General features: G+C 41.8%; 3 protein-coding genes across 7 annotated transcripts; 1 reads left to right on the top strand and 2 right to left on the bottom strand.

Moving 5' to 3' along the window:
- Positions 1-13,004: 13,004 nt before the first annotated feature.
- On the bottom strand, positions 13,005-45,101 carry rnf144aa (ring finger protein 144aa). 5 transcript variants are annotated; one of them, XM_079369723.1, is made up of 10 exons: positions 44,860-45,101; positions 44,494-44,705; positions 43,931-44,041; positions 27,793-27,943; positions 25,922-26,026; positions 24,488-24,548; positions 22,255-22,471; positions 20,469-20,616; positions 19,164-19,253; positions 13,005-16,992 (listed from the first exon to the last, which is right to left on the bottom strand). In XM_079369723.1, exons 3-10 carry the CDS (start codon positions 44,032-44,034, stop codon positions 16,861-16,863), a joined length of 1,008 nt encoding a protein of 335 aa, XP_079225849.1. In that variant the 5' UTR covers positions 44,035-44,041; positions 44,494-44,705; positions 44,860-45,101; the 3' UTR covers positions 13,005-16,860. The 5 variants fall into 5 exon arrangements, with proteins under 5 accessions (XP_079225849.1, XP_079225850.1, XP_079225851.1 ...); XM_079369724.1 differs by having other exon boundaries at positions 44,494-44,702; XM_079369725.1 differs by having other exon boundaries at positions 44,965-45,101.
- Positions 45,102-46,745: 1,644 nt separating this feature from the next.
- Positions 46,746-49,377, bottom strand: rsad2 (radical S-adenosyl methionine domain containing 2). The gene is made up of 6 exons (XM_079370444.1): positions 49,060-49,377; positions 48,803-48,964; positions 48,451-48,680; positions 48,212-48,361; positions 47,433-47,465; positions 46,746-47,097 (listed from the first exon to the last, which is right to left on the bottom strand). The coding sequence occupies exons 1-6, from the start codon at positions 49,367-49,369 to the stop codon at positions 46,933-46,935; spliced, it is 1,050 nt and encodes a 349-aa protein (XP_079226570.1). The 5' UTR covers positions 49,370-49,377; the 3' UTR covers positions 46,746-46,932.
- Positions 49,378-49,459: 82 nt separating this feature from the next.
- On the top strand, positions 49,460-62,195 carry cmpk2 (cytidine monophosphate (UMP-CMP) kinase 2, mitochondrial). The gene is made up of 6 exons (XM_079370441.1): positions 49,460-49,517; positions 50,119-50,777; positions 58,847-58,961; positions 59,296-59,497; positions 59,679-59,912; positions 61,273-62,195. The coding sequence occupies exons 2-6, from the start codon at positions 50,184-50,186 to the stop codon at positions 61,391-61,393; spliced, it is 1,266 nt and encodes a 421-aa protein (XP_079226567.1). The 5' UTR covers positions 49,460-49,517; positions 50,119-50,183; the 3' UTR covers positions 61,394-62,195.
- The last annotated feature ends 9,894 nt before the right edge of the window (positions 62,196-72,089 follow it).

Here is a 72,089-nt window from a genome sequence, read left to right as displayed (position 1 = left end):
AGGCCCACAATGCAACCTTGTGAAACCCTGAAATGGAGAATCGATGCAGCGCCATGCGTGGCCCAGATTCTCTGAAGAATCCTTCTACATCCTGCCTGTCTATGTCTACCTTCTGCCGCGCTCCTTTAGAAGAACTCTGCATCTTTTATTTATCTCTTGAAATAAGGCTGGACCCTGACGAGAGCATGGGCTGCACTCACAGACACACTCACACACATATACACACACAGTCACACACACAAATGGGCCTCCTTCTGTTACTGAAAAGTCTGCAATTATGGAGAGAGAGGGGAGGGACAGTTGGGATTTGCATATGTCGTTGAGAGAAGAAACTACATCTCCCACAAGGCCCGGCGGTGGAAATGAACCAGCTGTCCATGGTTTGTAGATCAGATCCCATCCTCTTGATTACGAAATCACAGAATAATAAGGACCAGAAAAGTTGCGGGCCGCGCTGTTTGTTCCTCCTTTGTTGTTCCCTAGAACAGAAGTTATTTTGCTTCCGCTGCCTCCGAGCTGTTCTCCATGTGCCAATGTTTGGTGCACTGTGCTCCACTTGTTCTCCTCCTCACACGGAAAATCAGAAGGCTCCAGCCCTGCCCCTCCAAAGCTGTCATGTGAACTCCCGCCTTTTGTTTAATTTACATTTTGAGGCTCAGCCCATCAATTCCCCCTCTTGCTGCTGCCCCCTGCCAACAACGCCACCCCACCACACCAACTGGCTTCATCAAAAATGCAGAGTTCAAACTAATTAGTGACATTTGGCCATTTGTGAAACTTTTTTCTCTCCAAGCACAGCTTCTGTCAAGCATGGCCTCAATGCTCATAGAATACTGGAATACTTATTATCAGTATGAAAAGTGATAATACTTCAAATAAATGACAGAAATCTTTTCAGCCTGATTTAATAATAATCTGGTCTTTGTAGAGATCTGTTGCATATAACCACTAGTACCATGAACTAATCAGGCATGACTAAATATGACTAGTATTGACATCTGATCTCTTTCCCATTCATGACATTTTTCAACAATACGCTAAAGAGAGATTTATCCAATGTTACAAGAATAGAACGAATCAAAACACAAATACAATTAATGAATTGCCAAATTGTGAGACTAAATTGTCAGGTTTGTTTTGTCACGAGAGGCATCTGTCTCGCTGATTAAAAATAACTCTGAAGTTTGAAGGCAAACATCTGCAGGGACATAAATAAATAAATGATGTGATAAAATGATGGCATGAAAGCTTAATTACACAGATAACTATTGAGGTTCTAATAGCAGCTTGTGAAGAGGTGTTGAATCTAGGGATTGGAGACACACACACACACACACACACACACACACACACACACACACACACACACACACACACACACACACACACACACACACACACACACACACACACACACACACACACACACACACACACACACACACACACACACACACACACACACACACACACACACACACACACACACACACACACACACACACACACACACACGTCTGTTCATTGAGATTTGGCCAGTGCAGGGATATTTATAAAGGACCTATAGTTAGGTGTCAGTTCACTGCCAGGTATTCTTCAGTGAAGGTGTAAACAGGTGCAGTGTTTTCTTGTTTTTGTTTCTATAAACAGTTTTGTCTGACATTTAATTTTGCATCAAAGTCCTAGACTATTTCAGTCCACTAAGAAATTGTGCAGTATGAATAATAAGTATGAATAAGCTGAATACTATCTGACGAGGGTTGGTAAAGGTTTTAAAACTTTTTTAAATAACATGATTCATATGCATTTCAACTCTTTTAACTGTAGGGTTGGTTAAGGCTTTTGCAGAAAAATAAATTGCCACTGTATGAGAAGTTTTCGGGATGATCTTTATATGTAAATGTTATCAGCCAAATGTTCCACTCGGACTTTATCCAGAGTTTCTCTGGCTAGCCTCCTAGTGATTTTCCAAAGTCAGAGCAAACGGATGTGAGAAAGCAGCAAGATATCATCAGGAGAATTCACCTCGAGAGGTGAGTTGGAGGGGGTGGTGACGTTTATTCACGGCAATTGGTGCACACTCATAGGCTGGAAGCACGCTACAGGTACTGTCTTTGTGAATGTGATTTAACTGCGGCATGAAGTTTTCTGTTCACTATGTTTCTCTCCCCTCTTTTGTTAATATTCTGATCCTGTCAAACTACACATACGTAACATAGATACAGGCAGATATTCTTCTTATAGCCTTATAGAGCAGACTGTTGCGTCGTCTACCACTTCAGTGTTGTTTTATGGCACGTTACCTCAAGAGATTTCCGACGGGTTACTGTTACTCTCAGCTTTGCTTTGACATAAGCCTTTTTATTAGTTTACACCCAGGACTTGAAAACTATTTATAAAAATGAAAAAGCATGGCTTTGTTTGTTTCTGCCAAACTTTTCTTCTTCTTTGTTTCTTATAGTTTGGGGCGAGAGGGGGGAGCGCTTTGAAAATGAGTGAACAGCAGAACGTGGTGAGGAACGGAGCAGTGCAGGTGAAGAGAGGGAGGGTAAAAAGCTGACAACGTTAATATGAAACCAAAAGGAGAGAGCAACCTGGCAGTCACTCAAATCCTGCACCTGCACCTTTATAAAGCAAGCTCCCGGGTGTGCCACTCTGGCTCCCTCTCTCTTCTTGTTTGACTCATTTCTTTCTCTATCTTCCTCTCTCTCCCGTTCTTTTCCATGTACTGTGGCTCGGGGCGTTGTCATTTTCAGCATGTTTCTATACACTGTGCACACTGTGCATGTGTTAATTGCGGCCATCCTTGGGGAAGAGGAGAAACGATGAGGAGGACCTGTTTGAGAGCAGCCGTGCCAGGTTCTGTGGTTCTGCTCAGCGTGGAGCTACAGACACCTGGTCTGCCTGAAGGGCATGGGGAAGTTAGACTTGCTGTTTTCTTCTTCTGCCCTCCCGCTTTCTGTTCGACCTCTCTCTCTCTCTCTCTCTCGCTCTCTTCTCTCTCACTTTCACACACTTTTTCTCTGTCTCTGCTCTCCTCGAGCTTGGAGAAAACAGCTGCTGTACAGCTTGTGCACAGGCATCCCACCTTACCAGCCCGGTGTGTCCCATCAATCATGGCACACTACTCACCACTGTTTGTTTGGATCCAAGAGCGCGAAACAGAGAGAAACTGAGAACTTTGCGGGTCAAAGACTTTGAAACCGTCTACCCAGAATGCCTTTGACCAAGTATCAGCTTGTTACATATAACTCAAGAATAGCCTCAAAGTTAACTACTATAGATTAAGCAAAGGCAGGATCATTTTTTACAAACCATAGAAAGTGTAGAGATCAGCAAACGAGGCTGCATTAATTGCAGGGATTCAGACATGTTTCAGTCTCCATAAATCCCATTGACTTTGGCACAAGACTGCACTGTTAAAACGAGACTGCGTTATTTAACCCAGGGAACAAATGAGTTATTAAATATTAATAGAGGCACATTCTAATATTTGAGCAGAGCCAGGCTAGCTCTCTCCCAGTTTAGTCTTTACATGTGCAGGCAAATGGATTTATGAAAAACAGGACAATATAATGAGTATTCACCCATGGTAAAATTATAACACTGATAAGTGAAGTTTAAACTGACTTTTTGGAAATCAGTTCATGCACATTACTGCTCATGATGTCACTCTTGCAATAATAGTCTGAGAATACATTTGGCACAGTTTCTACATTTTCCTACAGAGTTTTATTGTACTCTTGCAGGTTTTTTGGGTAACTAACATCTGTAAAATGGTTATACTTGTCATATGACTTTAAACTGTAATACTGTAATGTGATTTTAGTCCATCAACACAGCGTGGCATGAATTTTTAGTGCACTTTGCTCTGAAGCTTTGTCATTGCTCCTTGGCCTTTCCACTCAACTTTGACATTAACCATCAGCTTTGTGGCCATATGTGCACATGGTGTTTGAGTGATGAAAAAGTTGGACGTTTTCATATTCAAGTCTGACATATTGAGGGATGGAAAGATGCTCATAGAGTGCTTGTGGGCAAAGAAAGTGACATACGGACACAGTCTCTCTCTCTCTCTTTCTCTGATACGCACACATACGCACACAACTCTTGGTCAGCAGCACAGATGAGTTCTGGGAAAACAAGCAGCTGCAGGAGGAGGAAAGGACCATAAGGCTGGACGGCTTGCCAAATTTCATCATCTATTATGGATTGCCTGAGATGCACACTCTACTGCGACCGGGGGCATATCTCAGATTCACATGCAATCTGAAATCTGTGTGCGCACACGTCTGCATGTCTACATGCGCAATCCTGCATTTCAAAGCCTTAAGCCTCAAGGAAGAAGACCAAACTAAAGGTTCAATGATACTTAAACATGATAAAAAATTGTAAATATTACATGCATGAGACTCTTTTTTCCCCCTTAAACCTATCGTTACCTTTGACTTTAAATCAGCATGTATTGCTATTTTGTGTCTTCTTTAATATTTCCACTAGGAGATGCCAAAGTCAAAGGCGGCTGCTCCACTAAATAATATGTCCAAGCATGCAACCCTTCCACTTCAAACTTTAAAAAATGAAAACTTACATATTAGAATGTGTCTTAGCCTAAATCTAAATATAGAGTTACTATCTATTTTAACTCACTACATTTTTTATTCCCTTCAATGGTTGGGACTACTTTGTGGAAGAATGTTGGCACAGAAGCGTGTGTACAACCCTCACTCTTGATGTTACTAGACAGCACACACACCACCATCCAGAGGGCCACATGGCGGCTGTGGATGCAACCCATCACATATCTCACAGTTCAGCTTTACCTGTATGTTTATACAGAATGTATCTCTGTCTTTTATAGTTTGACTTGTTTCATATCCACTGCATCTCAGCTAGCCATGACTCGCACTGTGCTGTAGCACCACTGCATCATCTCCATGCGTTTTAATAATGTATCAAATCCCCAATTCCCTCTACTGTATACTTATAATACATGCAGTTAGGTAAAGCTGAACTCTCTGAGAGCAACAGCTTGTAATATAAAAAGTTGCATCATTTCAATAATAGTATCTTTTAGCACCCATCCCCAGCCAATCAGAGATGCCAACGCAATAATTTATGTCAATACAAAAATAGCTCTAATCTCCAACATAGTGTTTTCATAATCTTTTTTTGTGCGTGTAAGTCATACATAACAATATTGAAGCATTTGCTTGGAAACTTTTGATATCTTTTTTTACATCTGCAGTGTACAACAGGCTAACCCTTAGTATCTGATTGATGTTTTATGCAGACAACAGCTGATGCATGCATAAATAAATACAGACATGATGAGATTAAAGGGTGAAAAGTCCAAGAAAACGAATCAAACTAAAAGACAATGAAAAAGTGAACATCTGTGTGTGATGAATCGTCTTCCTATTTGTACACACGATCTCCATGGCCCATACATGCACGAGACTAATGAAAGACAATTCTTTTCACTTCACAGGGATTTGGTGGCAGTGAATTTATTTTGCACCATGATGGTGCATATTCTATAGATTTGAAGATCACATGTGGTTGATAACATAGGGGACGAATCACAGTTCAGTCTGTTTCTCCACATCTGACTCTTTGTAAACTCCAGAAAACAGTTGTCAGGCCAAAATTCAAATGTGGTTTTGAGCTGTGATGATACCTAAGGTGTCACATCTCTCACTCTTTAATTTGACTGTATTGTGCTGAAATCTGCAAACACTTGCTCTTGCTGCAAGCTTCTGTCTTTGGCTTTGTGCTGTGCTGAGCCTATTACATTAACTTTAGTATAACATTTATTAGCCCATATACAGAATCTACCAGATTGCTCTGAAGGCCCGAGAATTCGATAATTGACTTGGTAATGATTAAAGAGAGCTTTGGAAAGTTCTCCACAGATTAGCGTCCAACCATTTCTGTAACTTTCTGCAACCTTTCACACCCACTGCACACAGAGAATGGGTAGGCTTTTGAACTTTTGTTTCTATTTTTATCATTCATCACACAACTATTGCTATTCATTTAATGTTGTACAAACTGCTTCTCTAGCATAAAATAGTCCTGAGACTTGGTTATGAGGGGAAGGGTGTTTCATCATAACCCCACACACCCTGAGCTATAAGTGACGGCTAAAGTCTACAATTTTAGAGGCTTAAAAAAGGTTGGATTCACCTTTGCTTTTGTGGGTTCTAACTTTAGAAAATGAAAAATAATTCATGTTTTGTCAAAGAAATAACACTCTTGCCCATTTGCACATACTTTCTGTCTACCAACTTTTGACTTCAATTAATAAAGGATTAACAAAAAAAGTTATTCCACCTACCAGCAGATGGCAGTATTCTAATGAGTCTGGTTCTGCTCGAAGTTTCTGCCTGTTGAAAGGGAGATTTTACTTGCTGCTGCTGCTGCTGCAGCCACGTGCTTGCTCATTGTTTGGTCTCTGTCTTAAAAAGATTATGGAGTTGACCTCTCCATATTAAGTGCCAAAAAATGTGTTGTGATTTGGAAAAGTGAGTAAGAAAGTCCGTTTTCAGTTTATATTTTATTCAGTATTGGGACTTTCTAGGATGTGGATGATTGAGGCAAATACCTGGATCATACAGAAGATGCCTTGTGGGCCTCAGCAACACAATCAATGGTGCTGTGGTTACACTTCATAGAGTAGTGTTGGCAGTCTTGGGTCCATCTTCAGGAATGGGAATGAGATAACTTGTTGTTGTGCATGAATGTGTATCTTTTCAGAGGGAGCACTTTGGCAGGCGCGATTACCGCCCAGCAGTAAATTGCCTTGTAAATTACAGTGCCGGGGTAATAAAGCCAGATTTGTATATCACCGGGAGTGGAGACTGTGTCTGTCTTGTAAATTTAATTAAACAGCAGGTGCAAAATCAGGTCATATGGCTTTGATGTGCCCCATGTGAGAATGACAACCAGACAAAGATTCTAATCCGGGAAGCATTTACATATTTTTGCATGCGGCGGGCGGCGTGTTCGGAGTTAGGGGGAGCTTTGCCTATCACCTTGTAGTGTATTAAATATACCCCAAATTAAAGAGGATTCAAATTAGCTGTCACCTTCAATTTTAATAGATCCACAGCAAAATAGATGTTAAAGCTCCTCAAAAAACAGCCTTATCATTGTTAAGTGTGCATAAATGCAATCATTACTAACACCTAGTGCTGACTGAAAAGCTCTCACACTCAATTGCCTTTTATTGCCTGTCTACTGTACACTGCAAACTTCAGAACAACCCAATTAGAATCCAATTAAAATACTCAAGAACTTCAGTGAAACAAGAAGAGACAGAAGGCCAAAAAAGCACCAGAGGTTTAGAATATTAGGAAGCAGTTTTTTTTTCCTAAGTAACTACAATTGTGTTTTAATATAGATCTCCGTCTGGCTGATGTGCACTGAAGCCAAAAATCATCCTCTTATGGCTGTACTTGACCTTTGACACTGTCAACGTGCTGTCTGGGCTCCAGAAGGCCCTCTCCTGTACGTCTGCTTGAGCTCACTGCCAGAGAGCCCACGAACATGTCAGCGGCATCAGTTGACCTGACGGCAACACCTTCGCTTGTTTCTTTTTTTGTGTGTTGGGAGGAAGTGGTTGATAATTACCACCTAGGATGTAGCCATCTGTGCCGCCCTTTCACGGCCTGTTAAGCGCGCTTTTCAGAAAGTTTACTGTTGACAGAGGGCACGCGAGAGGAGTGAACGCCAAAGCACGTTAAAAAGAGTGCACACTCAAGCAATATTAAAAGCAGCGCTAAGGGGCTGGTTTACAAGGAGAGGGTAAAGGAGGGGGGACAAGAAGGAGGGAAGCAAAAGGGGCTAGCAGAAGGTGCAACATTATGGAGGGGTACTGAAGGAATCCTTGAGGTTTGGTTCTACTAATAGTATGAACCAAACCTGTGTGAAAAGATTAAGGTTTTGTGATTGCCATATTGAAACATTGTCCATTTTGCTTTGCTAATTTTATAAACTAAGAAGTAGTAAATTGCTAACGTTAAGATAGGAAAGACATTCAGACTAACTGTAGTCATCAGCAACTTTCTTGCTAACATGTTAACTGTTAGCTAAGAATGCATGCCTGTTCTAACTTATCCTTCCATGCTGATAACAGCTGTTGTTAGCATTCAGTTTTCACCCTAAGAAGGACCTCAACGCCAACATTAACCTTTACTTATAAGCTCGGAAAGGCATTAACTGCACAGAGCAAGCCAGCATATTTGATAAGCTAGCATCAGACAAAAGCTAGCCTTTTGTATCATAACATATGACACTTTAAAAAGGTAATGTATTTACATCAATGTGATATGTTAGTGTGCTTATCCATCAAGAAGTTGTGAGTTGATCACAAATGTAATGTTACCTCTCTTCAGACAACCAACAACCTTATGATAAACCAGCACAACATTATAGCAACTTGAACCTTTGACCCTAAGTGTTATATGAGGAAAATGGCTGCTATGTTGGCATGGTTGATTGAGTCGATTTTCTGTAGTCTAACAGAAGTTCACAATCCCTGTCTCATTTTTGTCCCAGCACGTTCTCCACTTGTTCCAGCTTTGTAACTTTTCATCAAACCTGTCCATCACTCAGAGCTGTGTATTGTCGTCAGCCATGAGGGACACCTGTGTTTCTGCCATAAGGCAGCGGTTATCATCAAGCTGTCGGATATCTGTCACTACGGTTGGATCCATGTTGAAACCTTTGCTGTCAAAACCTGTCAAATTTCACTGAGTCTTTAATGAGAATAAGCCAAGTTGAAACCACAGGCACAGGCTTGTGTTTGTGTGTAAGTGTGTGTTAGTGAGAAGTGCGAGATAGAGCAGGCTGAGGGAACAGGTGCATGGCTGGAAGCTGTGGTAGTGCTGTTAGGAGCAGTAGGGGCTCAGTGCAGTACGTCATTTCTGATAGCTGACGGTTCCAGACCCACTAATCAAACACAGATCAACTGCCAGCCACTAAAAGCCTCATGACTGACAATAAGTAAAGAGCAGTGGGCTGGAAATTGATCTTGCTCCATTTCACAAACATCCAAATAAATCCACATGTAATTATTTTTTGCCTGAATCCTTGGGTATTAAAACAATAAGTATGTATGTTGTAGAGAATGAGAAAGTTTCTTGCTGAACAAATTTTAATCAAATTTGAAAACACTTAGTAATTTCCCCCTCAGTTCTCTTTACACCTGGAAATATTGTAATCAACTCAAGCGTGTTTGTATTTGACTTTGCATTCATCTCCAACCGAATCCCCGAGGTCCTCTCTGTTCTCAGCTATGTCATCATGACAGAAAACAGAGTTTTTTACCCCTCGGCTATCGACAACTGTTATCCTCACCATGCAGGCCTGCCAAACTAACAGGCCTGTCAGAGGCCAGGTGAGGAGGCTCAGGTGAATGACCCCAGGCCTTTCTCTCCCCGATAAAGTGGAGAGAAAAGGTGGGAGAGTGGGGAAAGAGATAGGAGGCAGGAAAACAAACATGGGGTTCTGGAATGGGGTTAAGAGTGTTTTTTCAAAGAAGAAGTAGAATAAGGTATATTACTTTAATTGAAAAACACATAGAGTATGATGAAGGTAAATGGAGGGTAGGTACCATATGGATAAGACTTACAGAGACTGATAGAAAGAGAGAGAAGGGAAGATGGGAGTCTCTTCTTAGTTCTTTTTTCTACTTTTTTGGGGGGTTGGAGAAGAGCTAGAAAAGCTATTTGATTGTTTTCTTTATCCATAACAATGACCACTACCTTTCCTGAATAATGCATCATCCTGGCAGGTGTAGCATACCAATATGTTGATTTAAGAGAATCATTATTTTCTAAATCTCAAGGTGCATTCTTTTTTGATACAATTTTGACCTGTTTGCAAATGGATTTCTGCTGACGGTCTGAACAAGGCCTTAAATGCCACTGATGTTCCAGGTTTTCGGTAAAGGGTGCAATTGTCATGTTTCCTGTCAGTTTCCTGAATATGACCTTATCATTCAGATCTCGGCAAAAAAAAAAAAAAAAAATCTTTTCATTTTAAAAGACAATGTGTATGTGCTAACCTTTCTGAGTCACATTCTCAGAAGTGACTGTTGAGCAACATGAACAGTGTTGTTGATGCTGTTGACATCCTTTGTTGTTGACTTGTCAGTCTGCAGCCTTGTCTCCCTGAACCATAGGAAGCTAATGAGAGCTAATAAGTGTCATAGTTTTAAGGAACAATGTGCAGTACAACTGCATGCTGGGATATGTGGATCAGAGGCGGGACCCTGTCATCTTATGTCAGTCAGTGGCTGATGTACAATGGCCCTTGGTCATAATTAGAGTCGTGTGTAAGCATGAGTGAGTGCAACTGCCTATTATTAACCCTTAACCCCCCACAGAGAGCTGGCAGGGAACTCTTAGCTTTTAATGTCAACTTGTGTTTACTGCATTCTTTGATCGGCAGGGGCTAATGCTGCCCATCAGCGGGACATGTCAGTACTGAGGAAAGACCCCCTGTTGTAGGGCGAATGCTCAATGAAACAGAATCAAAATATGCTTCTAGCCATTATTGCAGAATGCTGCAATGAAAATGATTTCCTGCTGTGAGCAAACAAGATCAGATGATCTGTTTGACCCTATAGCTGCTCTGACATTTTTGCAGTAGCCTTCAAAATTGTGCAGAAGTGGACGCAACAGGAGAGGAACGTTTCACTTCTCTGTATTTAATCGAAGCAAAGTGTGTGTTACTTACGTCCAAACAGGCGGGGATGTTTTCGTAGTACTCTAGTTCCCTCTTCTGGTAACAATATTTACCATTACCTGCAAGAGAGTTATTACATTACTTTAAACACAAGTCCATAATGAGCTATAACTACATCAAAGTGCTCATGAGAATTTTTCTTTTAAAATTTCCATAAATACCAAAATGCTTTGGAATGCTATTTCCACTCATAAAAAAGGTAATCTTAAATATCCCACCATATGAACATATTATGTTACTTAAAAACAAGAAGAAGCATTTTTATAATGACATGTTCTAAAAATGCAAATCATTGCAAAGGTTAGCTTGAAGTGCTGCGGATACTCTAGTGGTACAACTAGTGCAGTCACTTATCAGCACATGGGATGCAGAAAACAGTCCTGATTTAACTCCATGGGCTCTTACTAAAAGGTATTTACTGTTCAGAGTACAGCATAGTTTCAAGGAGGTAACATGAACCCAACGCATTAAGGTTTGAGACTTCATAAACTGAATATAAGAGGTGAATGTAGCTTATTGGTTTTCAAAATCAAAGCTAAAGGAGGAGTGATTTTAAACGTGCATTCTTTCCATCAGCCAGCAGGGGGAGACTGCACATAAAAAAAAACCCATATGCGACAGCAGCACTACCTAACAGTGAAAGACTTCCAGTGGTAGTGTCAAAGTCTCTTTTTGTAGAAAATGATGTTCATTTTGCAAACCCTGTTTCTACTTAGGACGGAAATGATGATATAGAGGCGTGTGCTTTGGGTGGAGCTTTATACTTTGTATGACACAAAGTATGACTGCTTAGGGTTTGGTTTGCTTAAGGTGCAGTGTACATAAGATTGTTACTGTAGAGGTTACAGGTGTGGCAGCCTCAGGAACAGAGTATAACAAAAAAAAAAAAAAACCTTAAACCATAGAAACCTACTTTCCTCAGTTTTGTCTGCCATTTTAATAGATTTCTATACAGCATGGACAAGATGAACACACTATCTATTCATAGTCATACTAGTAGAGATAACCATGTCTGACTTTGACAGCATTTTGATACTGGATAACTACATTTTGTGCTGCAGTGTAAGGGCAAAGATGTGAAGTTTGTTAGTGAGTGTGTAAGTGCAGAGCAGCTGAGGAGAGGATGCTGGTGTGGAGTAGCAGCAGCAGCAGGAGGACTTGGCAGCGAGGTGTTGGAAGGTAAAGCCAGCTCAGACCAGGCTGATTGGCCTGCAGCCAGCACACATGTGATAGCAGAACCTTGTGTTCTATACAGAGCAGGTGCAAAGGCCTCGTCTGCCTCTTCTTTCATCCATCCCCTCTCCCAGCCATGAAGCTTGGCTCTCCCTCCCCCGTTTCTCCCAGGTTCAGCTTCACTGTCTTCCAGGCAATGCGCTCTGCAGTGTCTCCCCGTCCATCTTTCCGTTTTCATCCCTGCACCTCCCGACTCCCTCTCTCCGAGGATCATACTTCATTCGCCCAAGAAAACACATCAGCTTTCGACGCCCATCCACAAACTCTGTCACCCTGATGCCCACAGATGGCAACTTCCTGTGGTCCTTCTCAGTGATTGGTGGAGAGACTTCCAAACAGAGAACAGCTGGTGAGGGATGATATATCACCAAGCGTTTGCACTTTCATTTTCAGGGTTGTCTCGTTAAATCTCCCAATCCAGCATCTGGCAGGAAGTAGACACAAAGGCAGAGAGGGAGAGAGAGAGAGAGAACAACCTGTTCTTTGGCAGACCTTAACAAAAGGCTGACACATGTCTGATGAACACACAGAGCTGCCACGGAACAGACAGAAGAGTTGTGAAGGGAAGATGCTTGACGCAAGAGAAACAAAGGCCAGATGTAAGGATGTGAACATTTTATGTGACACGTCTTTGTTTGCAGGATGAAATGATAAATATGTCCACCGAAGATCAAGAATTATCAAGTTTTTTTTCTTTCAAAGTGACTCAGTGTATTGATTCGCCAGTTTAAGAAGACAAGCAATGACGTAAGATTAACCAAAGTAGATAGAATTACAATTTGAATTACATCGTTTTTCATCTCATCTTAAAATGGCTGATGTAGATTTCCAATATCTCATAATCAGATTTGATCATTTGTGCACATCTTCCATTAACTGTATGCAGTTCTTCCCTTTAATGGAAAGAACAAGTTAAAACTTTGAACACCAGAGGGAGCCATATTACATCGTCACCCTACGTTTGAATGCAAATATGTCCAACTGCTATAATTAATGACCAAATGAAAGGAGCGAGATCACAAAAAACAACAACCTTTAATACCTGGTGTCACAGTGTTAGTGGAACTGTAGATGTACTGAGATGCCAATTTGTAAGTTGTACAGAACTTATCCAAATATGCCATTTTACAATGCAGGTATCTTTATATCACCTGGGTGAAATGAACCCCCTCAGTAACTGCCTAAATAGTAACACTGCTGACCATCGTAAAAGACTGAAGTCTTGTGTACAGACGACATGTCCTCTGACTAAAACCGAAATGACTGAGGTGGAGCTGATTTGATCAATCAGGCCTGAAGATTTCCATTTAAAACAGATGCAAAATACAACAAAACTAGATGTTACAATGTATGAAAAAAAAAAAAAAAAAATCACAATGAAGCCAACCTGCTGAAAAAAGAGGAAGGCTGACAAACAGTTTATATCATATGGCTGAACATGACAACATAGTTTGTTCGAGAAACAGTATGTGTGGGTGAGGGGGGGGGGGGAATAATTGAAGTCCAAAATAAAAATCTGACAGTTGGGTGATAGTGACAACGCTACCTTTCCAAAGATCTTTTAGAGGCTACAATATTGTAATATTTAACATGTAGGAGTCAGAGAAAATTCATGCAGCTTCGTCTCTTGACACAACAGATTATAAAATATAGATTGCTGCCTATATCCAATCCTGATCTTAAAATAGCTGCGAAGTAGATCTTCAGCCTTTTGTAATAAATCAACGTTACCTTGCTTTATTTCAAAGCGCCAAATCAAAAGCGGTTCAATTGTCCTTCGATCCCTGTGCTCGTCCAGGCTGCATCATGGAGCCCTGAAAGTCTCCTTCTGGCCCTTTTGTACAACATCATTTGTGCAACATAGCACTGCAGTGATTGTAATGTGTGCTGTTTGGCCCTTTTATGTTTGTTGCATATTACAGAATCGACCTGTTCAGTGGTGCTAGCATACACAAAGAATGTAAAAAAAAAAAAAGAAAAAAAAAGAAGAAGTTTAGTAGCCATTATGCTGTTCAACTGCAGTTAGTTTGTGCCACTTAAAGACCTCAAATGATATTTTATTTTGAAATGAATATTTAGCACTATTTTCAAATTATTCTTTGATATCAGAGTCCTGGTTCAGTTGCACTCTTTCATATGTTTCTACTGTTCTGTTGAGTTGATGTTGATTTCAGCTGGTAAACTCCCCAGTTTATCACACACACACGCACACGTCACAGATCATACCAAGAAAGAAAAGGAAAAAACAATGAAACCCATACGCAGTGCAGCATTTACATAAAGAAGCCATAAAATAGTTTCCACCCTGTAAAAACTGTGAACACGTTACACATACATGGTCAAAATGCACATACAGTAGAATGCTCCGTGCTCCTTTGTTCCTTTCTAGAAAAGCTGCTTGGCACGATTGTCAGAAAAACAACAAAAGCTTGTGGAATTGAAACGTTTTAGAGGGGAAAGCACCAAACTTCCAAAAGTAGAAATCGGACCGTTTTTGATATTGAAGAATCATGCTCATACAGTAGATGACGTCAGTGAAAGCAACACAGGCTACAGGTTCAATTGATTCCGACGTTTAGGCTACTAATAGTTTTGTAAAAGTGAGTAACAGAACTGAACTTACGAGGAGAGGAGAGAGCTGAGGGATTGATCAGCTGCTGTTTAGCTTAGATGAGCTGCTGTTGGTAACTGATGCCCACCATTTTTTGGTTCCTGTAGCCAAAACTTCACGTCATGAAATGCTACATAAACACTGTTAACGCACACCAGGAGGCAAGGGGAAGTAAGTAGGAACAAATGGCTTTTTCAAAAAGGTAGGATGGCTACGCATGGCAACGCTTTTTTCTTTTTTATTCAAGCATTTTTTTTTTAGGACTAAACTTTCACCTTCTTGCTTGACTGTACCAACGTACACTATGACGCTGTGAACCTACCCCGATCGCTTGAAACACTTAGTTTAAAAATGGCCAAATTCTACCCCAGTTTTCTTGAGCACAAATTTATAATGAAGCGAAAAGATTTGTAGTTAACAGCAAGACAGATGATGAAATAAAAACAGCCACTGAATAATTCCCTGACTGAGTGAACGCAATCATAAGTATATGGATGAAGACATTCTGCCATTCTCACTGTGTGAACCATCACATCACACCGACCAATCCAAAGCCTCTTAACAATGCTTACAATGTACAAACTTGCATAGATAAAGTGATTTAGTATAGAGCAGCTTCATCAATATGCGCCCCAAAATGGAACATTCTTTTATATTAGAATTTTTTTTCTAGTATCCCTGCGAGGACATCGCTGCTTGTTGTTGGAAGTGTAACTACCAACTGAACAAAACATCAACACTCAGACCACTAACATATGCAAGTTTGCAATCTGGGCCGGAAGTACTTGTTATGCCAAGAAGAGATAAGTACAGTCTTTGAACTGATGGGTGAATTTAGCTTTTTTTTTTCTTGTTGAAACAGGCTGAGGGAATCGAGTCGCTAAATCACACAAACCATCAGCGTAGAACTTCTTTTTTTTTTACAGTATGGCTATTAACAGTGTGGCATATGGACGACATCATAGAATCATCTGAATATAAAGGGCTTCACTGACTTCCTGCAATGCTTTAAAACGCAGTTGCTTTCCCTGGGATTATTTGGATTTCCTTCTTAATTTTTTTTTTATTTTAATGCAGGGAAGGGGGGAAGCCAGATTTTGGCTGTTATCAACTTAAGGCTATTTATTGATATTTTTCTATTTGGCTGAACCACCACCTGGGGACTGAGAATAAAGGGAGTGACATCTCCTTTTATGAAGTATTGAAATGTTTACACATACTGTGGATACAAAGTCCTCTGGTAGACTTTGACATTTATGCTGAATTTAAAGGGGAACGCCACTCAAATGAGGACAATTTATTATCTTAAAAAACAATGTACAAACAAAAATTCCTTCTCTTATAAAGATGGTTACAATGCATGTAAAAGATATGAATTTGATGGCAAAAGCATTTTGAAATTAAAAAAAAACATTTGGTTATAAAAACTTAAGCTGTATGTGTTTTTTTTTTTTTTCTTTTTCTTTTTTAGCCATGAGTGGCAATCCCCTTTAACAAGTGTACCTTAGAGTTTGGAAAACATTGAAAAGTACAACACATAGACACTACTCTGAGCACGGTTCTATTAAAAGCAACAGGTTATAAAACATTGACATCATCAAGAGGACGTGCTGTACAGTGAGCTGAGAGTGACGACAGCCTCCCAACTCTACCTCAGTCGTGGCGCAGGAGTCACGCTCTGTGTGCAAATTGAGTGAACACCAAACATGCGTGGTGCGACTCTGATGCTACGGACTGAAGCTGTAGAGCTACATTGAGCGTGGTGAAGGGGGAAAAAAGCTTTTGTTGCGTACGACAAACTGACAAAATAACGTAAAAGTTCTCGCATGATATCGTCCATACAAGAAAAAGCATGTCTGAACTTTGATTTTTTTCTTTGCCATAAATGAGTTTGTCAAAATACCCCACACAACAATAACCCCCCATCAAGGTCCACTTGAAGTTGCCCCGACTATCTCCTTGTCCCCAAACCACCAACGTCACACACAAGGACACGGTAGTCCTTTGTAAAGTCCGACCTTCCTTGACCTTGGACCTCTTCTTCAGGCCCAGTTGAATGGTCACTTTACCTCCACGCCTCTCTCATGCAGAGCGATGGATCCATAAGCGGCCCCCGGGCTGCTGCAGGCTCAGCCCCCCCCCCCTAAAAAAAGAAGCGCTCAAAGCTGGTGGGAGGAAAAGAACGTAGAAGGGGTGAAAAGGAGAAATTAAAGATGGCCCATCCTTGAAGCGGCTCTCCGCTCCGGCTCTGACAGCGTGTTTTAGGTTGGCAACGGGTCATCATCGCCTTTGCTGCACTTGCACTTGCAGCAGAGGACGATGGGAGTGGCCAGGAGGAGGAATGGGGAGGCAACCAGCAGGAGCAGGCCGAAGCCAGCAAAGATTCCAACAACCTGCAGAGGGGACAATAATGAACCATTCATTTAGATACTAATTTAAACCTTCATGTATGAACAGTAGAAGGTACATAGAGAGGATGTTATTACATTTTTTTTGTTTTATTTCAAACATGTTAAGAAATACCAAAAAAATAATGAAAAAAAAAGATTAAAAAAAAATAAAAAAAAATAAATAACTGTTATGAAATAAACAAAAATTCCCTTACCCCTTCTGTTCTCAGTCTTAATCATATATTACTGCCATTTCAATCCATCACATTACTTTAGCAAAGCAATTAAAAGCTATTGACAAAAAAAACTGATGACAGTAAAAAGCTTAATGTCACTTCTTTCACATTTAAATATAATTGTATTGAGCAACTTGCACTGAACCATTGTTAAAGACTATTTCTCTAACTGCAACACCACAGAATGACCAGTAGATGGCGTGCAATACCTTAAAAAAAAAAAAAAACCTTTAAAAACCTCAAGTGACTACCTCTCCTGTTGGCACCCATGTGTTTCTAAGTCATGCTGAATGGACAGTTGTCATTTTGATAGAAAACCCATGGGGCATGATGTACTCATGTCATCTAGTGCAGCTTTGTTGATAAGCAACAAGCTGCACTGAAAAACAAAGACAGGAACATATCCTGTTTTTTTATTTTGTTATTTTTAATGCGAGGATGTTGACAAAAATGAACTCACTGGAGCATTTCAGTCACAGCTGTGTTTGTGGTTTATATGTACTGATGTGTAGTTTACTTCCTGTTGTTGCAGAGCTGCAGAATCATTTGAATCCTGTGACATTATCATCCTTGTAAAGTCAAACAAATGACACTCTGCCCTGTTGAGCACTTTAAGTGTCTGTCCCCACAATACCAGCAGAAAAGCTGTGTGTGTTTGATATGTGGTTAGTGAAAATATAGATCATATGATGCTCTAAACAACTATACACATCTCTTTGCTTATCCTGGACCCAAACATCCTAACATTTTAATTTGAATCAGAGACGATCATTTATTTCTTTACATTTCCCTCGTCTGTAAACTTGTGAGCATGGGCTGTAAATTCACCACAAGGGGGCGCCAGAAACCAGCAGGTCCAGAGCCACAAACTGGAATACATAACAGGCAGTCACATGCAACAGTGACTTAGAATAGCGCATAGCTTTCCTCCTGTTTGAGGGCAAAGCAACATATTTACAGGACTGCCTGTAAACACATTTCGGAGCACATTTAATCTTCCTCACTCTGACTGCATTCTCGTTGAAATCATAATATGTGGGAACAGTTTGCTTAGATAATCAGATCCTGATGAAGCTAACATCCTGATTAGGACATTCCCTCTTTCTGAACTGACAGTATGAATCTCATAGGAACACAGACCTCTTGTCCTCAGTTACAGTCAGGGAGCTATGATGTTGTTGTTTTTTTGGCAGGGTTTGTCCTGGTACATCTTGTATTTATGAAGGAATGAGAGCGAGGCGTTTTTTTGGATGCTGAGAAACGAGGTGAGGGCGAAATGAGGAGAGACAAATACACACACACACACAGAGGGCTGAAGCTATAGCTGGCTGAACTGTAATCATATGACTAAGCCTGCCCCACTGGGCAACAGATGCCATGGTGTATGCTAATGCTGACAAAATAATGAGTATGTTGAACAGGGACAAATGACAGATGACACTGTACAGGAACCGTTTGGTAATTTAAGGACAGATTCATCTTTCGTAAGCTTAGAAGGCCAGATCACATGTAGAAACTGATGTGTAATCCCTTGTGTGTAATCCAACATTTCACATAAGGGAAATGACATTCATATCCAATCCTTTATGTGTCATTTAATTTGGTTACCTGTCATTGTCGAGAGAGCTTGGTTATGTAAACCTTTTGTTAGTCTAAAGGCATAATAAGCTTTAAGGAAAGCGCGTGACACTGACCACGAGACACTTGCTGATGCACATGGATCAAGCTGTCCTTTTCCTTTTGTGCACTGAAAATAATACCAACCCATCACTGACTGAGATTGAATGAGCCATAGAGAGAGGAAGAGGCTGGACACGTGTACAGCCACATGCTGCAGTGTGTGTGTGTGTGTGTGTGTGTGTGTGTGTGTGTGGGGAGGAGGAGGGGGGGGTTCCTGGATGAGTGTGAAAGACAAGAGGGGGCCGATGGGTTGCTCACCTGTGTTCTGTGCCAGATAACAGACGCCCTGGAGTGGCCCAGTTTGTTTCGACAGGGCCCTTTGTCATAGTGGATGAGCAGAAAGTCGTCCTGTCAAACAAACACACAGACGCAGTGCAGATAACGATGGACCATTAGCAGTGTCAAAGAAGCCAGCAGCTCTTCTGAGGAAATTGTTGTTTTTTTTCCTAATGACCTGCGAGGAGAAATCGACTGTGCTCACACAATAAAGATTATGAACAGCATGCCTCGTACGAAAACCAAAACCAAGTACATCTTATTCTTTTCTTATCAAGGCCATGTGGCGCTTCGGTTTCCTGATAGTGAAAGCTACTGCTTTCACAAGAAGACAAATGACGTCTACATCCCGGCTCATCTCAGTGTGCAATCACAACATTAAAGACATTACTGGATGACAACATGAAACCAAGTTCCCATCCAATAATACAGCTTAAAACTAAAAATGACTCCCAAATTTTATTTGAACGACACTATTGCTATCCTTTATGTATGTCCTGGTGAAGAAGACACGCTGCTAGATAAATAATACATCCTAAACCTATTTATGTAGGTGACAAAAAAACGGTTGAGATCCGCTTTAAAGTAGCTAAGCTAACATTAGCAGCAACTCATTATGTACCTTTCCTGCCGTCAGGAAAGCATCAGAGAGTCATAAGCAGATTTATTTCGTGGAGCTTGGATAATGTCAGTAAATTGCCAACGTAGCCCAAAACTGCTGTTGGTAATTGTCATTTATCATAATTCATGTCATAATTGTGATAAATAACCGTTACGGTGTTGATCTTTCAGCAGGTGGTTAGCAGTCATGTGCAGCAGATGAACCCTTTGTAGCAGCAGCTACAGTACGTGCAATCTGCTGTGAAGGTTGCCGTTTTAGATTAGCCAAGAGGAATTTCTTTGCTAGTGAACAAATAGTTTTTATTTGGGGAAGTCTGATAAGTAGTGTTTTCAGGGCTGCCGGTACCAGCCTTCACGCTCATCATCGTCATCCTTATTTAAGCCTCGGATATCACTGAGGTTTCCTTCGTTTATAATACGTGCTGTCGAGATTCAAAAAATGCACAATTACAGCAATTAAAAACATTCAAAAAACAGGAAACTCAAACACCGAGGGGAAAGGATTCGAGACAATTCAGTGGATTTGTTCGACAGATATTAGAGTGTCGATCTTTTGTCAAGTTTTTCACATCTCAGTCTGCGTTCTGTAATCGAACCATTTCCATTTTACCAGAACAACTCCTCACAATACGACAATGTTTATGTAATCCTTTCGATCAAACTCACATCCAGAGACTCCAGGCAGTACCAGCAGAAGGCATGTTTGCAGTTCTTGCACATCATCTGTGCACAGCCCTCGTCCCTCTCGATGTAAACTTTACACTTAGGACAGCGCTTGATGGGTGCGTCGTCCTCTTCGTTTTTATAGAAGGAGCTGCGGAGGGGAGAGAGAGAGAGAGAGAGAGAGAGAGAGAGAGTGAGAGTGACACAGCCGTGAGGGTTTTATATTCCTAACAGGATAGAAAATCCAAAATCACTCAGCAGTCACTTTACAAGTGGTGCTGTGGATGAGATGGCTTTAATGCAGCGATCAATATTTACAATCCTTAGTGGAACAGGATTGTATGAAACGGTGGATAGCTTTAGCCCAGGAGCTGACAGGTCTTCTAAAAACCACCAATCACTAAATGGCATTGAACTCCCTCCAACACTTTTACTCCTCTCTTCTCGTCCTGTCAGAGCGTCTGCATCTCATCCTCCTGTTTCAGAAAAGCGCTGACTCCTGACATCTGGAGCAGGTAGCTGTCATTGTGGCCATCGCTTAGAATGGTAAACCAACCCGTTACCTTCTAACAGGGGAGGTGATCAGAGCTGTAATGAAACACTCAGGGCGGAACGTCTTTTTAAGAAACCCTTCCAGAGAACAGGTGTAGTTCACACCCAGAGACCATCTAAGAGCAGACCTGCTAATCCTCTCGCCCTCTTTCCACTGTGGCCCTTGAGCTCGCTCCAGGGACCTCTGCAGATAGAGGAAAGCTCTGCGCAGCTAATGACGTTTGAGTAAGAGGATATTGCAAAGAAACAGGTCAGCTGCTCATGTCTCAGTGAAGCCTTTCCTTTTAACCTCACAGGCAGATCCTGCATGTTAAAATGAATAATAAGCCCATACCAGACAGCTTCACTGCACTTTCAGTTCAACAGATTGTTTTATCTGCCCATTATTTCGTTGTCCAGTCCTGGCTGAGGCCCAACTGAGCAGCCAGAGTGGCTGTCAGGTTGTTTTTTAAGGAGCAATTCAATGACAGGATAAGACTGACCCAACATCTCACAGTCACAGTGAAACATCTTTGAAGAGTCTGATAATATACAGATAGTAAAAAAAAATTAAAAAAATGGTGGTAAGCACTTTTAACAAAGGCTTTTGTTAAAGTTTTTCACAACTTCTGCAATTTATAGAAGTTGTGAAAAACAGTCAAAATATTTGTGCTTATATTATTGCAACAATAAAAAAAACTCAACAATTTATTTATATATATATATATATTATATATATAAAGGCTGATATTAGCATATCAATGTGACAACACTTTCCAGTTGAGAGACCATCTTGTCTCTGTTAGTGTGTTTGGAATCTGCACTTGAGGGATCAACACAATGAATGTGTATATATCTACAGTATATGTATCTCTCCAGATGGAACAGAGAAAAGCTAACGGCCGACATACTGCAATGATATCCACTTTTTTTCTCCCGAGTATCGACATCTGTATCCAGTAACAGTCCGGCCCTTCTGTTTTGGTATTAAACACGGATATTTAATTTAAAGACAACTGGGAAGTATTCTTTAAAAAACTGCATCTTGTCATTTGTTTCAGCCTCAGCTCAAACTTTATGTTTGCTACAAGCTGCAGTGTATCGACAGTGGGGCAGTATGGGTAATCGAGTTGATGAAATTCTAAAAAAGAGTCTATTTAGAGAAGTGTAAAAACATTGTTCCACATCGAGTCCTGAAAAACAGATGAGCCAGAAGCATTTCAAATGCATCATTACACCAGCTGGTCACATTGGGTACCTGTTTTCTCCTGGTAGGAAGGAGGTAATGGGCAAGTTGTTCTCCTGGCAGGCCTGCCCAGGGTGCCAGTTGGCCTTGCAGGCCGAGCAGAACTCCAGGGCGCAGACGGCACACTGGACCAGCTGGGGCATCGCTGGGGAATCTGCCTCCTTTAGTTGGCACACAGCCTGGCAGGTGGAAGAAGGGCACCACGTCCGGCATGGGTCCAGCAGCACCTCTGATGGAACACAAGGTGACAGTGTCATGGATCGCCACTTTTTTTTTTTTTTTTTTTTTGAAAGCATCAGAAACACCCCCCCCCCCAAAAAAAAAAAAAAAAAACTGGAACGAAGGTACCCGTCAAATGTGTGTGGATGTTCAGTAGTGAAGAGTAAAATAAAACAAAAACACATCTCAGCTCTATGGTTAGTTTAAAAAGAACACAATGTTTCTATTTTCTCTGGCCTTGCAGGCTGCGGTGAGAAAATTCACACAAAAGTGTTTATGTTGGAAAATGTGTCATATCTTTTTTTTTTTTTTTTTTGCTGCTTTTGTTAGTGACTAACAAACTTCCACAGCTTCTATAAATTCTGCTCAACATTTTTCAACTCGTCTTTTACTTTGTAGGTGGGAGAGAGATACTATTTTGGTGCGTTTGGCCAGTTCAGTGCGGTTCATGGCGTGATGCGCTTGCCCTCGTATCCTCTACTTCCGTCCTCTCGCGTTGCCGGCCAAGAACTCGGCGCACACATTCCATTGGACTTTTGGCTCGGCCTGAGAAATATGGAACGGTTACAGCAGCCTGTTCTGCCTGACTGGACCGGGACATTGATGAGACGGCTCAGTGCCCTTATCCAGGCGCCATCAACAACTCTTTCTGAGTCATTCCCCGGGATTTGTAACTCATTTACAGGACCTCCCTCTGTGTTTGCCATACATGTGTTCGTTTATTTGTGAGAGTTAGATCTGCATGCTCCGAGTACAATTTGTGCCCGTGTGTAGGTGGGGGAATAAAAAAAAAACCTGCAGGGCGAGTTCCTTCAAAGACTCATAGCACCGCTTTGTGTTCTCTGCTCGCGAGGGAACTCTGGTGTTACTGATTATCATGTCTGCACTGACAGCACGCAGCGCAGTGACACAGGCCTGCCATTCTTTTTGCAGCAAGGCTTTTAGCGGGGGGAGGGGGGGGTGCGCTAAGATTTAGTCTACATACCGCAGACACTGAACACACAGCTGCACACCACAGCGCTGATAAAAAGGATTCGACTAAAATATGCTATGCGAAGTGACCTGCCGTTCCGTCAGAGCCACTCAGACACTTCATGAGTCTCGAGCCGAACCAATCCTATTAGAACCTCTTTAAACAAAGTCTGGGAGGCTTCCCCTTTCATGCATATTTGATAGGGAATGGTCTTCCACATTGATGATGCTGACAGGCGCGAGTCAAAATTCTACAGTACAAATCAGATTAATATAAGGCCTGACTCCTTGTCAGAAGAATATATATATTTTTTTCATATACTTTATTAATCCCACGAGGGGAAATTCGTTTTTTTCACTCTGCATTAATGGAGAGGTCTCAGAGTGAGGGGGCTGCCCACAGCGAGCGCTCCAGAGCAGTTTTTTTTTGGGGTTCGGTGCCTTGCTCAGGGGCACCTCGGCAGTGCTCAGGAAAATGGACTGGCACCTCTCCAGCTACCAGACCAGTTTCCGGACTTGGTCCGTGCCGGGACTTGAACCGGCGACCCTCCGGTTCCCAACCCAAGTCCCTACAGACTGAGCTACTGCCGCCCCTTGCTTGCATGATATTTCGGAGTAAGGCAGTATTAAATCCAATATTTTTTTTTTGGGGGGGGGGGGGTATCAGAAGCCAAAACTGAACACTGCTGTCTGAGTCAGTTGACTGCTGTTTAGTGTCAACACATGTCAGGGTTTAAGAGTTACATTTACTTCGAAAAACAATCGTCGCTCGAGCCTTTTTAATTAGATTTCCGCCGATGCCTTGTAGCAGATTTCTGCAGCAGAAGTTCACGAGGGATGAATGAGTGACTCCAGACTAAGCCGGCAGCACTTGGGCAACACTTAAAAAAAGCCAGGGTTGTCGTCATGCTTTTTGTGTGTGTGTGTCACATTGAAGTACAGTGTCTCTGGAGGACGGGACGGGACAGCTCACGTGTGTCTGCGACATACAAGCCCACGCGTCAACCTGCTGAGAAACTGTGGAGGTGACGCTGACGTACGGGCGTTGACTCACCCCTTTCAAACTGAAGCTTCTTGTATCTCTGCATCATCTCCACGGCCACCATGCACTCAATCTGCAGGGAGAGAGGAGAGGAGAGGAGAGGAGGGAAAACAGCAGGTCATTTTTGCATATTTATGGGCAGAAGCAGCGAGGAGAAAATTACACACTCAATATGTGAATATCATCTCCAGAACAATGTCAAATTTCGACAAGATCAGAACTACAATTTGCATACTAATATGGGAAAAAAATGTAGTCAGGGTGCGTACCCGGGCCCACTAAAGTTTTAAGGTTCTCATTTATTGGGTGATGAGCTGAGCATTCAGCCTTTGTAAAAGAGCAGTCAATTACAAGGTGCAGGCATAGCTGTCACAGCAGACAGGGATGAGGCATCGTCTGCCTGACTGGCAGGAGTAAACCGTGGTTTCATTAAGGACCGCTGACACTGATTGATTAGAAACATGCGGCTGTGCCGAGCCATGCTGTGCTATGTCGTGCCGACGGGCCTGTGAGGCAAAGTGAGAGAGTGAGGGAGTCCATCAAACAAACTGCCCGTGGGATGAGGAGCGATTCGCCCGCAGATTGACCTTTGCGTGGACGCCAGGCCCGTTATAAGGAAGTCAACACAGCTTTGAGGAGGCGTAGCGGGGTTAAATTAACCACACGTGTTTGTTTGATGTAGACTTTTTTTTATTGGTATGGTTCTTGACAGCGAAGACTGACTTGATTGGTTGATTTCTTTGAATTTCAAGCACATGCCTTCTGAGTTTTACGCACGCGTTGGATGCACAGAACCATAAATGCAAAACATTTACAAACATGGACTTACTGTAAGTAGTTTGCGTTTTTTTTTCTGTGCTATTATAGTCCCACAGAAATCTTAAAGCCCTCTCATCATAAGAAATTTGTTTTTAGTAGTTTAAAAAAAACAAAAAAAACCCCCCTCAACTACCCTTAAAAAAAAAAAGACATTAAAAAAAAGGGTTGTAATAAGAAAGCAAAACATCAGCATCAACCAGCGGCACGAAACAATTAAAACAGCATCACAAGGTTCATATTAAGCATGTCATCAAGAATGTGAGGTTCTCTCTCTCTATGCAGAGCAGAGCGCTACTCGCAACATGAGCTCAAGCAGGTGCCGACTATCTACAAGTTTAGACTTGTGAGGCGGTTGGTTAGTCTCACTCGGGCAAAGACACGTTCCTGTTGAATGTACCATTACAGTTGGTTGAACACTTTCTCTACTAAGATTCTCTAAATATATTAAATCGATCCATTAAAAAGTGACCCGTGTTTCTGAAAATTGCTGCATGGATCAAGTCGAAGAGGCGTACAAGACGTTGTAAGAAACATTCCTGATCCAGAGGAGAGTTTAAGGGACATCACTACAGAAAAGGACAGAAAGTCCTGTGTACATTTAAAACAGACTTTGACTTTTATCAATACCTCATTTTCCTGCAGGTGTCCTCTCTTGGGACAGGCAGAGTCTGGACAGCTAATCGCAGTTTCAAGGCCTTCTTTGATCAGGAGTTCCACATACTGCTTCAGGCACTGAGGGGAAAAAAAAAAAAAAAACAGACACACAGATAGTCAGATAAATATCTAATTGAGCCAGTCAGTAAGTTGGTAAATAAACACTGACCTCCCAGCAGAGGCAGATGTGACTGAATGTGGTGACAGTATTTGATGAAAAAGTATGGAAAGTTAAAGTAAGTAATACTGATGAAGAATAACACTACAGAAGAGCCTTTTAGCATCGTTAAGCTAGGTTTGACTTGTTTTCTATTTTCATTTATTAATCCCACAGGACGTGCATTTATGGAGAGATGTGAGAGCGGTGCTGCTACAGCTTTTAGGGTTTTGGTTAGGGGTGTCCTGATCCAACGTTGGTTTCGGTCCGATATCAGCCAGAAAACAAATATCGGATTTTATCCGACTAAATCTAAAATCTCCGATATAAGCGCTCTGCTAAGCAGACCATTTAACCATTTATTTAGAATATTTTTCAGGGTCTTCCAATTTATTCTTTATTCATCTTATTCAATTGTAGTAGAATACTGCAGATATTATGTTGAAGATTAAAATTTATGTCAGTTTCTCTCATACCTACTGTTCTGACTATTGTTCTCTGTTTGAGTAACATCACTTGATGAAGCCTTTTCTAACATTTCACGCTACAAAATAAGTCATGAAAGTATGTATGATTCGTGCTGATATCATATCGGATCGATATCGGCCAATACTCAATATCGGAGTAATAATCGGAGTAATAACCGCAATATCGGTGTTGTATCGGAAGTTAGAAAAGTTGTATCGGGAAATCCCTAGTTGTGGTGCCTTGCTTAAGAGCACCTCAGCAGTACTCGGGAAGTGACCAGTCACCTCTCCAGTAAACGGACCAACTTCCATACTTCTACTAATGCACCGAGACTTAAACCAGCAACCTACCGGTTCCCCAACACAAGTCTCTACAACCCTTAGCTTCACTACTTCATCCAAACACAACAACTGTGTGTGTGCAGCTAACAGGCTAAGCAGGCAGCGAGAAGGTGAAGTCAATGGAGCTAAATAACAGCTTTATCACTCAGAACGGCTTTCTAGTTCCACCTAATTATGTGACAGTTGATCATTTCTTTATTCAGGCTGTCCTGCTGCCCTCCCACAGGCCACAGAAAACCTTTAATTACTGCTCTGTAGCTTGCAGTGAGCTACTGAAGCTTTTAGCTCGGCTCTGGAAGCCAGTGAGACACCTTTGGTTGCTCCGTTACGTTTATGATTTTGTTTGTAAAAAATAGTCCTGACTGTTCTTTTCCAACACTGGGGAACCCCCCCCCCCCCAGAAAGATTTAGTGTTCAGTACCTAAGATTTTCTGCCCAAACATTATATTAGCCTCAATTCTACATTCATCTCCTCTCTTTCTGCTTGCAACGAAAAATTCTCAGCACATATACAGTAAATATATCAACTCTTAAGTGGTTCAGTGAAAAGTAGCTTAAGCTTGTCTTGTAGTTTGACCTCTGTTGTGTAAATTGTATTAACCGAGTTTGATCATTACAGCCACCTCCCATGCTGTGTGCTCAGAATAAGCTTCTATTTTTAGTGCTCACTGTTTCTCCATCTCTGCACCGCTCTAGTTCCAGTGATTGGTAATGGACGCTGAGGTCATCATTGATTTTATTACAGTGACACGTAAAGAGGATTTCTCTCATACTGTATACACTTGATTACTGCACTTTTTTTTTTTTGGGGGGGGGGGGGGGGGGGGGAATGCTGAAAAATGTTTTGGGACAATGCTTTCTGGATTTTTCCGTCTCACCAGTGTACAGAAGACACATTGGCACTGTGTGATGGTGGTCATCTGCTCCAGAGGGAACTCTCCAAGGCACAGCTTACACGAGACCAGGGGATCCACGGCCAGCTCCCAGGTGGGACGGTACCGTGCTGTGGTCATCTTCACCGCCACAGAGCTGCAACACAGAAGAGACGGTAGGATGAGTATGTGTGTAAATGTGTAAGTAAGGACAATCTATAAAAAAAAAAGACTTTATTTGCTTCCATCTACTGTACATATGAAATCCAAAATATCAGGATGAGTGTTCAGAGGATGCAAACTCGCAAACAGGCCCACTGTATGCACAACCGCTCCAACTCTCTATAAAACCAAGGTGGTATTTTTAATCCAAGGCTTATGCCTAGCAAAAAAAAGAAAATACATTTAAAAAACCTCCTGAAACTCCTCTTATCTCAGCGTCTGGTGAAAATTTCACCTAAGTGAAGACTGACTGCCCCTTTTTTTTTCTCCCCTCCGTCATCACTTCTCCTTTGTGAGAGTCGGAGGGTTATTTTAGGCCGCCTCGCCTCGCCTCGCTCTCTCTTCTTCACTCTGTAGCTGAGAGCGAAGGGAGCGCTCGGCTGTTTACAGGAAGTGGTCCTGCGCGCACAACGTCAACACTGTCAAGCTCTCCCTGCGCTGCTTAGCAACCAGGCTGGAGGAGGATTTTATTGGGGGCGGAGGGAAGGAGGGGGGGGGGCGCACAGATAGACGGTAGCAGGAGAGAGATGGTGGCTTGTTTTCACTGGGCTCGCTTGTATACCGTCTGCCTCAGTGTGCAGCATTAGACAAGGCGAGTGGGAAGAGAGGGGTTGAAAAGTTCACACGATCGCTCTGTGGACTCTTCGGCTGTCTGCGTGCGCTACCTCGAGACGGGAGCGCAGAGGAATAAGAAACAGTGTGTTCTTGTTGAACAGAGATATGATGCACTCAAAAAAGAAAACTCATTCAACGATAAGGGGATGAGGGTATAAAAAAAAAAAAAAAAAAAAAAAAAAAAGACTGTCGCATTCCCCTAAGGATCAACTTGATGAGGGTACAAGGTGAAGACGGATGAATGACGAATAATGTGAACTAATTAAAAGCTCTGGGTTTTATTTACTTCAGTTCATGATGACATCACGTTTTTACTTGGAAAAGGAAGGACCAAACACATTTTTATTATCAAATTGTTCACCAGTATCTTGTTGAGCTTCTTTTTTTTTTTCTTGCTGCTGCCCTAACTTCTTCTTTTTTTTTTTTTTTTAATTCAGCCAACTTGACAAATGAGAGAGTTCAGGTGCTTCTGTTTTCTCCGTCACCATAGCGATCTGTCACTGTGACGTAAGGTTTGTGGAGTGGATTTAAAGGTACAGTACATCCACATTGACACACTAAACGCAAAGCAGTGCTTGTTGAGCTTTCATTCCTCAAACATGTGCTAGTATTGAAAGTTTGACAGTAAGACAAAACAAGCTCTCTCTCTTTTTTTTTCTTTTTTTCAATAAGCTACTGTAGGAAGTAGCTTTGGTTGACCTTTCATTATACGCCTTTACTCCTCTGACCCAACGTGGGGTGACGAGGACATCTCAGTTCACTTAATGCCGCTCAGTGGTGCAGGGAGAGAAGAACGAGGGTATACGAGAGCATCCTCGTCTTTTATTAGAGGACGCTCAAAGTCCTTGGAAATCACTGACTGGTAGGAAACTGGAGCTGTTAAAAATGAGGCGCTTCGCGATATATCACTCCAAGCAGGCAGGAGATAGCAGCAGGACTGACGGTGCCAGAAATGTTCTTTTCTCATTCCTCCTTAAAAACAACTTTGTTGGATACGTGTTAAGTGAGGGATTCAGAAGGCAGATGGCATCTTTAAAAAAAAAAAAAGTATTTTTGCATGCATCCAAGCACAGTCCAAGTCATTCGCAGAGTCCGTGTGGATTTTTCCTGATGGCGATTTTAATGCGGAAATCTTGAGTTGGTCTCATTTCAGCAGTGACATTCGATAGGGTGTAGCTTCCTGTAGAAACATCATTATGTCGTTTAGTTTCATTTCAACATTATTGCAACTTTATCTTCTGGCAAAAAAGGAGGCAGGATAAAAGATATAGGCCCTTTGTTTATCCTGACCCGAGTGGAAAAATACATTAGTGATTAAATACAGTTATCTCAACTCCTCCTTTTTCATCTCCTCGTGGTGTCTTAAGTAGGAGGACAGATAAAAAATTAGAGTGAGAAAATCCGAGGGCAGAAATAAGACGGGGGGGAGGGAGGGAGATGCACCTCATGTCTGACTCCTTGAAATCAGCTGGCACTCATCCATCTATCTATCACAGTGAGCGGAGAGCACCGAGCGGTGAGGAGGATCTATTCTTCAGGTGATCGACTCGTATAAAACAGCTTAAACAGCTATTTGTTATCAGGCTGGAGCTGCAGTCTTACAAACACGGCCCTGTGGGGCTTGTGTGAGAAGCCGTGTGCTATGGTGGTCCAAAATGATCCATGAAAAAGGAAATGGAGCTGCACAGGTGAGCCAGAGAGGCTCCAGCTCATATCTGCTTGAAACCAAAAGGGTGAAGTCTCTGAACTGAAGGATCAACAAAGAGGCCAGAAAATAACCGTCTCATTGTCGAAGTTGCTGAACTCCATTAGTCCTTGTGATGTAACATTGAATCATGGTCTAACAATACATCAATTATTATTACAACTGCTTTGTCGTAATATTATCAATACAGTGGTACATTAAAGTCACTGAGCCAGAACTGAGCCAATCACAAAGCAGAAAACTATGATGGCAGTCATATTTATACTTTGTTTCAAACTCACAACAGCATCAGCAAAACAACTGATGGAATCAGATTCTGTATCAGGAAGTCAAACGAGTATGGGATCACCTCTTCAAAACAAAACAAAAAAAACTGACGGTAAGAAAAGAGTGATCAATGCAGAAAGAAGGCCTAAATGAATCTATTTGTTCCTCCCACACTTGGTATCGGCTGTGCAAACGCTGACAGACCGGGTCGATGGGAACAAATGAAATTGTTTAGTAAGGCTGGCCTGAGGAGGACAAGAGAGGGAGGAGGAGAGACCGGGCGAGAGAGAGAGAGAGAGAGAGAGAGAGAGAGAGAGAAAGAGAAAATGAGTTTTCTAAGAGGAAAAAAAAAAAGGTGGTGCAGTGGCTTCGCTCTGCTGCATTATTAACTAGAAGGTCCATTATCACTGAGAAACACATGAACACATGCAGTATACTCCAAGCAGTGCGTGTGGGCCTCTCTTTCCTATGTAGCCTTCCAGAACTGTATACATCAGGAAAAGGTCAGGAGAGCGGAGGATCAATGAAGACAGGAGTCCAACATGCATCCTGAGCTGTGTGTGCTGTGGTTACCATGTGTCAGTCATGGGGGGGGGGGGGGGGGTCCATCATATAGCTCATCTGGATCCTCGTGCTCTTATGACTCCACATCCAACAGACAACCACAGAGACAGGCGCAATGTAACAGTGCATTGCATAACAGCCGTGGAAGTGGTCATGGCGGAGCAATAGAGGAGAGCCTCTCGGGGGAGATGGAGGAAAATGGGTTTACTTTTCTGCAGAATGCGTTAACCCATCCATTAAAGCTGGCTCCATTATATGGTGCATGTTGTGTCAAGACAAGGTAACTTTATAGGTCTACTGTAGCTGTAGCGCTAAACGCTCATTCTAATCTTCAAAAAAAAATTAAAAAAAATTGATGAGTGAATGTCCTGGCTTTAGTGAAGAGTGCGTCTTACAACGCCACACATTCACACGCAGCACATTAGCATCACTTCTCTCTTTATATTGGGGGGGGGGGGGGTGTCCTTATTGATATGGCTGCTCTGATTGAATTCCCGGCTAGCGTGCTGCTTTAAGAGTCGCCTCGTGTCACACTGAGCGCTGCTCAAACTTGTCCACGCGATCCTTTTAATGGCTCAGAGGCCCGCGCGGCGTCACGCGGTTACGTTCGATTCGAGCTCTTTAAAGCAGCAACAGTCACTCCCTGATGAGCTTACAGTGCGGAGGATTATGATTATTTAGAATCATAATCAGCTTTATTAGCCAGGTCAGGCTGTATAAAGGTGCAAGGAATTTTACTCCACTTTTTAAAAAAATATTTATAAAAAAAATCATTCGAGAAAAAAAAAAAAAAAAAAAGTTCCTCTAATCTTTAGAGTAAACTGTAGAAACTATGATTTGGCATCGGTCGGCACTGCTCATCCATTAAGAACTCAAGTGACTTTAAACTTAGTTCGTGTTTATTTTGGGGCGGCTGTAGCTCAGCTGGTAGATCTGGTCGGTTGTCTCCTAAACCGGAAGGTTGAGAGTTCGATGCCCAGCCTCTGCAGCCACAAGTCCGACGTGCTCTTGGGCGAGACACTCCGAGTGGCTCCCGCTGCTTCGTCAGCAGCGTATGAATGTGTTCGACGGGATCAACTTTCTTTATGTGATGATCTATCCCGAGCTGCACGGAGTCTGACCTGAATACTGGCAAAACTTTTCTTCATGTGAAAACCTGATACCTTGCTTCTTCTTTAATACTAATATAAACTGACATTTAACATACAGCAGTGTTCGTCATGTTACTCTCTGAGACTTGTGTCAGTCGGCATTCAAAGTAAAGTCTGCCTCTCAGAATGTGAGGATGAACGCAACTGACTCACGTCACGCAAAGCGGCTGTGCTTCAGAGCGATGCAGGCTTTGCATTCATGGGAAACTCAACTCACCGAAGTGCTCGTCGCCTGCTCATACAGGAGGAGAAATATACGTGAGAGAAAGGAGGGGGGGGGGACGGGACTGCTCTCCATTTACACCAAGGTTGCCACCTTTTTACAGAGCGTAATTATATAAAGTCCCATCAAAGCATTGCATAACACTCTATTTTTACCCTTCACCTATGGCTAATGGCTGATGTGAAGGGGAAAAAAAAGGAAAAAAAAAAAAAAAGCTGTTAACAACTGTTTGCTGTGTGCCAGCACAGCCAGCCCACGCAGTCTTTTCTCTCTCTCTCTCACACATACATGGTGCACACAGACGTACAGTTCAGCACGCGTCGCGCAGCAAAGCCGTCCTCCAGCTGACGTGCAGGAAGGTGCTGTCAAGCAGTTGGACAAGTGAGGACAGAGATGAAGACTGGGAGCTGAAGGCCACAGTGTGTCCAGCATAAACACACACACGCACACACACACACACACACACACGCACGCACACACTACCTGAAGTCACAGTGGATGGATGTAGGACTCTTCTTATAGGCACACATCCAACAACTCCACTCTTGGCACAATAAAAGGCCCCGTTTTAAGTGACGTCAAACAAAAGGAAGAAAAAAAACAAAAACAAAAACAAAACACTGGCTCTAGGTCTGACTAATAAGCACTTAGTGAACCAATCATCCGTGCTTCCTCCCTCCCCGTTTCCTTCCCGCCTTCCCTTCCCTTCCTCAACAGACCAGCCCTTCTCTTCATAGCCAATTAGTACAGTAAGGCCTTTACGTTTCCTTCCTGTCATATCCCCTCTGTGTTCACTGTGGCAAAGAAAAGAGAGACAGTGAAAAGGAAAGAACGAGAGAAAATCACGCAGCAGACGGATGGACAGATTCTGTAGTTTGACTTTAATGGGAAGGAAGTTTTTTTGGGGGTTTTTTTTTTCCTCTTATCGATCATTTCCTCTCAACTCATCTCCTAAAAAATAAACGGATCCTAAGATGTCTCCCTGGATGAAAGTTTGTTTCGAAAACATTTTTATGGGTATATTAGCAGCATGAGTAAAATAAGCTCTTCAGAACATTTTAAACCCACTGTGGGCTGTTTTGTCTCTGGTTATAAAACAGACTTTAATCAGGGAGAAGACGCAGACGATTTTTTGATCAGCCTTGTCCACAGGAGACGCTGACATCGAGACACGCCTAAAGTTCCTCACACTGGCATTAAACAAACTTGATGAAGGGGGAAACAATCTGGAGTGTCTTTCTTCTAAACGACGCTTGACGTCACAAAAGGCCTAACATATTGAGGAAAATACTACAGTCTATAAGTTCGTATGTAAATCAAATAAATATGAAGTGTCCGTTTCTACGTACGAGACTCTGATTGGACGTCAGATCAGAACACGATAGCAACGCCTCAGTTAGCTGGAATAACGCTTTCGGGGGATTCCAGTAGACTCGTGGTTGTGTCACGTGGTTGTGTCACTTCCTGGGTTCTCGTCACAGCAGACATGGGTTCGATCTCGGGTCTTTGCTGCATGTCATCCCCCGAACATTTCCTGTCTCTCGTCAGCTGTTCTGCCCGATAATGGAAAAAAATGGCCAAAAGAAATCTAACAAAAAAAAAAAAGGATGTTGCAGAATCATGTCTCACCCATCAACTTTTCAAGCTAATATTGTCAACCAACAGCGCGCGTCGTTTTCTTTCCACCTCTTCTTTTCTGTCCTGAAAACGTGCCTTCTTTTTTTCGACAACAAAATAATTGATCTCAGGATTTTCAGAAGCCATATTGAAGAGGGAGAGAAAGTATTGCAGCGCGTTGATAAATGGATGTTTTTGACTCAGCCCTAGAAGAGCGAGAGCGCGCGGGACCATTTTGTCTGACTCCAAAGATCTCCCGCTGCGTCACGTTTTTTTTCACGGTGTCGTGTTAAGAGAGCGTGGTTGGTCGATTCACCACGTGACCCAACGTAGGGTACAAGTTACTCCACCAGCATTAGTCACCAGCTGCTGCACCACACAATCATTAAGTCCTCTGCAGTGCCCCTAAAGTGAGCGCTGCACTGAACCAACAGTTACCTCTGCTATTAAACAGGGCTGCAATAAGCAAGGGTTTACCTTTTAATGACCACCCTGAGAAAAGCTAATGGGCGTCAACTTGAAGTCCCAACCCTGAAACCTTCCCCGCAAGCACATAAAAGCATCCCATAACGTTTTCACGTTACAGTCATGAGTGAGCCGTCTGTAAATGTACAGCCCTCAATAGATCCTATTTCTCCATCTGAAAGACAACAGCAGTGCAGTTATAAATAAAATCAAAGTGTGACATGTCCCCACTTTCATCTTGTGACAATAAAAAAAAAACAATAAAAAAAAAAAACATTTAGAAATACCAGAGTGTCTATTTGCAGCCCTTTTATTACAAGCAGAATGTAGGTCATGGGAGAATATAGGTCATATGTCAAACCACGCAGAAGTCATGCTATGGCCTTCGTGCTCAGCGTGCCCGGGTTCTGTTCTTCTTCTTTATCGACTCTCTGCTCACCCACATTCGGGAGCCAGAGTCCTCGCACAGGGACTATTATTTTTGGGACAGCTCAATGGCAGAATGTGAAAGGTGACGAGGCTTGGTAGAGGAGCAGCAGACGGGGACAGCCCCCCCCCCCCCCCCCCCCACCCCCCCCCCCTCGTCTGTCCTTGACACGCGGGGGGGGGGGGGGGGGGGGCGCGCCAGGAGTGGTGATAGGCCTAGTTTTTCCGTGCCCAGAGGAGTTACACAATAAACCAGATGCATTCTGGAGTGGGGTGGAGAGTGTGTGTGTGTGTGTGTGTGTGTGTGTGTGTGTGTGTCACGGTGACTAGTAAGTCAAAGTCCATTTAACAGTGAAGCATGACTATGTAGGGTAAATAAACCAATTGTATCATGCCCACTTTGGTCCTTGGCTATGCTTTCGTCTCGTTCAGAGAGTTTGAGAGGAAAATGCAAAGTGATAAAACTTTGGTTTGTTCTCTGGAACCCTCGTTGTTTCTACTTTAACCTGAGAGCTCAGTTTGAGTGAAGACAGCACGGACCACCAAATGTGTTTCTTCAGATCCTCCAAATCTTATATGATCCTTCTGCTTACAAACGTGGGTTTTTTTAAAGTGCATTTTTAAGATTAATCATTAAAAAAAAAAAGCCTCATTCTAAATCAGATCTATTGATTCACATCTAACAACTAGATGGAGAAAGAACGCAGCCTGATATAAACAGGGCTCACTGTGTGCAGGTAAAACGTCACAGAAACACTGAACATGTATGAACACTTCTTCAGCCTGTGCTCGTTGAAACTTGATTCAGCAAAGTGCGTGTTCCATCAGGCTGATCCAGGTAGATTCAGCCTTGCTGATGAAGCTGCTCGCTATCGAAAACAGCCGCAGCAAACAATGGTTGTGTTATATAAAGGAGAGGCTGACTTCCAACAACCTGTGGAATGATCAGCAGGCTACAACATCCAAGGTGCAGTTCTTTAAAGGAGTTAGTTTGTGTTTGACCAACTGAGCGCTCTCTCTCTCTCTCTCTCTCTCTCAAAAATAAAAGCAAACATACATGTTTAACTTCTGGGACTACGGCTCTTTTCATCCCCTAACAATGGGTTGAGTAACAGGGGGCATCCCTACTCCAAAAACAGCAATGTGTCGTACCACGTTCACTAATAAACACCGTCCGTCAGCACTCTCACAACTTAAATGTCGCACAGCCGAAAAACACAAAAGGCACACAAAGTTTCCCTGAGTAATCACAGAAAAAAAGCAGAAACAAAAAGGCGAAAGGAGTTTGGACAGAGGAGAAGGGGGGGGGGATTGCTGCTGCATTTTTGAGGAAGAAAACACCACGGATCAAATGGAGCGAAAAGGAAAAGTTAGAGACAGTAAGAAGATCGGGTAGAACACAAGAAATTATGTGAAAAGTAAATAAATAAATAAATAAAAAGGATGTAAGCCTCCTAAGTAGACCATTAGGCAAACGAGCTGCAGCTTGTGCAGCGCTTAATGACTGACTAGATATTCATGAGATCCAGTCGCTTTTAAAGGCTCTATTTGTTCTTCAAGTTTTTAAAGCTTTATATATTTGAAGTAAAAATCACTGCTAGTCTAAATGGAACCAAGCTGACACTTGCTGACTTCAAATGTCCTAAAAACTCGAAGAGTTTGTATATATATATATATATATATATATATATATATATATATATATATATATAAACATTTGATTGGTCTACTTATCCCCGACACCTGGAAGGGGGGCTAGACAGCTGATAACACACCCTGCTGCTCCGTCTTCACAGCACCCTCAGGCGTGATGACATATCGGTGAGTAACATGCACATGCACTAAAACAAAGTCTTACTGTCTGGCCTCACACACACAGACTGTGCTGTCCGAGGATGAAGGCACGCACTTCTCTACCACACTCCAATAAGAGAGAGAGAGAGATAAAACAACAAGATAGCGTGGCTGGAAGAAACGTCCTTATTTGCTCCAAATGACATCATAACTGGCGGACTCCACGAGTCCTTAAAACAAGCTGACAATAGGCTTCCTCTCCTCGCCAAAAAAAATCCATCCAGGCGACCATTAGCGTTTCAGAAGTTAAGTGAAGGCGACAGGAGAGCCACATGGAGCCTATTTCTATTGACAGATGCAGAGAGCCGGAGCAATGGGTCGACTTTGCCGGCAATCTGTTGTCTCTCACCGCTCGTCGTCTTCACTCATTAACTGAACATGCCCACTATAACCAGATTACGGCCAATAATGCCATTAAGCACTCATGTGGATGTTCTGACCAAGTCACCTGAACTGTAGAACTTACATCTCTACACACACCCAATCCAGAAAGATGTACTTTTTCCTCCAACAATTTCAATCTCGTACAAACATGTTTGGACTTCTCTCCATTTTTATCTTTGATATCGGGGAAAGTTGCTTTCAGTTTATGCTTCAACTTTAAGAAATATGCAGCATCCCAAAAAAAGGCGAACAGACTGGGGAAAAAAAAAAAAACAACCTTTCACTTGTCTTTCATCTTCGAGGGAGAGCCTCATTGGAATTCCTCGTGAATTTCTTTTCCAAAAAAATAATAAAAAATGAGGACAACACTGCAGTGTAAACACGTGTTGGATGGTTAATGATGTGGACTCCAATAGCCTTCCACTATAAACGGTGCTTTCCTTCAGCAATGAACTGAGCGTTCATCAACACAACATGCGATCACAAGGTCACACCCACTGAGGGCGTCGAGGGCTGAGCTCCACAGAAGAAGAGCTGCATTCACAGGCCGTCTGAAAGGGACATAACTGAGCACATTTCTGACACGGTTTCTGAAACACAAACAACAGACGCCTTTTGGCCGCGGGCCATCGCTGTCGTATCGAGACTGTTGACGACTTGGAGTTTCCCCTGTTCAGCAAAACGTGTGCTTGCCCCACGGAGATCAGATCCACGAAACAAAGAACACGTTAACTTAGATTCAAGCTCCACTCCCTCTGTCCACGCCGTTATTAAAATCAGCCCAGCAATTCAGGGAATTAACTCTGATTGGTTTAACTAACGACTACTGCATGCATTACAACCAGGTGTCTACGGCGACAGGAATGTGTGCACAAGCACAACGAGGTCAACATTCGAAGTGTGTTCGTCTGGCAATACCTTTAAAAAACGTAAAGACTGTGGAGATGACAACAGCTTTATCACACGTCACAACACCACCCTGTGGACAAATCCGCTATGTGAGCCGTTAGCTCAATGTCAGCGTGCAGCCTGGGAAAAACATGGCCGCCGGAGACAACACAGGAGCAGATTTTTTTTTTTTAACCAGAATCCCACTGTGACATCACAAGGAGAGCAATTTTCAAACAGAGCATTTTGTCTCTGAGTTGTAAGACTTGTGCTATACTTTTGTGGGTCGGTAGACACTCAGTCAGTGTTTCCCAAATGTGTTTTTTTTTTTCTTCTTACATGTCCCACCAAAATGGAGAGAATTCAGAAGAGGGGAAGCGTCTCCAAACAGAAGTTTGTTTTGGTTTCATAAAAGTCGGACATTCTCCCTTTAAATTTTATGAATCCCCCTAAAAAAGTTGTCGTTTTTTCCCCCCTGTCCTGTACGCCTTTTTTCTGCACCAAAAGAAGACGTATCAAATTCTGCTAGTTCTCCATGTCTATCCTTAGTGAAAACAATAAGCAGCACAGTTAAAATATATTTTAGGGTAGGCTTTTCGTATGAAGTGCACATTACGCTTCAGGAGAGCCCTTGTGCTGTGTGTGTGTGTGTGTGTGTGTGTGTGTGTGTGTAGGGCGAGCGAGTTCTACCTCTCCTTACACACACACACACACACACACACACGTTTGTCTGGTTGTAACGATGCAGACACTTACACTGTGTTATATCATATCAACATTTCGAGCCTTTCACTGAGATGACTTTGATGAGAACACTACACAGTGAGCCGGTGTGACTGCTGCCTGATGAGGACTGCCGTCACTCTGTTGGACAATAGAGTGTTCATGGTCACACGAGGAGAGAGCCACTCCAACAGAGAGCCGGCCACGGCCTCGTCTGCAGGGTGCACTCACGCTCTCACTACAGGCAGCACAAACAACTCTCAACCAACTCACTAAAAGAAGCAGACAGATTTTTGAGAGTGTGTGTGTGTGTGTGTGTGTGTGTGTGTGTGTGTGTGTGTGTGTGTGTGTGTGTGTGTGTGTGTGTGTGTGTGTGTGTGTGTGTGTGTGTGTGTGTGTGTGTGTGTGTGTGTGTGTGTGCGCAAGTGCTTTTATTTCAAGACACATTTTGTCGTGCACAAAAAGGTTTTTTTTTAATCCATCTTCAACACCTTGTTTTGAAATTACATACCATCATTCTGGGCCCCAGACTGCCTTGTGAGTCCCACTGCAGAAAGATGGGCAGGAGGGGAGCCAAAAACCCAGAGGAAATGCACTGATGTCCTGTTGTTGGGCAGCACAAAGGATGTAACGCCGATAAAAAAAAAACTGACCAGAGGAAACGGTTTACGTTCTGTGAATTGACACGTTTGAAGGAAGTGCTGGCACCACAAGTATTTATCTGTCCATCTTTTTTTCCCCACACATACATTTAAATGGCTTACACTTTACCAGCTGTCCTCGGCCTTATAAATCTACATAGGCCATTTTATATGCTTCTCAGGGACCCTGTTTTTTTTTTTCATTATTTAATTAGTATACTTTTTTTTTTTTTTTTATGTCAGAGGTGTCATAATAGAGGCATTCACTGACAGTGTGAGGACACAGTGGATTTTATTACAGGGATAATAGGCAATTGGTTCCAGATAACCTGACAGAGGTGCAGTCTCATGATCCTTACTGAAGCCCGTACGGGGACGAGCAATGCTCACAAAAAAAAAAAAAGAAGAAGAAAGGCAGAAGACTTCAGGAGAACAAACACCTCACCAAACATTTTCACACCTGTTCATTTCATAATTCTTAAGATCCACAGTTGTAGTCTTTATTATTTTTTTTTAAGTCAAGTTGCTAAAATAAGGCAGTAAACTGTCTCTTTGGCAGGTAAAAAAAGTGTTTGTTACCACTGTGTGCCAAGTGTTAGTAAGGTCCTACAATAAGATTAGAAAGTACAAGCAAGAAGTTGAGAGTTTAGAGCAGATGAAGTAAGAATAAAAGCTTGTTTAAAAAACACTGAATTCTCCTGACCACTCGTTCTTTACACATTCACTGTTCTCTACATCTGTTGTCTTCCCCCGTTGCGTTTGCTGGCGCTTTATGCCGCGCCAGGTTGCACCAGTTTCTAGCTCCTCACTGGCACTCCCAGATCCCGGCCTACCTCCTGACTCATGTACTTGTACTTCAAGTTTTGAGATTTGTAACATTTCTGCAGAGTTACGAGCACGAACATGTTGGACTGTGCCATGTTTTTTTTCTCCCTTTTCCTTTATGTGAGTAGGTTGAGAGCGTCAGTGATAGAGACCGACGTAGTAAGAGGAAAGTGTTGGCTCATTCCCAGCCGAGCCGAAGTGTGAGTGGTGCGTCTTTAATGGACACTGGAACGTCATTTGTTTGTGAGGATATCGTTGATCCAGGGGATCGTGGGTGGAAAAGAAATGCTGCCCACGTCTCTCCAAATGAGCCACTTTCAAAAAGAAGCCAACTTGGCTCATATTTGGTTCTTGCATTGGTGGACACCAAGATGAGAAGTGAACTGTTTGAGAAGGATTTGAAAAGTTTCGTTCCTCCCAAAAACAAAAAAAAAAAATCTATTCAGGCTGTTTTCTGCAAGAGTCAGAAAACTCTACAACTAAAATCAAAATGCATCCAGTGTTGCCATGACATCTGTTTCTAAAACTACAGCTGTGGCCTTCATTGGGATGCTTGTTTCCCTGGGAAGAGCCTCCAGCAATTTACACATTCCTAAACCATTCGATCCTGGAAAGTGTCTCCTATTACGAGCCCTACCTGTGTGTGAAAAACGGAGCCCTTTTTTCTTTTTTTTTTCTTTTTTTAAATGCCAAGCAGCCGACTGGAAGAAGCGAGGCGTGCACACACGAGCATCCCATAATGCTCTCATAACAATCCCCATATCATCCTGACGTGATCCTGACTGGCTGGAAAAAAGCCATCACACACACACACACACACACACACACACACACACACACACACACACAGCTAGAGCGCTCTGAACGAGGACGCACATTAATTTCAGGAGTACTCGAGTGGTTCTTGTTGACTCGTCTGGTTCTGGCTTCATAAACACACACACACACACATTTCACCTGGAAACGGGGCAGCTTAAGAAACACTCGCCAAAACAGGCTGCCGAAATGGCATTTAAGCTGTTGCATAATCCTTGGCAGACTACAACCCCTGGAGTCGGATTACACCAAAAAGGACTTCTCTAGATGTGTAAATGTTACTAGAATTAAAGTGCAAGTCAACAAATGTCCTCTGCAGGAATGTTCTGTATATCTGAGACAGCTAAGTCTCTTTAGAAATGTCAGTTACCTAACCGCAGGAGTCTGACATTTCCTGTCGCCCCGTGCTCTCGGAAGCTCCTCGATTCGGTCCCAAGAACAAGACTTGGGTTGCAAGACACCGATAGTAATTGGAGGGGTTTAATTACAAAGTCTTTTTCGACTAAACTTCTCGATCTACTCTGTCTCGGTCTGACTAATCTCCTTAACATTAGGTGCTGCTGCACAGTAAAGCCGACTCCCGCACAAGGCAGATAGTCCTCTTCATGACCTGGAAACCAAAGAGCTGCCGTGTTTATTCCCCCAGGCACACTTGTGTGATTGCGCCACAATGTAACAAGACACTCTACGAATCCAAAAAGGCCCAGAATGCATGCGCCATATTACACAGAAGGCGAGGCGGAACAGGTCTCAACCCTTTGCTGCGTTATTCTCCTCCACATAGGTCGGCGCTAATAATCCATCACTGAGGCATGGGAGTACGAAAATATTGAAGATTACGTAAGAGTAGGTTCTGAGCTTGATTTGATTGGACAAGAGGCTTTTCCCAAGCACTGACACGGAGAACAAGAGCACTGGGGACTTTTAATTACGAGTATAACTCAGCTTTAGGTGTTCTGACAACTGAACGCCACATCACGCATCAAGCGGGTAACTCAGACTCACAAACGTGATACACTCACTGTAAGTAGTTGTCTTGTTTATTGCAGTTTGCTAATCCACTTGAAAATGCTGCTTATACAGTCGTAGTGTGAGAATCACACTCACAGTTACGATGTATACCAGCAGATTTAAAAAAAAATTTTTTTTTTTGGCTCACAGCCTGCCAACCTCGCGCTTACGACCGAATCGTAGCCATGACATTGTTCAGTACATCAGCACTCCTTCTCGTGTGAAGGAAACGCCACAAGAGCGAGTCCTGAGGGGAAGAAGAAAAAAAAAATAACAGGAGCATGGCCGCCGTCGACCTGTGGCCTCGTACCGGCGAGGACTTTGCCGAGAGACTGCACGTGTATACTCTAGCTAACTCTGCGACAATGCATCAAATGGAGACGTGCGTTCATCTTGTATTGAACACGGTCCCTGTGAATAAGATCAAAGGAGTGCTAATGGTCACCTGGAGTGTAACATTGCTATCAAACAACCGTTGTAGAAGCAGCCTATTAGCAAGAAATCACAACAAACTAATGACTCTGCTCAAACATCTCAACTCGTTCCACAACACAGAAACGAGGCGTATGCCAAGCAACCCAAGCCCTCTGTGGCGCCGCTGCCATAGCTCCACTGTTTAAGTCTATGGTTACCACCACCAGCGACTTTAGGTACTTTTATTGTCAATGTTTTCATTTCGTCAAATTAGATTCTGTTGAGTGATCCAGATGCACCAGCTTGAACAAATCAAGACTGTTTGCAGCGTTTTGTAATTTCATTCAACTGGAGTAAAGTCGAGATCACGCTGAGTGTTGCGCCACTCCTCGTTGTTTGAAAGGTCCAACATGTAAAAGCAAGACATTCCTTCACCATCACAATGACAGTTGAACAGAGACCTTTAATCTAACGGCCGTGCAAAAGTGAAGCTGAGCCATGAAAGGCTTCACATTTACTAAGAGAGGTGAACTAAACAACCAGAGCCGCCTCCTTTCAAAGCGCCCTTTATGTGTACGCCTGCATATTCCCATATAAATTCACTTGAGCGCATTTCTGACCCCGACTGTTCTCCCTGTGGAGCTCCAGGCATCATAACCTCGTGCCTTCTCACTCTTTAAGTAAACTTATCTCCTCTCCCCTCTGGGAACAGGCTGACGGCTGCTGGTCACTCTTGAAGAATGTGTTGCTGTTTTGTACAGACCAGCTATTTTCTTGTTTTGAACAAATCTGCAGCAGGGAGTGTGATGCTATTTATCCCCCCCCCCCCCCCCACACACACACACACACCCACCCACGTATGGGAACAGGGTGCTTTCCGAGGAGAAGGGGAGAAAGTGCATCTCAACATCACTCTTCAGCACATGTGTGTGTGTTTGTGTAAGGAAATGTGAATATGCTGCATTCCCAAAACATGTCTGACAGAGGAAGAGCAAGCATGCGTTTCCCGTAATATGAAATTGGAGAGATAATCAATCGCAGACAATGGGAGGGTTAACAAGCAACGATTAACAACACACAAACTGAACATATTTCATGAAGTCAACCACAGACAAAAGCAGGCCCCAATGTGTAGAAATAAATGACATGGAGCGTGTCATACAACAATGAAAACCAGAAATGTTTCTTCCCCTTACCTTAGATTAAAAAACAGGTGTCCCTGAGAATAATACTGTTCGTGTAAGCCAACATTAGAGGAGATCAAACCACATAAAAAGACAAACACAGCGTTCAGGTGGGAGTCGGACAGACATTCACTTCATGAAGCACAAACCTCATAGCCTTGGCTAGCACTGACTGCAGAGATGCTCTGTTTGTCTGGTAGCCTGGTTTCACTGCTCTGCCTATAATCTGACTGTACCCTGAGGGGGGGGACATGCTGCTGCTTTAAATGGAAATAGCAGGGCAGAGAGAGAGAGAGAGTGACCTTTCGGAAGCTCCACTGTGCAGCTGCTCGATGAGAAACAAACATGATTGAACAACAACTACAGCAACTCTGATCAAGTGTCAGCAACGTGCACACACACAAACACACACACACACACAAACACACACACAAGCACAAAACCGTACTGATGTCATTTTTTAAGCTGTCTACCTGCAGCCAAAGCTTTGTCATTCACCCACTACAACAGTTTTCTCCAAGAAACGACAACAAACAGGTAATAGGGCTTGGCAATTGTGAGATAAGAGCAACATTGGTGGAGGGGGAAAAAAACGAGGAAATGGCGAAAATTAAATGCGACAGTGGTTTCTAATAGAGGCAGGATGGACATAAAGTGCTAAAGCAGAGCTCCCCCCCACACACACACACTAAATAAAAGCACGAAAGCTTACCTGGCTTTCTGAGATAACGCCGTCTTGATGGTGTAACCTCAGGGAAAAGGTGGAAAAAGATGATCTTCTGAATTGGATTAGCGAAGAGACAGCCAACCAGTCAGGCGTCGGAGGAGAAAGAGGAGGAGGAGGAGGAGGATATTTCTGAAGGGGTGATGCCCATGTTCATTATGTGTCCCTCCGACGTCGGGGTGGAAACATTTGACCTGCTACTGTCGCGTGCAAGGGTGAAGACCGAACACCATCGGTGAAATTAGACAAATACACCAACAGATGGGGGAGAATAAGCTGCAGCTGAGTCTCTCCTGTTTTGCCCGACAGTAGGATTGTTTGTACACCGGAACGCAGCGGTATAATCTCGATTACCGAGGAGTGCGCAACGTCCAGCCCGACAGCCAGCGACACAATCCCCGCAGAAAGCGCCAGGCTATCAGGTTGCACAGGAAGCGAACCGGGGGGCGGTGTGTTTACCTCTCCGCCGTCCCTGCTGCCGTGCTCGGTGGGAAATCATCTGCTTCGCACTGGAGGGACGCCATTTGTTAGTGAGAGGGTTCCCGTCTGCGTTTACACAGCCGAGCCCAGCGACCAGCCCCTTTACTCAAACGACAGCTCCCCCTGCTGGCAGAGAGCTGTAACTCCCTCTGTCAAAGTGTCTGACTGGTTGAACTCACCAGCTTGGGAGAGTAACACAATAACGAAGTAAACCACTTATTGATTCCCGATTAAACATCTCAAAGTATATTTTTCACAACTTTTATTTAATAATATTCTCAAACGTTTGTGTAATTTTATTCTATGAATTTGCTTTGTCTGTTTTGGTGTCCTTTGTGCCAATTTAAAATGGTCAAGGTCTGATTTTGATTGTTAAAACATATATGAGGAAAACAACAAAACAAAAAAAATGTGATTAAATAATAATAATAAAAAAGACTAAAACAGCCTTAATATTTACAGTCTATGGTTGGAATAAAAATGGTTACGTTTCAATCGCCATCTAGTGGTAGAAACTAGTTTCTGCAACTGGTTATTTTACAAGTGTTGAGACAAATTAGACAAATAATACAGCCATTATACTAAAACATCACCAAAATATAAATGGCCAAAAATTAATTCTACATTTACAGTTTTATATGCACACAGCTCATATGATCCATCATAGTCAACCATAAAGTGTGCACACTATATTCACACACTCTTTAGATGCATATTTCTATATTGACATTTCACAATCGTCATCATTCTATATTATAATTACATGGGGTTTTTTTTGTCCTTATCTCAAGCTAAATATCTTTTTTTTTTCCTGGGCTATATCATACGGCAACAGCATATATATATATATACAGCAACTTCAAAGCTGAAGTATGATTTTCTTAGGTATACAGTAATGCAGCATACTCAATAATAATAATAATTTATACTTTAATTTCCCACGAGGGGAAATTTGGTTTACACTCTGTCTAATGAACACACACAGGCCAAAATGCGCACTCATGCACAAACAGGATCCTAGTGACACATTAATGGAGAGGTCTCAGGCTGCCCAAAGCAAGCGCTCCAGAGCAGTTTGGTTTGGTGATGCATGCTCAGGAAGTGGACTGGCACCTATCCAGCTACCTGGTACTTGAACCAGCAACCCTCCAGTTCCCAACACAGGAACTGGAGGGTTGCTATCTCTAATTTGCAAAAAATGAAACTTTAGTTAAATATATGTAAATACAAATGACCTTATACAACCTGTATGACATCAATGTCTTCATTTTCTGTCTCTTAATACAGTCAATTTATTGTGCATTTTTCAGACAGAATCATTAAGTAATTGAAGACTTATTTCCACTGTTTTCTTTTCATATTGGGTTCAACTACCTTCATTCATATGTTTATTGGTTCAACTCTGGTCAGCTTTTACATCAATATAAGGATCTTTGTATCAGAACCAAGAAGCAGCAACATGCACTTTGAGTGTGACTAGAAGTGGACAGGACAGCGTGCTCACACAATTCAAATGTCAACTGTTGCGTCGAAGCGGTTTATAGCATGCGTTAGAAAGTGTTCTTCCTCATCCTGGAACATGTTATCACAAGGACCAGATGGACACATTTATCTTCTACTATGGGGAGGACATTACAGGACACATTTATGACCAGTTAACTAATAAAAAGTGATACACTGTTAAATTTGTGTTTATGTGTGGATGTAAGGGATATCTAAGCTGGAGTAAAATCAGACTGGAAGAACACAACAAAAAACAAAACATTTTTAGATGTAAAACTGAAAAATAACTTTATAGTTCTGTTACATTTGCTAATACAAGTGCATGTAGTGCAAGGAACAAAAACAATCATCAGAGCATTAAGTTCTATAAAGAAATAAAAAATGATAATACTGTACAAAAGATCAGTGCTATTACTAAAACACAGTTGTCATCATTGCAGAACTTCACCACTCCAGCTTCATGTCGGCTTTGCTCCACACATATTTCCCTCCTCTCTTTAGAAACATCTTTTCATCAAAGCCGCTGAAGCAAATGGCCCTCTCCACACCGACATCAAGGATGGATTTGGATGGGTCCTTCCTTCCCTCTCGACAGTCCAGGAAACGCATCTGGAAGAAAAAAAAAAAGAAGAAGAGTGAATCAGTTAAACACTGAAATATTCCTCAGATGTGGTAAGTTATCTGTGAGTTTAACACAGGAGTTTTATTTGCCTCAGACAAAGCATAAAGACATGCAACTTAAATGTGTTTAAATTGGCCCAAAATTAAGACAGTATTGTATTTTATCAAATAAAATACAATGTCCACAAAATGTATAGGTTCAGCCCCATTTACGGTTAAAGAAACACATCATTTGGATTATATGAGTATTCCAGAGTAAAATAGAGAACAGATTTATTTTTTTTGTAATATGAGGAGAGTTATAAACAATAGAAGGTACTTACATATTCATCCAAGATCAGGTAGGAATTCCTCATCTGTAATGAAAACCACAAATTTTAACTTTTGGTTTAGACTCTTTCTAAACATTGTCAAAATATTCATACGCTCAGAACACAACTGGTGATGCTCCATCCCTCAAACAAAATGTCCTAAGAAAAATTTCACTGACAGGATGCAGGGAAATTGTTTTTCTCATTTCCTTCTTCTAACATCTAAAGGCTTGGATTGCACCAAAATGGCTGAACCAAGAGAGAGTGAGATGTGGCTGACAGGCCATTAAAAGTTTTTTTTAAAAGTTGTTCCTCTGATTGATCTCATATGATCAAACGTTTTATGATCCACCAAAAACAGCCCTGCCATCCAATTTTGGGTCCTAACCAAACAGTTGACAATAACTCATCTAGAATTTTTGAATCTATTTTTGGGACACATTCATAATTTCCCCATCTCCTTTTTTTCTACTGAGAGTTTCTATTTAAAAAAAAAAAAAAAAAAAAAAAAAAACAGATGTATTTTTAATCACACCTTTAAACAAGAATGACTATTTCATGGAGATGTCGTACACAAATTAATGCATATTAATGACTTGTCATCCTTTCCAGTTCAGAAATGTTAGCATGCTACTAGACAAAACTATGCTAATGTACAAGGATTATATGGTACCTGAACATCAATGCTACTAAATAACAGTTGGTATTAAACTGTGAGCACGTGTAGACAATATCATGATGTCAAATAGTTTGAAATATAATATTCATTGCCTCTGTAAACAAAGTCCTACCTTCTCATTGGACTCTGGAACCAGGCAGGAGACGCTGCTGTGTCTATCCAGAAACTCCTGAAACTGTTCTTCACTGATGACAAACCTCTCGGCTTCCCTCAGGGCCTCCTCTCCTGCATTTTCCCCATCAATCAACAAACACTGGAACACCTGAAAACGCACAGAAAGCTTGAGCCTGTTTCACCTTTCAACCAAAACATATACACTCTCCATTTCCTCCCTTTTTTTGTTGTTGTTACCTTCCAGCGCACTGGGTTAAGCCGGGTGATGGACTCCGTCATGTCTTCATCCACGTTGAATGTGTTGATAACAGAGTTTATCTTGAACGCCACCTTGTACTGCTGGCACCAGCTGCAGATCTTGTAAAGGTTGTCGAGGTGGCTCTTTTTGCCCTGAGCTCTGCCGATCAGCTGGTTGGTATCCTCATTGAAACTGTCACAAGAGATGGCCAGGATGTCCAGATAGTCACCTGGTTGAGTGAGGTGATCATTTTAAGGTCACGCAGATCATTTGCATCAGCTCAAGTAGTGTCCTTCTTTGAATAAAAATATAAGTTTAAAAAACATGACCGGCTCTAATTTGAAGACTTACCATATTTTTGGAACCATTTTTCTCTGATCATGCTTCCATTGCTGACGATGCTGATGCTTGGGAGGTCAAGGTCCAGTTTACAAAACTGAACTAATTCACCCAGAAAATCTCCTTTATCATGCAAGAATGGCTCACCCCCTGAGAAGTTGATCTTTTCCATGCCTGGCAACCAAAAAGATACATGTAACAATAGGAACAAAAGTTGGGTCGGCTAATTAAGCAAAAGATGAGAATACTTATTGATTTGTCTAACTTACCCGCTTCCTTCAAAAGTTTGAGGCCCCTCTTGGCTTCATCCAGAGGCAGGACAAAAGATGTTTTCGCAGTGTGGAAGCAAAATCCGCATTTGTAATTACACTTGCGTGTAAAATGATAGTTAACGCTGGTTGGTGTCGTCGAATTTTGGATTTTGTTTTCTTCCTGTTTGCTGTGAGTAGGAGGAGGTGAGACTTTCCCCCTGCAGATCACAGCTTTCCAGTCACAAAATGTGGAATATAAATTCGTCAGTAAGCGGAAGCAGAGCTGCAGCAGCAGCTTGGGGGACGCGACCACAATGTTAAGTTGCATCTTCAAATCGACCGGATCATTGGCTACTTCTGATCGCTTTATGGAGGTTGATGTTTCTTAAATAGTCGGCTGCAGGGTGGAGCACGGACAGTCGTCAGCTGAGCAGCTGAGTTTCTGTTTACAAACATCTAAAACGAAACTTAGTGTGGTAAGTTGCCGAGAAATGACTCACAGATAAAATGTGACGCTTCATGGGAATATGTGAACAGTTAATTATAGTAGGCTAATATAATGGTTTTGCTATTGTATATTTGACAGCTTTATGACGTTAATAGGAAGTTAAATGCATCTTTATTTTCACACATGCTATTACTCAGTAACCTATACCAAGGATTATGCAGCTTGAAATGCAATGCAGAACCAGTGTTTTTTTTTTTGCACAAGCCGGATAATTTATTCGTCTTCTGTAAAAAAAAAAAAAAAAAAAAGTATTGTTGCCCAAACTTGATTTAAACCTATGCCGAATTCATCAACATTACAGATCATGCATTTTGTATTATTATTTACACTTTAAATAATAGCCTATCAATTTTCGCCCTCTTGCCTCAATAAAATTGATTGACATGGTGATCACCTGCCAAATGATTGTCACCTCAATGTGCAGTTTCTCAGTTTCAGTGCCATTTTTGTGTAAACATAACTCTGACTTTCGGCAATAAACTTGCTGCGCCATCAGTCATCAGCTGATTGTGCTCGATAAGTTTCGTTTCTCTTTCTTCATGCAGTTACTTTCGTTTTCCCTCCAGCAGCCTGTGACCCGTTTACTACAGCGAAACAGTTTGAAAACTGACCGGGACTGAAGCAGCAGAAACATATGTCTCGTCGCGCCATGTCTCGTCTTCTTCCACTGTGGTCCTCTCGGGTGTTTTCAGTGGAGCTGAATGGAGAACTTGTCTATTTTTCAATCCAAGAAAAGAGCCGGGGAAAAGAAGTGCCACGCGTGTTCAGAGATGTCCAAAACGACGACAGGTGTTATTCTCTTCTCGTCTGCAGCAGCGATAGAATCAAACGAGCCAAGTTTTACGCGGAGCTGAAGCAGAAATTATTGAGAGACATGCCGAAAGAGTGCGAATTGTCTCCCATGTCCTCATTCCTGCCAAATGTCAAAGGCTCTCTCCTCAAAGGCTACTTTTTAAAGGATAAATCTCCGAGTGCCTCCCTGTCAAAGCGAGTTCTACTTGAGTTAATCCAGCATGACCCGGTGCTTGTGTGTTCATACTTGAGAAGTGAGGACGGCCAGCAGTGGACTCAGTGTTTGTGGAAAGATCCAGAAAACCAAACGATGGACATGTCAAAGGATTTCTCTATTGTGCCATCAGAGGCGCCAGATGTTCACCCAGCTACACTTAACATCATCAACTCCGATGTCTTCTACAACTTTGAGGAAGCCTATGGAGTGCTTAAAGAGGTAAAATTATCCCCTTATTAAATGTCTCTTTTAAAATTACTTTAATAAGGCAGTGCCAAGATATTGACCATATTCCATTTTGACGCAACGAATTTGACGTCATTCTAATGAGAAGTGTGGGGACGTTCAACTGATGGGGATATATCATATGCTTATACAGTGAGTGGCTACTGTCAGTCTGATTGTAGCCTACTGCACTGTAGGCTTAAACAATTAGAATTATATTGTAATCGTACATAACTGGTGACATTCAGCAACTTACTTCTGTATTTGGCCTGCATGATGATAAGTCTGTAAATTGGGAAGAGCCAGTTAAGTTTTTCATCGGCTTATTATTGTCCCGTACAAATTTCAGAGACATTTGATCCCTATGCATGAATCAAGTAGGCGGACATACAGAGGTATAGTGTTTTAAATAAAAATAAGAATCTCGGGAGTATGTTTATTCCAATAGAATCAATCCCTCCAAATAGTGATAGTAGGACCAAATTACATCCATTCAAGTCCAGTTTTATCTTGGTCTCTATGGCCGTATTCACACTTAACTTCTTAACTTTTAACAGTGATCTTTAATCTTATCAACGGAATTGCCACAGTAAATTAAAAACCATGATACAGACATTTGTTGTGGCACAGCCTGAAGAGTGAGAAGACTCCATTCCTTTCTTGTTGTTTGCAGTACATTATGCTCCACTGAGTCTCAGGGGTTCAGTCCATTTGAGGTTTGAGATTGTTGGTCCTTTGCATTTGTTCAAGGAAGAGGTGGTTAAACCGACATCCCCCGGAGATGTCCTCTAGTATGTTGCTTCTTTTAAAGCCAGGCTTCAGTCAGCCTGTGAGGTTGTGGGGAAGAACTTGTGTGGAGCCAGCACTTTGCAAGAAGGCAAAGTATGGTAGTTCCTCTTTTGACCCAGGTGACCTTGTTAGTTAGTGTTGGTCCAGAGGCCACGTCACCAGTTGGGTCCAGGTAATGCTGGTCCTTACAGAGTTTTAAGAAAAAGTGGGAGACCTGAATTACATCCTCAGTACTCCTGATAGGAGGTCTAAGACGTGGTTGTGCCATGCAAAAGCTTTAAAGGCATGTGGTTGGCTGTGCAGCATCAGTGGTGGCTGAGGAGGGTCAGTCAGGTCCCAGTTATACAGAAGTTGTCTCCCCTCTACTGGACATTGTTAGGCACCAGGTTTCACAACACTTAAGCTCCGGCTTCTCTCAAGGATAACTTGCTCCATTTAATGGAATCTCAAAAGCAGCAGGTTTCGTTTGATTGACTTTTACCCCAGGCTGCTCACAGATGTTCCTGGGAGAACAGATAAAACCTTGCATGACGTCGATGTTGGTGAGGCCATGCCCCTAAAACAGCACCCTTATCACTACCCACCTGATAAAAACAGAGTCACTGAAGAGGAGGTTTAATATATGCTTCCGATTAGAAGTCAGCTGATGTTGCTAGGAGTTCCCCTGTTGGGCCCGCAGCCCAGGAAGGAAAGGCGGACAGGTTTTGTGTTGACTACAGGAAGGTTAATGATGTCACCAAAGCAGACACTTTCCCCATTCCTCGCAACAACAACACCATTCACAGACGACAGATTAATGTGATGTTAGCAGATAAAGCTAAATAGTTTTGGTTTTTAGTTTGATAATCAGGCCTATTATGAAATACTTACTGTATGTCAAGCTGTCATGACAAACACATTGGTAGGTTATATTGACTTAGTTAATGTCAAGTTGACATGACAAAATCAACTTTATTTATATAGCACTTTACACACAACACAGTTGATCCAACGAGCTGACCAGTGCAGATAAAACATAAAACAAAGCATTTGAAATAAATAGACAACAACATTACCGGAATTTAAGTGCAGTGTAACACAAGACTGACAGAGCGATGGATTTTGTTTTCGTAATGGGTTATTAAAAGTTAAAGGTAATTGAGTTTAATAATAATAATAATAATTATAGTAATAATAATAATTATATATATCAGGCAGGTTTTGAAAACATCAATAATGGGTAAGAGACAAATGATAGGAGGTAGAGTTCTATGGTTTTGGTCCTGCAACGGAGAAAGCATGAATGTCATTGCACTCTATCCTTGATGTAGGTGTTGACAGAAGGTTTTGTGTTGATGACCTAAGATCTCTGACTGGCTGATATGGAGAAAGGAGTCCTGAGAGGTAAGCAGGGGCAAGTCCATTTAAATGTGTTAAACACATTTAGAAGTATTTTAAAATCAGTTCATAGCTTGGCTGGTAGCCAGACTGAAGTAATGTGGTCTCTTCTTATTGACCGTGTGAGGACTCTCGCTGCTGAATTTTCTATGAGCTGAGGACGGGATAGACATGTGAGATAAACCCAAATAAAGTGAATTACAGTAGTCGATGTGGGTGAATATAAATGCATGAATAACTTTCTCCAGTTAAAAAAAACAGAGGTTTGGTCGTAATGTTATAACTTCATTTGTTTGTCGAATTTGAATTGTCAAATTTGATGCCAAGATTTTGACCTGAGATTTAACGGACTGTTACAGTGGGCCGAGATGAGGTGAAATTAAGTCTGACAAAGGCATTGGTAGGTTATTTTGACGAGGTTAATGTGAAGTTGTCATAACAGACTTCCCAAACAGTGTCGACTTTGCATTAAAGGTGACATAATTGAACAAATAACTTAATGGTGGTGTGGTGTTTGTAAGCATTCATAAAGCCTCATTCATTTTAATGACAGGTGTCATGTCATGTTTATGACAGTGTCATGTCAGTCTTTTGCATACCCCTTCAAATAAAGTGTTCTCCGCAAGTGCAGAAGACAGCCATGAACCATGCTTGGGGGATTTCAAAAGAGCAAACAACTACATCTGGACAGCATACTGTGCTTGAATGGAGTGTGTACGTGAACATACAGCATACATTTGAAAGTGGTTGTCAACATAATTATATAATAGACGACTTTTATAGTGACTGTTATTGTTTACTGTACATTTAATGAAACAGCAAAACAACCTATTAGAATTCGCCACACGTGTTATGTTAGCTATGTTATGAGGTTAGCAACAGCTGAAAAGCTATTGAATGGCAGTAGGGTATAATTTCCGTTTCCGAACACAACTGTTGTTGTTCCTTTTACTCTGGTAGCCAACAACACAGCAAGACAACATTTTAAGACTACTATGATGCCTACTACCATGTGGCGGCTATTTGGATTTCCCTCTAGTTTATCTTTGTTTAGCCTCCAGCTAATATCCAGACGTCATTGTGACATAGGCCCTAAAGGGTCTATATATACTTGATAGGGTCAGCTAGCTAGTATAAAATCAAAACTTGAATCCACCTTTCAAACCAGCGTTTTGTTTGGATATATTAGACTGCTATGATATTTTAAATATACCAATAAACTTGACTTGGCTGTGACCAATTTGAATGCTAATGAGAACACCAAACTCAGAGCAAACAGGAAACGCAAACCTTCAAAACAGCTATTTTCACCATTTTTCGTCAACATGTAGCCTTGTTTGATAAGTAAACAAGTATGCTTACTAGAAGTGCTAACATTCAGACTTAACTTTGAGCTTAGCTGGCATTGTTCCCTTTTTAGACAGGGGAGGGTAGATGAGACATGACAATGATTGGCGGAGCAATGTAAGTATAAAAGGAAATAGGAGAGAAGGACCAGTTATCAAACCAAAATGAAGACTTTGTATGTTACTTTAATTGTGCTGAGTTTCGCCTCAGCGTGCCAGGCTATGCAGATACCCTTCCAGATACCCTTTCAGATACCCTTCCAGGTTCCGGTGAATCAAAGTCCAAATGTAAGTCTTTTATCATTTATAACTCACATAAAGTGTTTCATTGGTCAAAATTCAACTTAATGATTTAATTATTTGTAAGGGTTATTTTTCCTGAAATGTGTTTTAAAAAACAAAATCACATAAAGGGTTTTAGATAGGTTACATACACCAACAAAGTCAACAAATGAAAAACATTATTGTTAGATATGGGGGAAAAATTGATACAGCATACTATTGTGATATTTTGTGTGGCAATTTTATATTGTCTCATGGCCAACAAGGAATGATATTTTGATCATATTAATGGCAAATTTGTTTTTTAATTAACTTGGAATTGATGAAGGGGTTACATAATTCATTTGAACAAGTGGTATTCTTAAAATTGAATGTTCAAGTTCGATGAGACTGAAATACTAACAGTTCATATTGTGAGGAGAATGCAGCCTTTATAGGGTTTAACTTTGATCATGGAGTTGGTCAGTCTGTGGACTTGACTCCCAATGTGTAGAAATAAAAAGCCCAAAGTGAGATGAAAAGACTGTTACTGTAATTTGTTCTTATTTGACAAAACAGTTCTTGATTTTGTGGACATAATATGCAGTTAAAAAAAAGTGAAATCGCAATATATTGTATTGTAATTCTCAGCACATCACAAAATGTGTAAAATTGCAACAATACCGTAGTGGAACTTAAATATTGTGATATCATATTGTGTTTCCTCTTGTGATTCTCACCGGTAACTATTGTGTTTTGATTATTTCAGCTGTCTGGTAAATGGTACCTCATTGCTATGTCCTCGGATGCCTGTTGGTTTAGGGCATTTGCAAGTGCCTTTTTTTTGCCAAGTGCTTCGATAAACATTATGTTAAAGGACATGACAGGCATCTATGATTTCACCACCAATATACAGGGGTAAACAGTCATTTACATGAGATCATGAGTCATGAGATCTATGATCTGTCTTTAACTGTGTTTATAATGTTTTAAATCATTTTCAGGTATGGATATTGCATCAATTCATTGAATCAAGTTGCATATAGAAACGGCAAAATAGTTTCAGTTCAATCGGGTAAGAGCTCTGTTTAACTGTTCTCACAAATGTGTTACTGTGTCTCTTTTTCTTAGCTTATTTATATCACTATGCTAAAGACTACTGACTATAGCTCATTCATACACTTGCACCGAGTCTTACTTGTTGTGTAATTAATATTATCCACAAGTTTCACAAATGAATAATTGATATCATTGTATAACTATTAATAGTTGAATGTCTTTCTGCTACTCATTGTTATTCTGTTTCCAAAAGGTCCCAAAAGTGAAATGGAAGGATATACTGTGCTGCCGCTAAGTGGCTGTCCTGACTGCATCATTTTTAGTAGATGTGGCCCCACAAACACTTTAATGCTCCATAGTAAGACCAAATAGTTTATTTAAGCTGTTATAATCGTATTACTTGTAACGTGGCTTTATATGATATCTAGTGTGACTGCAAAACTTTTCTCTGGCTGCCTTTGCCTGGCTAAAGAGCATTTATAATTAGCTATTTCTACTTGGGTTTACCTCTAATAAGAGCTGTCTATGATCTCAACTTTATAATTAAGTTCTCAATTTAAACAAGACAAAGTTCTACAGATCTTTGCTAGCTGCAACCTATAACCTATTTTGGAACAGCAATGATTTGAGCTAAATGATAATGCCTGCATACTGATACTGCTGCAATGCTAACATGCCTCAACATAAGTGCAATATGCATAACAATTCTTTAGCTCATTGCACACAATGGCTATTTTACGACAAAGGTTTTTTGCCGCTGGAAATGATGGCCCCAGTCGTTTAGTATTTTTCACAGACAGGTTACGGAGGAAGAATTTGCACATTTAACATGAATTTTCCTGCATTCTGATCAGTTTGTATGCACCAGTTTGTGCCTTTTCTAAAAAAAAAAACAATCACGATCCGATCTTTTTATTAACGTTCCAAGTGTTAGTCAGATACATGTTCACGCAACAATGCATTCATTTGAAGACTGCTATAAACGTGGGTGAAACAATGTTTCGGGTCTGGATCATTTCAATGACAGACACACTTGCACCTATCTGCACACGCTCTGAGGGCTGATACAGTATGCTGTAAAGAGTTAACTGTCGATAGTTTGAATGACCTCACTGAACACCGAATGTCTCTGGTGTCTCCGTGCAAGACAACAGAACTCCCTTTTAAAAATGTTCCGATCCCAGACCCGCATTTGGGGAGATTTCTTATCAAGATGCAGCAAACCCAAGAGAGCTCTGAATTATGTCTGCAGCAAGCAGCTACACAGAGCAGGAAAATACATTGTTTGTAGTTGTGTGCTTTGTATTCAAAGACCAAACAGCGGACATCCCTCTTTTTTTCTTTCTCTCTCTCGTCGACTGCAAAGTATAAAATCAATTGCAGTGTCATCTTGCCATTCTGCTTTTCTATACAGGATAGACATTATCTGAATACTAAAAAAAAACATTTTCGTAAAGCCAATGTACAACTGCGGCTGAGGTAATTAGCTTTGAAGGTTCTTAGTTTGACCTGAAGATGTAACTTTTAGCAAATTGTAAGGGGATACCATAGTAGAACGTTCATGTATTTAATTTAAGGAGTTAATCTTCTTGAACTCATATTTTTGGACAGTATATACTAAGTGGCAGAAGCCCCCTTGATATCACGAATTGTGGTTTTAAGCTTCAAGTGACCATATGTAGAGTACATGACCGAAAGTGATTAGTCCGTTAACCTTGCATCTATTTGTGTATCATAGAATTGAACATTGTTACATGTCTTTCCTTTAAATGTGTAACTTCTTCTCCAGGTCGTAGGAAGAATATCGATGCTGCTCAACTCGAGGAGTTTGGGAGACGAGCAATCCTTTTGGGCTCGTCCAACCTTCACTTCATAAACAATAATCATGGTGAGGCCTTAAAAACGTTCTGCTGTCTATCTATGTAATACATGTCCTTCGAATAAATGTTGTCTGCTTGCCCTTTAATTTCAATAACAAATCATAATATTATAATATTTCATAATATTTTTTCATGTCTGTTTTGGTTCTAATTGTGTTTCTGCTTTCTGAACAGATCAAGGAAATTGTATTCTTCTTCCCGGTCTCACACAGAATCTTCTTACTTTAAATGTAGGACCTTCAAATTTGCTAAGAGGGAACAGCACATTTGTTCAGTGTGTTTTAGAAAAATTTCCTATTTTTTCCCAACAGCCTTTTGATCTCAAACACCAGTTTGGGGCTTCGTTTAGTGGACTGTTCTAGGGCACCACTGTAAAAAATGTTCACTAATCTGTCAATGTCCAAACATTTATAACTCAAAAATATTTTCAAGTCATTCAAAGGGAAATAAATGGAGAGAAATGACATCATCATGGCATCATGTGTTTTTCTTTCTTCATACTTTCCATTCAACTTTACTGAGCACCAGCAGCGTTGATGCTTTTGTTGAAACCTTCACAGGAACCCGGTGCAATCCAGTGACCTTTGGGCAACATTTAGCCTCGTATAAAGAGTGCAGCAGCTGTAATTTGTGAGTGATTTTGCGTTATTTAAATACAACTGATGTTGCTATACTTGGATTATCAATGCTTTAAGCTACTTTAATTTAAATAGAGACACATTAAATAAGTAACATGAAAATGTGCACAAAAAATAAATTGTTTTAGGCACATTCAGTTCTTTCACTCAGGGCTTTATTTCTTTATCAAAAATCTTGCATAGCTCTAAATCATAGGAAAAGTTATCTTCAGACACTTAAATCCATTATCATTTGCTTAATTCTCCTGTGAGGAACTTTTTTTTCTTTTGCTGACCTGCACTCTTGTGAGTCTTTTTTGGTGATGGAAAATCAGCTTTCATATGCATCTGTAATTGTTTTGTGTTTTCCTGTGGTCACAGGCAGATCCCCCCCCCCCCCCCCCCCCCCGACCACCACCAAAAAACAAAACAAAAAAAACAGTTAAAATAGTTATTGACTCAATGATGTCGTTTTTGAATCCAGGAATATCATCACAGCTTCTTATTATATGTAGTATGACTTTTAGAGTAGTATTATTGTGGTGTGATAATGGTCAATTTCTTTAAATGCATGATGTGGCAAAATGGCACCCCTATGTGGTAGCTGAGGGTGTAGCAGTGTAACCCAAAAACTGCACCAGATTTATTTGGATTTATCTGAGTGCCAGTTGGTGTATTGTAGTGTGTTTCTATGATTCCCTAAGACTTCTTCTCTGATTGTGTCTGTGCTGCAGAGCGCTGACATCATCCCAGAGGCGACGTCTGTACTGGAGCTGCTGCCCTGCCGAGCGGAGGCCAGAAGGAAACCAGACTTCCCTGTTATTGTCATAGAGGGCCTGGATGCCACAGGTTAATGCCATTACCTTGTAAATAAATGCAGGAGCAGTTTGATGTATAGATGTTTCACTCAAGAGATGGCCTGTTATTCTCTGCTAAAGCTATTATCTGCTGGTGAGTCTGGCCTAATGGAGGATCATGTGTCATGACCTCAGAGAAGTCATATCAATGTGGCAATGGTTTATTGAAGATCTCACTCATCTAATACTCAGTTTACAAAGCCTAAGAATACTCACTCAGGAACGATTGAGGTTTAAGAGTCACTTTAAATATCAAAAATGTTAATATTCTCTTTTTTTCTCCTTAAATATACCCAGAATTTTTTTTCCTTTTTTCCCCCTCACAGGTAAGACCACGCTGACTGAGTCTCTGAAGAATACTCTTGGGGCCACTCTCCTGCGGTCCCCTCCCCAGTGCCTATCCCCCTTGAGAGCCTGCTTTGATCGGGAGCCGCCCCTCATCCGCAGGGCCTTCTACGCTTTAGGGAATTACATCACAGCTGAGACAATGGGCCAGGAGGGCATGAAGACACCTGTCATTGTTGACAGGTACGGACAGCTGAGGTTTTGTGAAGTTTGCCTGTTTTCCGACCTGTTTTATGATAGAGGGCGGCTAAGATCCATCCCACAGGGATCTAAAAGTGGAATTCAGTGACACCCCCATGCTCCTGAACCTGATCGTCCATCTATCTATCCATCTTCTGCTATTAAATCTATTATCTGTCCCCAGATTCTGGCACAGCACAGCAGCGTACGCCATTGCTACAGCAGTGAGTGGTCCGGTGTGCAACCTTCCAGCAGAGGGTTCAGAGGTCTACAGGTGGCCCACTGACCTGCTGCAGCCCAGTCTGGTGGTCTTACTCACACTGGACCCTGAGGAGAGAAAGAGGAGGCTGAGGGACAGAGGTCAAGGAGAAACTGCAGAGGAGCAAGAGTTGGACCACAACCAGCTTTTCCGACTCAAGTGAGATATCTGCGTTTTCAGTCTTTTTGTCGATTTGACAAGTTTCCATGTATACATTTGAGGCAGGTTAGGTTTTCAGCCTAGTGAAAGTAAAAAAAAAACTGTCAAATTGAATCTGAATTTACAAGATGAAATTTCTTGAAACCTGTACCCATTGATGAAAACATCCTGTGTTGAAATATGAAGCCTGTTCGCAAGTGCCTAAGAACTGGAATTTCTTGAGTGTCCACTTGGAGCTGGTTCCAAAAGTCCAGAAAGCCCCATTAGAACTCATGTTAGAATTACTTTTTTACTTGACTTTCTCCGATGATTCAGGTCTCTATTGCTCATTTCCTTATTCGTACACGTCTATCTCTTTTGATAGTATAAGACTATTAGCTGTGCATACATGTGCAGAGTTAAGGTTAATTTTCCCCATTGCAGTTAAACTAGTGTAAATACATATTCATTAAAAGTATTATTACGAACATTAATTTCATTAAAGTCCCTATACAGGTTTGAAAATAAAACCAGACTTCAAAACTTTCTTGTGAGTGTATATTGTAACATAACTACGTTTTCGAATAAAGGTGTCCACACATGTTATTATCGGTCTCTTAATCTGTCGTAAATCAAGCAAAAGAGTTCTTCTGCAACGAGGGTGGGTAATGAAGAACCATAAAAAACAGAGTGAGTGAAATCTCAGAAGACACTCTTAACTGTGTGACAAGAGAACACATGTTTTCCAGTCTGTGAAAATAAAAAAAGTTCCCTCGGAGTGTGAAAACATAAAAAAACCCACAGACGGGGGCTTCACACTGTACAGCTCGTTTCACTGAGTCAGGTCAGCTCAGTCTTAGTCTGATCTATCAAACACTTAACAATCAATTACTGTCCCGCGGGGGGAAGCGGCTGATGAGAAAGAACAGGTGATTAGTTGCTGAGCTGTTGTGCTCCATTAAGCCGGTCAAAACTCGCAGACACTGGCTGCCCTGTTAGTCGCTGCGAAGACAGGTCGATGGCTACTTTCATTCATCCTCTATCCTGACATAATGGCCTTTCCACACGGGATGGCCAGATGTTGGGCCAGCAGAGTAGGAGAATGGAGAGCGGTGACTGGGTTGCTGAGAGTGAGAGATAGTCATACTGATTCTTCATTTGTCACAGGAAATTGCCATCTGTGTTGTTTTTCATGAAGACATTTTTCATATTTTTCTATTTTATCCCTCTTCTTACTCTTCGCCAAGACTGTGGGCATCTAAACTACCCAAAAGTCAAGAAAATCAAAATATTCTGTGTAATGAAAAGTGTGATTTGTACTGTTTGTATGGTTACGTTCCTCATTTGCTGATATGATGTTTGTGTTTGTGTGTCTCCGCAGAGTGGAGGAGGCTTACCGGAGGATCAGTGGGCCAGCCTGCGTCACTGTGGATGCTAGTCCTCCTGCAGACCAAGTGCTCCAACAAGTGCTGCTTTTAATTAGGGGCAAATGCCACTTGTAAACAATCATCTCCATCTCCCCCTGCTGTCGGCCAAACATCAAGTGGGTGCAGTACCTCCTTTCACCACTGGGTGCCAGTAAGGTGTTGTGCATGTGACAGTAGGAGGCTGACGGCCGGATTGGACTGTGTCTGTGAGACGCTGTTCAGAATGAGTAAAGGTTGAATGGCCAGAGGCCAGAAGAGCTGTGTGCTATGATCAGGAATACATAATGATGCATACACACATATGCATGCACACATGTAGACTCACCAATGCAGATGCAAATGTGTTGACAATGAGCTTAAGTGCTTTTTGACTTTACAAATCACATACAGTATAGTGTAGCTGCACTTAATGACCATATTACATTATTTAAACAGGTACTGCGGAATGAATAGAAACGTGTATATAAGCACCAGTTAAACATCATATAAACACACAAGCAGGACTATATAAAGCACTACACATACAAACACACACACACACACAGAGAGGGAGGCAAGAATAAAAGCACATTCAAAAAAAGGATTCAATTCATGTAAAATTAACACCTTTGTTTTAAAAAAGTTGTATATTAAAAGAAAATTACACTAAATCTGGTTGGAGTCTTTTTAAGCGTCTTAGTGTGTCATACAGAAGCAGAGTGAAAAGTCTTTATAATTACGAAAACTTGTGTTCTCGCTTGTGTATAAAAACTTTCTGTAGACATGCCAAAATAAAAAGTTGCAAGCAAGTCATTTTAGTTGTGTAACTGTAATGGTGCGGTACACAACCGACACAACCAATGCCACTTGTATTGAGGACCTATGTGGCTCTAAGTGGAGCTAAAGAGCACATAGTGCAGTTTATCCTTAATGTTCTCATGGGTATGGACACTCAAGTCTGTGAGCATAAAGTACATAAACATGCACACCTTTTTGTGCTAACACACACACAAAGGCCTGCACATTTACTCAGGGCACATGCTGTAATTCATTTATACAGTATATGGAGGAAGTGTGTATTTGGCCTATGTGATGGGAAGATTAATTGGAGGTTTTAGTAATTATGAGCTTGGCAAAGCTGCAGGCTGGAGAAGACAGAGTGACCCATCTCTTTTACTGTGATGCATCAGCAGAGCGCCAACCACTGCAGACCCTATTCATATGGCAATTAATGGAGCGCTGTATATCAATGTCATTCTAGTGCTCCCCCACATAAGCCCATGGATTACTCCTACTACCAATTACAGCAATCCAATGTTTTACTGAGTGGAGAGGTGCTGTGGATGCAAATCATAGCATCACATGTAATCAAATGAACTAAAATAAGGTGTCATTATGTTTATGGAGTATGGATTCCCACATGAGGTAAGTATCTCTGAGCATGTTATAGAATTCATAAGTCCTCAGCTGCCCAGATGACACAAAATGAATGTAACACTGTGCACTGTGGAATTTTGATTGCCATTAACACAGGAGCCGGTGTCTCAGGAGAGGCCAAAATTTATGAAGTATGAGAGCAAAGCAATTATGCATTTCGCCATACATCATACCTGAATGCAAAGTTGTGTGCCTCCGCTGTGCGAGGCCATATTTCTCCGTCAGATGTTGTTATGCTTTGTTATTCTTGGCAACAAAAAGTGAGCGGTGATACCACGCTGTTACTACCCCATAACCCGCCTGTAATATGACATTAATGGTCCATAATCACGGCACATTACCCATGCACTGAAATAATTCTATTTACAGTTGTTAATAGTGTTTTTACTTATTAAAACGTTAAGCACTTGTTTGGTTGTTTTTGTCAGAAAGCCAGGAATACTCTTTACAGTAAACAACAGCTCGCACAAGCACACATGGTGTTTGGGAGTTAAGGAAAAAGTTTTTAACAAACGCAATCTACGACCACACTATCCAAGTTGCAAGATAAAAGTCCAAATGGAAAAAGGACGATCTGTCTGAGAGCTCCAGGAGATATCCACAAATATACAGTAGCCTTACACCGCACAGACACAAACCAGCACACCAGTATGCGCACACACACACCTCACCCTGTATGGGGCCACTTTGCACTACACTCCTCAACTTCAATATTTCATCTGCACAACAGAGCAGGAGCAGCGGCGAGGAGGAAAAGCCCTCCATGAAATAATTAAAGATCCAGCAGGGATGCAGCAGCACAGCAGACGCCGTCCCATCCTAAGTAATAGATCAAATGAAAGCTGTCCCTCAGATCATTAATAATGAGTGTGGTATGGAGACTGAATGGCGTAGGGGAGCAGGAATAGGAGGGCATAGGGCTGGTACAGGTTTCGAGGGGGGGAGAGAGGGGGCATCAGGAAAGCACGAGGTTCTTGTGTGTGTGTGTGTGTGTGTGTGCGCGTGTGTGCATTACAGTAGGAGTGTGGTTGGTTGGGGGTGTGAATAGTAGTCTGGGTCCCCTGGCAGAGACCCCATTGGGCCTCACTTGGCAGCCACATGAAGCGGCATGGCAAGAGGACTCATGCATATGATTTGGCAACCAAGTGTCTGCCAAAGTCTAAAGACCCTACAGCAATGCCTATATACATCCCTGGTCAAATAAACAACGTTCTGACAAAAGTGAACAGACAGGTTATCAGCAGCTTATAATGCTCCTTTCAATATGTGAGGCCTTTAAGCATTAACTGAATATGATGTGGTGGTGGATTTTTGGGAGAGCTGAGTTTGCCAGACAAGTGGGGATGGGCTGTCTGCGATGGGGGAGGGGGGGGATAAAAAGAGGAGAGCAGAGTCGAGGGGGAAGATGGGAAATGGGGGAGAGGGTGCAGGAAGGGGGGGGAAGATGCTGCGGATGTTGTCATCTGTAGGCTGGAGTCTCTTTAGATCCCTCCAGCTGGCAGGTACAGTGTATTCAAATACCCAATCCCAAATACAGTATGTAGGATTCCCCAAGCAGCTTCAAATACCATCTGAGGGTCTTTCCTTAATATTCGCCAACCTTCCAAACATCCAAAACAAGTGCCAGGGTAAGTCTGTATAAGCGTTCCATTACTTTGGATGAGAAATAAATCACAGCAAAAATGTAAAGTCTATTTAAAAAGGCATCTACTGTATAACTACAGTATAGATTCAAATGTCCTACTTAGTAGCCTTAAAACTGACTGCAAAATAAGATTAAAAAATATGAACCATAATAAAACATTGTGTTTGGGTTTTCTTGTGGAGTAAATCAACGTAAATAAACACAATCACAGTTTATTAGTCTTTATTCGCTCTATGAGCCCGATTTCCAACAAAAATGTTGTTCGACTAGCCCTATCTCCTGCACAACCCCCGCTACACACCACCAGAGTTTCACCCAGAAACCCACCGCATGCATACGCAGCACCCCCACCTTCCCTCTGAACACAGCAGGTGGTGTCAGACACCCCAGCGCCCTTCTCTGTGAATGACGGCTGGTGGGATGTAAAAACATGAAGGCTGGAGGAGCTGAACTGATCGGTGGTGGAAAACATTCGGGAAACCTTGAAAAAAAAAAAAAAAAAAAAGAGGTGGAAAAGGCAAAAAGCCAGGCAAAGATGGGGGAATTATTTTGTGGGAAGGAAAATAAATACAAAGTTTGAAATGTCCCATCAAAAAACAGATGTATAATTCAGCAGCTTTCCATCATTATGCTCAGCCTTTGTCATGGTGTGTGAATGTTATTTGCCGGGGCAAAGACAGCCGCTGAGTGGATAGGTGCGGGTATTAGGCGCAGCAGGCTGTGTATTCGCGATGCCATTATCTATTCAGGTTGTGCTTATTTTCGAATGTTTTCAGGGGATAGGTGCTGTACACTCTGTGAAGATTGCATGAAAACTCACCAGTTTTGCCTGGCGGCTGTTGGGGAGGCTTCACCAGGAACGGTTAAATATTTAAACACTGCTGTGAGATCTCATTAAAACCGCCACATCAGCCCCCATAAGGCCCCTACAGCACTCCCTCACACACTGCCGAAAAAACCCAGTTAGAACTCAGTGGAGTGTGACAAAACAGTTATTGTCTATTTACTGCAGAGAAGTTGTGATAAATCATCACATCCTGTCAAATAAGGCAGCTGGCAGCAGGGCTGACAAGTGGTAACTCGTCATATCTGGGAGAGAAAATGATTGAGATTCAGTTGAGTTTTGACAGCTGCAAACATGCAGGAATACACCAAAAAACAAAACAACATGACAACTCAAACCAGACTAATATTTCCATAACACACACATGAAAACAAGACAGTGAAATAACTTTGTCTCTCTGGAGTCTTCGCGCCTTCCTACAAAATCTGGGCAATTAATTCCAAGTCTATTGTTTGGGGCTTCCCTATTTTTAGCCTGGCTGCCCTCTCAAATAAATTGATTTCCTGTGGCGAACTTGGAATGTTCCTTGTGTGCCATGTTTTTTTTTTTTCCTTTCCCCCCTCTTCCAAACACACAAATACCGTCCTTCTTCCCCCGGAGGAATAAATCAAAGGCAGCGCTGCCAAGTTCTGCGCTGTATGTGCATCTCTTTTTATACTTGAAAATGGTTTATTTTTGTTTCAGTTCCATTAATGCTTAGGCATGTCTCCTACTTTATCAGGCATCAGCAGACAGCCGAGGAGCTACTTGTTTGACAGGCGAGTGGCTCACTGACTCAAAATACCTCAACTGACTCATTCTCTATCTTTGCTCTTACTTTTTGATACAATCTCTCGTGAGACACAGAGGGTCTTGGGGGGGGGGGGGGTGATCCCTACCACAGAAATAATGGCTGGGTCAAAACAGACTAAGCTCTCAGATCGTACGACAATATCTAAACACACAGCACAACACATAAATAAAAGTAGAGCAACTTGATCCTAGATTCTTGTAATGGTGTCGAGGGAGTAACTGGTCTTTGATGAACACTGGCGGAGACAGATGCATAAAAGCTCTGGGAAGCAGAAATGTTAATGCGCAGACAGACAAAGGAGAATAATACCGCGGACTATGAATCATTAAGCAGAGCAAATGTTTGCTCAACTTCAGTGGGACAACTCTGTAAAATGACACCACATACTGTCATACATCAAATTACTTTTTCATTATGAAGCTGTTAACTTAGTGTTCCAAATGCTTGCTTAAGTTGAGAGTGTGTTGTGAATTTCATGAGTGCGCGTTCCAAAAGAAATCAGATGACCAGGGATTTGGCGAGGCTTACGTTTCAATTTCCGTTACCCACTGCCGTTGTGACAGACGGCAGCGTGAGAAGTAAAGGATTGTAAATAAGGCCTTCGGGGTGTGAAAACAGATAGTGATAGAGAGAGAGAAAGAGAGGCAGAGAAACACAAATGAGAGAAACATACCACTAGATCCCAGTTCCTTATCCTGACTAAGCCATCTGAATCCCTCTACACCCATTTAGCTTGCTCACTATCCACTCCCCCGTGCGAGAGTCGAGGCGTTTGCCTACTTTACAGTCTTCTCCCTGCACCTCTGAAAATATTGAGTTTATAGCCCGCTCATCTCCATAATAAACACCATGTAGCCGGCAGCCTTACAGGAGGGACTGCGAGCTAACGGGGGAAAAGATTCACACTGGCTTTTTCTTACCAACTCTTCCCACAAGTCACTCCTCTTGCCTTCTAAACAGAGTCAAGCGAGCTGTCCTCTGGGGTGGATATAAGGGTATAAACACATGTTCAAGTCTCCCACTTGCTCACTTTGAAGCACCTCCGATGCTGTTCGTCTGTTATACGATTTGTCTGCAGTGAACTAGGTGAGCTGTCCATTATCAGGCTTTTTTTTTTTTTTAAACACTTACGGCAAAAACACCATTCATTTATCTTTTGCATGCTTTAACAATCAAAATGCATTGTGCTTTTTACAAGATTGTAGCTCTGTTTCTGTGCTTTGACTGTTAACTGAAATAATGACCATTGTAAAACGTGCATAGGCAGCTGATCCTTTACGATGTAGTGTGATCTTCGACTTGATCTACAGCAAACAATGATGAACTCAATTCTTCAAGTGCCGTGACACGGAAATCTAAGACACCCAATTATCAGAAAACAAGACTCGAGATAGGAACAGGTGCACAAACCAGTGACAGAAAAAGAAGATAGAAAAAGTACAGCCTTCAAACCACTCTCTACAAACTAAGCCAAGTGATGATGTAGCTATAGCCAAAGCCTAGCTGGAGCAGTTATCCATCTCGCCCTATGCTGCCAGCTGTCAGAGTACACAGCTCCAGCTAGCCGCCAGTGGCAGGTGTAATCAATATGGACTCCACAGAGAGTTGCACTACCAGAGGCCAGTCTCCACTCTCTAACCCGTCTCTGTCTCTCCAGGGGAAACAGTAGGAAGGCGGGCAGGGAGAGAGCGTTTGATGTCTCCTCCGGGCCAAGATGGAGCAGCTCACTATAGCTGTGTAGCAGGGAGATGATTAATCCTGCCTATCGCATGCAGCATCATGTTTGAGTTAAGGTGAGGCTGTTTTTATGAGACTGGTGTGGATATTATTCTACCATGAAAAGTTGTTTTGTTTGTTCTTAGTGGGGGGGAAAAAAAGTCACTTTGTGCCTGTAAACCACATCCAAGGAGAAGCACACAAATTCTAGAATAAATCATTAGAAATGATTTAATGTCTTTGCTTTAAAACAAAATCCCTAGGATAATAACGTATCATATGCAGTTGATATAGTATGAAGTACTAATGGTAATATATACTGTGAAAACAGTGAAGGCTTATTAAAAATTCGTTGGAAGTTGTGTTGGAATTTTGATGGATGCATCATTAATACTAATTTGAGAGAGGGACGGACAGATAGTCACACACACACACACACACACACACACATGCACACACACACCAGCGCCCCTGGAGGTAAACTCCCTTCTCCACCTAATATGAAGCGCTCTCATAGCGAGCAATGGAGACGAAGAAACAGTGAATTTAAAATGATCTTAATGACTTGTTGTTGTCTTTAAAAAATCATTTTCAAAATGTTTGCAGGGGATCTGTGGAGGAGTTAGCTAATTTAAAATAGTGTATATCTTGCCTGAAGACAGAAATCTTATGTATTTGCATGCACGATGCATTTTTGCAGCACATTCTCCCCCATATGCACACACACACGCACACACAGAAGCACTTACAGAAGTGAAATATTTAGGTAAGAGCGCTGGGAACCCCTCCTCCTGATTCTTGTGTCTCATAGGCATGTGCTCTGTAATTAATGCATTCTTGGTTTTTGCTTTTACGCAATAAAGTTCTTTTGTTTGGTTCAAAACTTTGCATTTAACACCTACAGAGAGGCAACCTGTCACCAAACTGTAAAGACAGTTTTCACTTGAGCCTTGTTGTACACAAAGACCTCATGCTCTTAAAGTGACATTACTTGAACAAACAGTCGAGTCTTCTCTCACCAAAAAAAAGGTTAAAGACAAACGTAACTGGTAAATCTCCAAACCACCTGACAAAGCCTGACCTCTGGGTCACCCTGAAGGAAGTCATGCTACAAAAGGCAGAGATAGTATTACAATAGAAAAAGGCCTATCTTACAGATGCAAACACCCTATACTCCCCCAGTAACACGGACAAGCCTTCATGAACACATCCATTACAGGGGAGGAAAAGCCTCTGACAACTATAACATGTGAAGTAGTTCAGTGGAGATGGAAAAGAGTATCAAACAATTGAAAGCTAGGAGTGATAATACTACCAGTGAGCATCAAGCTGTGTTTAACATGTAAGCAAAACCAAATCTAGATCAACACTCCTACTCTGAGGAGTTTAATGGATACTCTCCAATAGACAAGAAACTCAAGCCCCCTCAGGGTGTAATCGTCCTCGATCTGAACGTGATTAATATGCACAGAGCAACATTTTAATTTGAAAAGTCACTGGTCCATTGGATTTTTGTGTTACAGCCGTGTCAACCCAAAGACACCCACACAGCTCTCCAGGAGAATCTGACAACAGGCTATTATGCCAAAACACTTTTTTTTATTTTTCTTTTTTCTTCAATTGCGAGCTATTTCTAAACACTTTCTCTGTCTCACCTTTCCCTTCTTCTGACTCGTTGTACAAGAACTGGTGAAAATAATGAAAGAGAGAAGCCAAGAAAAGAAGAGTCACAGCATGTTTTGGAATGATGAAGGGGAGAAAGGGAAAAGAAAAACAGTAACGAGGAGTTTAGATGAAGGTTAATAATCCAAGTTATAAAAGAATATGTTCTGTTTTATGCTGACAATGCTTCTATGGAACCCATTATATTATAGCTGGGGAAGGAGAGTTTACCTCAGGACTATAACAAAATGTTCTCGTGTACACATGTTTGGCCTAAAGCGAAGTGTTCCCATTAAAATCTGATGTCACAACCTCACTCGAAACTGATCTTTAATTTAATCTGACATCAAAAACCTCAGACTGACTCATCTCACAGTTACTAAACTACAGAGGTTTCAAAGTAGCTCATGACAGGCAGCTGCGCTGATCTACAGAGTCAGGAGAAGGTGTATTCAGCATGTGCAATGGAGACCACCACAGCTATGTGCTTACACTTTATGAGCGCTAGGTATGTGTCTTTCTATCATTTTCACTCCTACACTCCCTCTCCTCTTTTCCTGCTGACCTCAATTTTCTCCCCCCCCCCCAAACCACTGATCCTGTCTCCTGACCCCAGACTGCTCAAAAAGTGATGGATTGGTGCAACATGGTGGCCCATTTAATGTTAAGTCCTCTCCTTTAACGTATGTCTGATGCAATCAAGTGCTCTGCCTTGCAGCATGCATGCACTAACAGCTACATGGCCGCCGTTTTCCTCAGACTTCACGTTTTTACAATATTTTCCCACTGTATTCCACGTTGTGAGTCAAAATAAATCAGTCAGCAGCTGATTTCGATTTAGGTGTTTCTTGATTAATGAGTTACTAAAAAAAAAAAAACTAAAAAGGGTGTTGAATGAAGAGGGGTGGGTTCCCAATGGAGCTCAGTTATAGGAGCCCTCCAGCAAGTGCTATCTCCATGCATCCAATAAACGCCAGAATGCCCCAAACATGGGCACAATATATAATTAAACTGTAGTTTTGTGATGATTTTTTAAATGCCATACAATGCACCATACAGCACACTGACGTCTGAAGAGCATGTAAAATAACTCTTACAATAACAAACAATAGCAGTGTCCAACCATCACGGCATACTGATTTCTGGAGCATGAACCTGTTTCCACCAAGCGGACCGATTCAGTTTGGTACTGTACCCATTTATTGTTGTTTCCACCGTCAAAAGTTGGTAATGTTACCAAAATAAGGTCCCCATTCCGTCCTACTTTTTGGTAATATTCTGTTGGGGTGTTTAGTATCTGTTTAGTAAGCTTGAAAGTTACATTTATTCTATTGAATTGTGTAAGCTGGACAGAGAAGAACGCCTGCTATGTGAATATGGTTAAAGCAAGCCTGTCAGCTACAAGCGTACAAGAGAACTTAAAGCTGTGGAGTTTATTTAAAATTCAGACAGTATTTATTGGATGATATTCAAAAGCTGTTTTAAGGAGTCCATCATTTGGATATACTTCAAGGAGAATGTGTTGTTGCAGCCTGTAGCAGAATCCTGAGCTCCATGTCTCTTATTACTTCTAACAATTGTTTGAAAGCAGAGAGGCAGAGTTCACACCTGTTCACATGGCATAAAAAGGCTTACTGCAGGGCTGTTCCCTACTCTAATGTTTATACCATCCTCTGCGTCGTCCCCACAGGCCACTGAAAACACTGTGGATTATTTAATAGTGCCGTATACTGATGGCAGGCTACAGTTTCACTGCCACTTTATGATCCAATGCTGGGGAAGCTATCTTTCAGCTGAAAAAGACTAGCGAATGCACAACGTGGAGGCATCATTCTTCACCGTACAGTGCAAGTTACACGCCATCCCTGCTTCTTGGTCTGCTCTGAGGTGTACACAAGTCACAGGGCAAGACAACCTCCTATGTACATTAAATCCGAAAGCAGATAAATTGGTCGGAGCTTGGCCGGAGATTGCTTTGATTTATGGCGTAATTACACAGTTTTGAGGCAGCGCTGATATTCTCAGCTTTCTAGGCCTGCTTTCTTGTGTGTATGGTTAATAACAATGAAGCCGTCAGGTCTCAGAGGCAAGCAGACAGGTCTGATGTTACCACTGGTATGATGTGTGTGGTGGCATATCTCATGTAGCAACCACAAGTCATATATAGGCATGTTATATTACACTGCAGTCTCCAGTATGTCTGTGACGCCCGGCTGAGAGAGTAATCAGATAAGATAATGTAGTCAGGAGAGGGAGAAAAGAGAGAGAGCAATGACTGTAACACTCACTGTCAGGATGGGAGTGCATCCCGGGGAGAGAGGATCTATCACCCTCAACACTTAACACACACGGTACACACACACACAAAGTCGAACCAAAAAGACGAGGCTGTGAATGTAAGTTGTAGACAGGGAGGATGTTTATAAAGCTACGAGGCTCAGTGCATCTTTCAGGTTGCATTATGGGTGCTATCTAATTGGTGGTGCTGGACTGTTGGAGGCAGAGGTGGGCCTCATTGGAGGTTCAAGCAGAGGCTAGCAGTCTCATAGCATCTCAGCAGCTCGTATTTCACGGCGCTCAGTGTACTGAAGGGTCAGTCAGTCTGTCGCTGTTAGAAACACACACACACACACACACACACCTACACACACACACACACACACACACACACACACACACACACACACACACACAC

Source organism: Symphodus melops (assembly GCF_947650265.1).
Source record: "Symphodus melops genome assembly, chromosome: 19".
Lineage (NCBI taxonomy): Eukaryota > Metazoa > Chordata > Actinopteri > Labriformes > Labridae > Symphodus > Symphodus melops.
Note: the sequence above shows the minus strand (reverse complement) of the source record. Positions and strands in the feature narration are given on the sequence as shown.

Bases quoted from the DNA above. Each gene is read 5' to 3' on its own strand.
- rsad2 (XM_079370444.1), bottom strand. From the start codon at position 49,369: ATGCAACTTAACATTGTGGTCGCGTCCCCCAAGCTGCTGCTGCAGCTC. The intron at 48,681-48,802 runs GTAAGTCTTCAA...TCACTCAACCAG, and splicing joins AAAATGGTTCCAAAAATATG to GTGACTATCTGGACATCCTG. The intron at 47,098-47,432 runs GTAAGTACCTTC...TTTTTCTTCCAG, and splicing joins ACCTGATCTTGGATGAATAT to ATGCGTTTCCTGGACTGTCG.
- rnf144aa (XM_079369723.1), bottom strand. From the start codon at position 44,034: ATGTCCCCCCCCTCAGGGTACAGTCAGATTATAGGCAGAGCAGTGAAA. The intron at 22,472-24,487 runs GTGAGTCAACGC...GTGTTCCATCAG, and splicing joins GAAGCTTCAGTTTGAAAGGG to AGGTGCTGCTGGACCCATGC. The intron at 19,254-20,468 runs GTGAGTTTGATC...TTTGTTTGACAG, and splicing joins ACTGCCTGGAGTCTCTGGAT to GACGACTTTCTGCTCATCCA.
- cmpk2 (XM_079370441.1), top strand. From the start codon at position 50,184: ATGTCTCGTCGCGCCATGTCTCGTCTTCTTCCACTGTGGTCCTCTCGG. The intron at 59,498-59,678 runs GTACGGACAGCT...ATCTGTCCCCAG, and splicing joins ACACCTGTCATTGTTGACAG to ATTCTGGCACAGCACAGCAG. The intron at 59,913-61,272 runs GTGAGATATCTG...GTGTCTCCGCAG, and splicing joins AACCAGCTTTTCCGACTCAA to AGTGGAGGAGGCTTACCGGA.